The following is a 62,844-nucleotide window of genomic DNA, read 5'->3' on the forward strand; positions in this document are numbered from 1 at the left end:
AGTGCCTTTCCCCAGGGTGAGGCAGGGAAAAGGCCATTGGAGAGTCAGATGCTGTTGGGGCAGCAGGGCAGCTTCTCTCCTAGGAAAGCAAGCCTGGTGTTGCCTGCCTGCTTGCCTGACTCCCTGCCTGGTGTCACCCAAGAATTTTGCAAGTCTGCAGATTGTCCCATTATGAAAATCATCAAGAAAATGCTTTACTGAGCTGAGATGCATCTAAGGTACGGTTTGTTTGTGACTGCTGCAGAACGAATCTGTGATAGGTGCTCTTGGGGGAGATATCAGCATATGCTCCGCCTTATGACCACATCTTGGAAAGGATCAGATCAAAGGGATCAGTCTAACCAAAGGTCTAAAACCAGGATATAGAAACTATAAAGAAAGAAATTTTACCAGTAGCTTCAGCTTTTAAAAAGAAAGCTATGAGGGCAATGCCATAGACCAAATCATTTCTTCCAGCCGCTATTCACAGAAGGTTCTGCATGAGGAAGAGGTTCCCAGGCCCCACTGAGATGGCTGGGTCACCCAGCAATTGCTTGCAGGTCTCAGCTAAGCAGAGCTGGAGTCCCGGCTCAGCCGCCCTGGCATGTCTACCCCACATCTGACATTCCTGAGCTTCAAGATAGCCAGCCCTGCTTGGCTGAAATCCTTTAGCCTGCTGGACCCGGGGGATGTTCAGCTTCTTGAGGTGATTCAGTCTTGAGAGACTTAAACCTTGTCTGTGCTGAAAGTGAGAAGCAACTTTCCCTGCACAAAATCCAAACAGAAATGGGGTTTCTGCTGAGATGGGGAGGGAATACTTGGACAGGGGTTGTACACTGTGTTACACATGAAATGTAACTCTCCTCTGGGCTGGATTGCTATTCTCATGTTTTTGAACAAAACAGAGCCCTTCCTTTAAAATGTGGGAAAAGACACTCTTAAAAAATATGCTTCTGTATTTAAACATGTGTTCTCAGTAGTTTTCACAAATTAGAAGAGTCAGGTCATGACATTGCTCAGAGTCATGGGAAGTGAGATCTCTGCATCAAACAAATGCCTAAAGAACTTTCAAAATTACAGATAAATTTTGCAGTAGGTTTTGGGTGACAGCCGTCGAAAATCCAGATAAAGGCAACATCTGGGAAAAGGTTCTGAAAATCAGGCCCAGCTGTCCCATTTTGCAATATGGGCAGGCTCTGATCTGGGCGATGTACGCATTTCCTTTACTACACACAAGTTAATGCTACAAAGACAGATTAATAAATAAACCTGTTCACTGAAGGGTAACACTGGTGCAGCAGTTTGCAGCAGGAAAGACTAAGCTTTTCCTGCTTGCTCTATAGAGACCAAACCTTACTAGTTTCTCTTCTTTCCTTTTGGAGAGTGGTGAAAGCTGCATAAACTTAGATGTTTACTTACATCTAAGTAAGCTTCTCGTGGACTTTCACTGGGCTACTTCTAACAGATGCACAGTGGAGGCATGTCTGTATCCAAATCACCAAGGTTGTTCCAAAATTGCAGGCACGTCCGCATGGCATGGACCATGCTATGCGGAAATATTCGGGTCCTCACGGGTGGAACAGCAACTGTGCAGTGGTGGGCTCAATCGAGGAAGACATGGCACTTCTCCTGCCTGCCACATCCCCGGAGGAGCTACACTGCTCTGGCTGCAGAGGTGGCTCACCCCGGCATGCCTGGGCGGCACAGGGAAACCAGCCTTTTAGTGTGGGAGCAACAGGCTGAGATTGCCATCCATTTTTGACTTTGAATTTCCATCCTTTCCATGGCTAATACGGATGACCACGAAAAACCTTAGCTTTCCAGAGCTCTTATGCCAAGGGACTGCATCTATCTCTCCTGGAGATTTGCTGAAAATATGGCACCTATCAGAAAAGAGGGCAAAATTTAAACATGTGTGGTGTAATATTTATTGCTACAAGATCAGCTTCTTCCATGAACTAACTGCAAATACCCTAAAAAGTTTCTGAAAAAAGAGCTCCCCAGGTTCTGCTTTGGCCGTTACGTCGAAGGCATCCTGTTATTTTTACCAAGTGAGCAAATTGCTAATACATTTGCTCTGCGGCACTCCAGCAATACAGAAAATAACGACTAGTAATACTGCCACTGCTAGCCTCACTGAAATGAAAGGCAGTACGGCCTGGCCCTCGTCTCGACCCACTGCCGTGACACCCCCAAACCTTGCAGCAGGCCCCTAAGGGTGTTGGTGCTTCCATCATCATCCTCCCTTCCCTCTTTGTGCTCCAGCTGCCGAGTGTGTGCACAAGAGTGCCACAAGAGAGAAGTGTGATAGATAACAGTCCTGCCTGTTGTCCCTTATTTGACATCAGATGGGACAGTCTGGTTTATTGTCGTCCTCAAGGAATGAGCAATCCCAAAGTAAGATCAAAAAGTGATATTTTGTCCAGACAGTCCTGTATCTCCACTCCGTGTTGCCATAGGTCTTGGAAGACCAGTACAGCCTGTCAAGACCACGACAGCACAAATCAGTGCTAGCCGCTTAAATGGATAACAACAATCTTAAAACAATCTCTTGCTCCTCAAAGGTACAAAAAAAAAAGCCATATGGTTTGGGCAAGATTTGGGTGTAGGTATAGACACGTGTGTGTATTTGGTGTAAATAATTCTATTATTAGAGGAAATGAGTGTCAGGTTCAAAAAGTGCTGTCTAACAAAGGCAGGCAACCTTTTGAGGGTAGCGTGTGTCTTTTTCTTTCCCGCATCCAAGGCTAAGACGCCAGCCAGAGGCGGAAGAGGCTGCCCCCCAAAAGAGGCAAGAGATTGCTGCTCCTGCGATAGCGGTGTCGCCCTCCAGAAGAGCTTCTGGGCCCACCCTGAGCCCAGGACTCAGGACAAACCAGGAGGCTCCCCCGAACGCTGCGCTTTGGCTGCCAAGGCTCCGGGCTCCTGCTGGGCTGGCGGTGTGCCGCTGCAGCCGGATCCCCGCACCACTTGCACCACACACCTCCAACCCTTGCGCTTTAAGAGCAGCCAAGATACTATCTGCTGGCCCTGCTGGGAAATGGTGTTAAAAGCCCATCAGGGAGGAATTTGGTAGCCAATTTTCATTGATTTTCCTGAGGAGTCACGTGCTTAGCAGCCTTTTAGCTTTTTGCAGGTTTTCTCTTTAATGCTCACCGGTATTAAAAGAAGCAGTCTTTGCAGCAGGGAAGCATCACTGACTCCTGTAGGAACGGCCTCAGAGTCTTTCAGCATTACTGCTAAATCACGGCAGTGCTTCAGGTCACTGCTCGGATGCTTTTCTGGCTCCAGCAGCCGCTTGCTTCAAAATACAACTCGTTTGGCTCACTTTGACAGATAGTTTATGGAAACAGCGTAGCTTCCTAATGAATCGCAGGGGCCGCCCTCAAATAAACTGTTTCCATAGGGGCAGCCAGGAAACGCTCCGGGAGGCTTCAGTCTTTCAGAGAGCTGCAGTGTCTCTGCGCTAATAAATGCCGTTCGTTTGGCCAGGGCCTGAATGCAGTGCCACCGCCGAGCGCAGGAGCGGGTCTGTGCAAGCTCTGCCTGCCTCAGCCTCCTGTGCCCAGGTCCGTGTCCCGGCGGGCATTCCCGCGAGAGGAGAGCCGAAGCAGCACTCACCGCCTCCAGGGACGCATGGGGAGGGAGGGGGACGAGGAACTTGCTTGCTTCTCCTGCTTGGGAATGCTTTTGTCCCTGATCTCCCAAAGGCCTTCCTCCTTGGGGAGGACCGTGCCACGCAGAGAGGATTTCAGTCGCAAGCCCCAGGAGCCTGAGCTACACTGGGAAGAGCTCAGGCCAGGGAAACGCAGCCGGCACGATGTCGCCGCGAGCCAGAGACGCGGTCCTGCCGCAGCCCGCGGGGCTGGCGACGGCCTGGCTCAACCCGCAGCAACCCCCCACTGCCTCCGCTGCTTTCCGTCATGCCTTCCTGAGCTGTAAGGCCTCCTCCTTACTGCAGGCAGTATGGATAGAAGGATTTTCTTTCCTGGGCTAAAACAAAGTAATTTGGGTTAATTCAAGTAAGTAGCTTCAGCTAAAGCTTGGGACTGAACTCCCTCACTGTAGTGAGCAAGACCAAGGTCAAGAGTCCTATTCTGTCCAGCTTGGATAACCCACCAGACTAATGCAGTCCAGACACGCCAGTTTTTGGAGCCACTCGGTGCACAGGGAGACGTAGCTGCCTTCAACTGCTTGGCAAATATGACCAAGGGGCCACTGAGAGTGCCTGGGCCTCTTCACCAAAAAGGAGGGCTTCCTAAACCATGTGCTGCCAGGACAAAGCAGACCAAGGGGAGTTCCTAGGATTGCATCCTTTGGCCATTTTATAAGCTGCACATTTTGGTTAGTTATGTAATTCCCTGACCACAAAAATCACCACTCCCCCTCATCTATCTAAGCTCCATACCCAGCTCCCCCATTGCCCCCTCACGCCACCAGGCCCCACCTCTGCCCCTTTCCCCAAGCTGTTTCTGAGGTCCAACCCCCATCGCTGTCATCCCTCACCCAGCCCTGAGCCAAGGCCTCAGTGTGCACAACACTCGCAGCAGCAGCCTGCTCTCCAGACTCCCGTATTTCCCCAAAATATCTTTCTGCTGACGAGTTTGACCATTCATTGCCTTGCCTCCTCTAGCCCCTCAGATACAAATTTCTGGGCTTTGCCTTGACAGTTTAGAAAGAACCAGCCCAGGGAATGGCTTGCAGACGCAATCACTGCTATCGATGGTCGGGCATCACGAGAAAATTATTTGGTGGTGCCGGCCAGGGGAACAGCTGTCCAGCCATCCTCCCCTTTGCACTGGGCATCCCGGAGATGCTGCTCCGTGTGCCGGTGGGTGACCGCACAGAGCTGCGATCCCGCTGGAGTCACCTGCGTTGCTGCTGGCTGGCTGTGGTGGGCGCCGAGCAAAAGAAGGGCTCTCTTCGACCCCGCAGGTTAGTCGCGTGCAGCAAGGGACACAAATTGGGCTTGTTCAAACATATACCACAGACTCACATCTGCATGGAGTAGCACAACTCATATGCCTATGCCTTTGCATATTAGCGTCTTTGTTTAGTTATACCATAATTCTTTGGGCAGGGACTATTTTTAATAACAAGAAAGCGCAGATGAGAGAAAAGGCACAACCAGCTCCCCAGTTCAGGAACACCAGCCAAATCGAGACCTGTCCGGGGGTGAAACCAGTGCCTAAAACCAAACAAAATATTGGGAACTGTGTTATTTTGCAAAGAGCTGTAACTCCTGTCTGAGCTTTGCTAAGAGTAAGATGTGCATGAATTTAGTCTAGAATCCCTTTTTCTGATACTTTGTGCCTGAAGGTGACGGTGTTCCTCTGTAGCTTGAGCAGAAATATCTAAATAACTGGAGGCGCGGGAGACCTGCGATAACAGGCTGTTCTTGAAGGTGGACTAAGCTGCAGGAACCAGCCTGCATGGGGTCTGGGCTGAAACACTGCATTACTGATTCTTTTTCTCAGCCTTTTGGGGACTTTTGGGTTGGACCTTCTCCCAGACAAAGGGCAGTGAGGTTTCGGCTGCATGTCTGGGAGATCCAGAGCTCTGGGTGGTGCAGAGCCACCATTCATGTTCTCCAAGGCCTAGAAACGTGTGTGACCCAGGGACCTGAGCTATCACCTGTGAGCGGCAGCCCAGCTAAAGCACCGACCAGGCAGATCCGCGGTGGTGGCGGAAACTCCCCTACCAATGTCAAGTGCTAGTGTTAATTTTTTCCTTTCTTTTTATAAATATTAGAGCAAGTAGCCTTGCTTTGAATACCACCTTCGTGGTGCTTTGATTTCTAAGCACCAGCCAGGGTTAAGGCTGACAGCACCAGGCACCAGCATCCGCATCCGCCTGCTCAGAGCCACCGCAGGGAGCTGGTGCCAGGTGTCCTGGCTGCCTCTCACACATCTGGCACACCAGGCATCCCAGCTGCCTCCCACACATATGGTGCGCTGGGCGTCCTGGGTGCCTCTCACACAGCTGGCACACTGGGCATCCTGGCTGCCTCGTGCACATCTAGCACGCTGGGCATCCCGGCTGCCTCCCGCACATCTGGTGCACCGGGAGCCCCAGATGTGTCCCACACATCTGGCGCGCTGGGCATCCCAGCTGCCTCCCGCACATCTGGCACTCTGGGCGCCCTAGCTGCCTCCGGCACATCTGGCGCGCTGGTCATCCCGGGTGTCTCCCGCACATCTGGCGCCGAGCCGCCGCGCGTGGCGGGACCGGCTGAGGCGGCGGGGCGGGCTCGGCGGCTCTGCGCGGGCCTCGGCGCGGCACCCCGGGCCGCTCGGTGCCGCGGCGTCCCCGCCCCGGCCGGCCGCCGCCGGGGCTCTGCTCGGGGACCTGCGCGGCCGCCGCCGCCCCCGCGCGGGAGGCACCCGCTGGCCGCGGCGCTGCCGCTCGCCGTCGCCTCCTTTTCCAGGCGAAACCTCCCGCCCCCGCTCCGCGGCCCCGGGCCGCTTCCCGCCGGCCTCCCCCGCCGTGCGGCGGGCGCCCTCCGCGGCGGGCCGGGCCGGGCCGGGGCGGCCATGGGCAGCGGCAGCAGCCGGCGGCGGGGCCGGGGCGCGGGGGCGGCGGGGGGGGCGGCGGCGGGCCGGGGCGGCGGCGCCCCCCGCGGGCCGGGCGCGGCGGCGGCGGCGGCGGAGCGGGAGCTGCTGGAGACGGTGCTGGCGGAGTGCGAGGAGGCGGCGGCGCTGCCCCCGCCCGGGGCCGCGGGGCGCTGCGCGGCGGCGGCGGGCGGCGGCGCCGGGCCCCCGCCCGACCCGGCGGTAAGTGTCGGCCGCGGCCCCGGCTGCGCGGGGAAACCCGCGTGAGGGGCAGCTGCGAGGCAGGAGCCGTCCTGTACTGTGCCCGGCTCACGCCCGGCTGCCCCAGCTGCTGGGGACTGCTGCAGCCATTGCCTAGCCAGAATCTGAACTGCGCTGAGCTGTCTTTATCTTTGCTGGCAAGTCGTTCCTGTGGCTGTTTAATTGCTGCTCTTCTTTCCATTCTCTATCTCCAGTTCAAGGAAAACATCCTTCTGAAAACAGAAGGCCGTCGTGGTCTCAGATTTCTCTATGCTACTAAAAGTTTCTTTTCCTCCATCAGCTTGCAGAAATATCTCAGTATTATGATATAAAGTGTGGCTCGTGCTTTTCCCTTGGTAGGTCTTACAAACAGGAGTTTTAAAACATGAACGTAAAACTGCCATTTAATGTTTGCCAATCCACTGCAATTACGGTCTTACTCTTCTTAAAGAGTCATTTTGATCTTTTTCTGTTTAACAAATAATGGATTTTCCTGAATAGAGCTGAGATTAATGGGTTTTTTCCCAATCCAAAGGTAACAGCAGCATCTATATCATCTGATTATGAGGCCAAAAAGCACCAGCATCTTTGATGTCAGCTCAGCTTTGGAAGCTGCTTTCTGTTTGTTAGATAAATGATGCTCCAGGCAGATACACAAGAACCCTAAGACTCAATTAATAGATTTAAAAATGGAAACAAATATTCAGAATCCAGGACTTTCTGCCTTGCCTGCCTTAGTTTTGCTCCCTTTAGAATTATTCAGTTTCCATTGCCGAACTCCATATCCACAGGATAATGATAACTTTGATAAAAAATAATTTCACCTTTAGAAAACTTGGTGGCGGTTCAGCATGAAAACCCTTTTTGTAAAAGTTTTAAGAAAAACCTGAAAGAAAGAAAGATTTGGAAATAGAAAAGCAGAGGTCTTGTACTGGCATATACTTTCTTTGCTCTTTTAACTCCAAACCCTCTTGTAGCAAGAACTGGAGCTAAGTCCAGCACTGCTTTTTCCCCTGAGTGCCTCTTGTGTATGAATAGTCCTACTGACTTTCCCCATTTATCTTTACGTACGGGGAGTAAAGGCTGTTGCTGTCCATTTTTCTTCCTTTTCTGCATGTGAGTTTCATGGCTGGAATTTTTGAAAATAGTAATTATATTATTCCAAAGCGATGTATATTCTTACTAAATACATATCAAAAAAGGCAGTGAAGTTGCCCCCACCGTGGAGTTAAGGGCTCGTCTTTTATAAAAATAAGTTGCGAGACAATATACCATGGCTGTAGATAGTAGTCAGATAATGATGACTGACAAACCTGGGCTTAAATCGCCGAGTGGTGCCTAGGTGGGTGCAGCACGAAGCTGTCCATCATGTGAGTCACGGGCTTTGCATGAACGTTTCCTCCTTGTCCAGCCACCGCTGACGCCTCTTGTCTGCTTGGCACGAGAAGGACAGCTCACATCTGTGACTTCAGGATGAGCCGTGCCTGGGGCAGGTGGTGGTCAGGGTGGCCCCAGGCATGCTTTTTTGGCCTTTGCTGTGCCAAAACCATTTTTGGTTTAACGGCTGTGTTCTGCGGAGAGGGAGAGCTACCAGCCAGCAACGAGAAGCTCCCCAGTAAGCTGCAGGGCTGCACGTGCACTGTTAGCAGGTAGTGGGTAGCAAGTTCCTCCAGCCCCAGAGGTATTACCCAGGTTGTACAGACAGCCTTAGGTGCCCCAGTCAAGCTGGAGCTGTTGGAGAAGGTGCCCTCTCATCTGCAATGGACAAGTTGTTTGAAAGACAGGGAAGAATTACCAGTGTTTTGCGAAGACAGAAGAAAAATCTTCGACTAGGACCATTTTCTGGCCAAACTTAAAGCTCTCCTTAGTAGCATTTTCACCCCTTGAATCCACGGTAGCCATGGTCCAGTTCGGAGAGCAGTCATGGCTTGTAGTTCCTCTCCTTGAGGCCTAAGAAGTCACTAGCCTGTAAGTAGGAGGATGAAGCTGCTCACAACACAAAGTTTTGATTGTTTACTGGATGCAGTTTAGTCTTTTAGGTCATTGTGCAAGCTGCAGTCCCACCCGTCCCAGGAGGACAGCGCAGAAGGTTTCTGGAAAGGGATATGAGGTTCATTGCGTCACTAGTTCTTTACTAGAAGTTTTGAGGGCAATTTCTCTTGACCTTGCCAGCTTCTTGGCCAGCAATTTGTACTTGCTGTCACGTGGTGGGAACTTCCTTCTCTTGCCCAACTCGGCTATGCAAACCATGGGAAGGGCAAAGAGGAGTATCAGTGAAGGAGCAAGGGCAGGTTGGTTCAACAAAGCTAGTAGGGAAAAAATGAGGGAGGAGGAAAGGCAGTGGGACGGCATCGCAGCAGAAAAGTGAGATGAGATATATAAGCAGTGAAGGAGCGGATCCTGTGCATTGAGCTCAGGGCTCACGAGGCCTGTTAGGTAAGAGTTTGGGCCAGGTTAAGAGAAGAGCTGCCAGCAAAGGGAGGTTGCCTGCAAGAAGGGATCAGCTCTCTGGTGTAGTTGTGATTTGCATCAATGTGTGTGTTTGCACCTGAACTTTGATGCGTTTTGTCATCCAGCAAAATGCTGGCAACACTAATCAGCAGTCAAGCCAGATGGCAAGGGCGGGTGAAAGGGAAACTGCTGTATCTAAAGGCTTGAGCCAACTCCAGGACATTCAAGTAGTGCTTAGGAGTGCGAAGTGTAAAAGCATTTCTCGGCAGTGAGCTGGGATCCATACCCTGGCGGGGAACCTGAGCCCAGGCTGGAGCATACCCCACACCTCCTCTCAGCATCGAATGCTCATTTTCACGTTTGCCTGTGATTCCAGCTCCCCCCTCGGGAGGCAGATGATTTTACATGCTATTTCTTTGTTTCTTTGCTCAACGCAGAAAAAATATTTGCGGTTTTGCAAATGCTTCCACAGCGCAGAGCAGGGTGGCGGCTCTCTGTGGAAACCAGGAGAGAAGCCGTGGCCTCACTCATTTCACCACTGGTTTCCTGAAATGGAAAATCACGCAGACATGCTAAGGTCTTGCTTTTAACAGTTTTTTCCACAGTGCAGTTGCTCCTTCTTACTGGAGACCGAACATGATTACAGTAACGCGGTCACCCCTACCATAGTCCTGGAATAACACAGACAGGGTGTGTTAGTGGTAGTCTGGAGGGATTGCTGTATTTTTTCAAAACGCCGGTTAAGCCTTCAAAGCTTTGCCTGTTTTCCCCAGCCGGAGAAATGTGCTCTCTGCAGAGCGGCGTGGTGCAGCGTCACCTCGTGGCTGCCTGGCCGGGCTCCGCTGCCCTCCGTCTCGAGAGGGGCCGGATGCCAGGCCACGCTGCAAACATGTACGGGGTTGTGTGGGCACACTGAATTTCATAACACATCGGTTCTTTACAGGAACTCAGGCTTTTTTGCCTAGTCTTGTTAAAATATGCTTCCCACTACAGAAATGTGATCTCTCTAATTCAGTGCTGTTAGCAGTTTGTCTCAGCATTTTCCTCCTGTTGGTATTAATGGTCACCAATGCCCTCAAGTCCAGACATTCGCACTGCCTGCTCAGAAGGCTATGAACAGTCATGTAGGGAGCAGTTCTCCACTGGCCAGGGCAACTTAGGAAAAGGCCTTTTCCACCTTCACATCTGGGACTTCGGGAGCTTCCGATTAGGGCTGGGGGAGCGGCGCGATGAAAAACCCAAAGAAAGTTAGAGCAGTTCAGATTCTGCAGCTCTACAGGTAATTTCCAGGTGTGACTCTGGCACTTACCGAGCAAAAGGTCTCTCTCATTCCAACTTTAGTGCTCCTTCTCTTTTTAAGAGTCTAAAATTTCAGCAGAGTCCAGCAAACAGCTGGTTGTGCTCCCCCCCCCCACCCCCCCAGTATGCATGGCGCTTTCAGAGCTTGTCACCTCCCAGCACAGCTGCGTTGCAGCTGGACCTAGAAAACTGCTGCCTGGGTAGGTTTTTTTCCCCCAGTGTCACTCTGCAGAGAGCGTGGGTCACTTCTGTCCAGAAACTGTTCCTGACCTCAACTAAACATGGGGCATGCGCAGAATAGCTGAAAGCTGGTATTTTATTCGGCTGGGGAGGAAGAGCGTGGGAACGCCCCACATTCCTCCCCGCTACCTTCCTCGGCGCGTTCCCAGTTCTTTCGCCAGCCAGAGGATGCTGCTGCAGGCTGGAGCGAGGTGCCGCGCAGTGCTTTGCCTGCCTGTGATTCGGCTGGGGCTCGGCTTCCCGTTCTGTGTCTGCTTATGCATTACCTGCATCACCTCGCGTTATGCTCATGCAAGATTTTTCCCGTGCTAACTGCAGCCATGGGTTCACGCGACATTGGCTTCGGCAGGGATAACTGGCTTAGCCACCCGCGCCGCGTGCTCGCGTCGCTGGAGGGTGCTGCCCTGCCGCCGCACCAGCACAGCCATCTGAGCTGTCCTGTGAACGGGATCCACCTGCGAGGGAGGGGTTTTGAATTTCAGCTCCGATTTGCAGGGTGCTCCTACGAGCAGTTGGGCTGGCCCAGCTGAGGATGGGGCAGGCTGTGACGTGGGAGTGGGCATGAACACATGTAAAGAGGGATATGGTTCAAGGACCAGCACAGAGCCAGGACTGCCCGAGATAGGGCATGTGGATTTGGCTGGTTTGGGAGGCTGTGATGTTTTTGTACGTGAGTCACAGTACTTTAAAGTTCACTGGTTTGGCCGTAGCGCAGAGGGGCTGCTCAGGGCTGCTGAAGGTGTGCAGCTGTGCAGCACATCTGCCCAGCGATCCCGCAGACAGGGCTTTCCACGAGGCCAGCTCACCCTCGTCCTGCGATTGCGGGTGCGATGACAGGGAATGGTGGGGAGCTGGGGCGGAAGGGCAGCAGGTCCGCCCGTGGCGTCCACCGCTCGCCCTGGCTGGAGCGTGGCAGTGGGGGCAGGAACCTCTTCATCCATCCCACAGGCACCTGGTGCCACCTGGGCCCACGTGAGGCCAGCGACGCGCGAGGCAGGACACCAGCCCTCGCTCTGGGGCTGCCCTGCTGCAGGTCACGACAGACCCCAGCACGAGGTGGCCACGCTAGGAACAGGGTGGAAAGCGAGGAGCCACACTGTGGTCTGGATGAGTAACACAAAGATGACTGCAAGCTGCAGAAATGAGATGCTGACTTCATTTATCTCTTAGCAGGGGCTTGGCCAAGCAGGCCAGCAATTACCCGCTCCGCTGCAGGCTAGGAACCCACTGATATTAAAGCGTTGTCAAGCGTGCGCCATATTAACCCACATAAAGGACTAATACTAATGATCTGCTGAACTTGCAACGTAGACGTCACAGCAGTCCTGGGCAGGCGGGTGGGGTTGCGTCTGATCGTGTCTAACGCCACGCGACACACCGCGCTCCGCATCCTGCCAGCCGCTGGTGTCATCCTGGCGCTGGGTCATCTCCAGTCGCTGCGTCGCTGGCCCGTCTTGGAGGAGCTGGAAACGGCTCCTGAAACATGGAGATTTTGAAGGAGGTGGGAAAGCGTAGACTGGAGTTGCCTTGGTTTTCACTCCCCCACAGTTTTTCTTGATGCACTAGATGAAAATGTCAGTGGCGATGTACCTGTGCCAATGCGGCGTCCTCTTGGGAAATAAGTGTTGTTGCTGACAGATCCCTTGGAGAAGGTGGGAGCTAATTTTGCACAGAGAAGCAGATTTTGCTAACCGGAGCTGCTCTGTCCTGATGACTAATTAATTCTGTCTTCCACCCACACACCACGTACAGCTCGTAGTGCGGAGGAGTCAGCCGCAAGGGAAAAAAAAAAAGGGCAACCTACTGTACAACTCAGCCCCCTCCCCGATGTGAGCCAAACCCAGGCTTCGCCCAGAAGCGCTGCAAGATGGGTTCCCGCTGTGGGAAGAGCGGAGTCAAAGCGCTGCTCGGCCGTGCTGTTCCCGTAGTGCTCAGGGCGAGCGCAGTGACTTGCCGGCGGAGGGAAGCGGAGGAGGCGGCCGGCGGGCCGGGGCGAGGGCCGCGCGGCGCGGCTGAGTGCCGGCCACAGGAGCTCGCCGCTGCTTCCCTCCTGGCATTGCAGCGAGGACTACGGCTTGCTTTCGTCAGTTGTGGGAGATTGCCAAGAAACGATGCTAAATAACCAGAAGGGAACTCTATTTATTCCCCGTCAGCTTTCTCGCATAGCCTCATCGCCGCTTTGATCCCAGGAGCTGTTTCTAGAACAGTTCGGGCTATTCCAGAGAAAACAAATGTGTTGCCAAAGAGTGGGGGCTCCTCTGAAAGGAGTGCACTTGGTTTTGAAAGGCATCAAAAGATGCTGCAGGTTTTTGGTAGGAATTTAGTTTGCAGTTTTAAGCAAAGCAGCTGGGATGCGAAAGAACATGGAAAGCAGATGCCTTTCCCAGCTCCAGAGATGGAAACTACTTGGAGCCCAGCTAGAAGAGGCTTCGACCCATGCCGTGAGAGACGTGTCTGCTGCAGTCCCACTCACCGGCTCAAGCATGGAATCCAGAGGTGACCGTCGTGGCACAAAACCCACCCAAGAAACCAGGGTGGGTGTTGAAGTTTGCTGCCAAGGGTCTACCTGCCTCACAGTATCTGAGCCAGCTCTAGTTTAAGCCTCAACTCCAGGCCATCTGCATGAGCCGCAGCAAGTGTAGTGAAAACAGCTCCCCTCCCATTAAAATCTGGTAGTTGCAGTTGCTTCCACACTGCTCCGTTGCCTTTACTTTGCCTCTTTTGTGCAAAAAACCAATCTTCTCCTCTCTTCCATGCTGATGGAACAACTTTTCTCTTTTACTTTCTGGGTGCCAAAGCCTTACCTTCATTCTGCTCATTGGCTGTTCAACATCTGTTAGTGTCATCATGAGAATGAGAGTAACCTGTATGAATCAGGCCCACCAGATTCACGACTGCACAGAAAAAAAAAAAAAAAAGGACAATAGGAAAAGGAGGACAGCTTAGAAAAAATAATGGCAAGTCAAAATGGGTCTAGTAATGTGCAAAGCCATGATCATCACTCCTTCCCCTCCCCACCATGAGAGTACAATAAAGAAGCCCAAAAAGGTCAAAGTGTTATTTTTTCGGTAGCACTTTGCATTTGGCCTGGCTGCAGTGGTTTCATTTTAATGCCTGTCTGATTTGGAGGGCTCAAGTGGGCACAAGGTCTGAGCATCTGCCCATTTTAAATACCACTAGATTTGGCTTTGGCTGGCCACATTGGTGTCCCAGTGGACAGCTCTAGGGTTGCAGCATATGAAATGTGAATTTTGACCTCCAGACCAGATCATTTCAGCAAGCTTTGTGGCTGCTGCACTGTGAGTGCTTTACAGCAGGAAAACTGACTTGGCAGATGAAAAGAGTTGGGGCCACACTCCCAAAACTTCCTTCATTACCAGGTCTTTTTATACTGCTACCTCCTAATGTGTGTAATGCATAGTCACAGGAAAGTTGGAAGTTTAATCAGGTAACACGCAGTGATGTCGGTTCCATGGCCTGAAGCTGCTCAGGTGCTAAAACAGAGTTAGCAGCACTGCTGTTAGTACAGGGGACTCCCTTCTGCCTGTGTTGTCTTCACCGAGGCTGCTCAGGGGTGTAAGCTGCTGCAGATGTGGCCCATTAGAGATGAAGGTAACTTTAAAGTAATATAATGGAAATGTATGATGCTCTGATGTTTGTTCTTTTCAAGGCCTTATCGACAAGAAGCCTGCGAGACACAGAGAATAACAATGTCGACAACGAGTAAGTAACCTGCGCTTTCGTTTCCCAGCTTATGTCTTTCGTTATCATCGTGGCTAAACGCTGGTCTGCTTTGCCGCGTGCGCTGGGTGGCTCCAGGCGTAGAGAGCTGCCTCTACCACGTGTTCTCGGACTCCGCCGCCCACGGACGGCTGCGCGCGCCCAGCTCCCCGTGTGCCCTCCCGTGGTTCACCCACAGGTCTCCTATGGGCTCTGCAGCACGTATGGAAAGAGGAGAACATCTCTTTCCTCCTCAGGAGTCGTAAGGGTAAAACCCATGATAAGCTCCCGTACTACAACATTTAGAGACACGAGAGTCCCTCTGGACTGGGGAAAGGGGGGACATACTGCATGAGGTGTCAGAGCAAAGAAACCTGAAATCATCTTTCCAAAAGCAAAAGCAGCAGCGCACACTGCGCCTCTAAACCTGCCTGCAGCAAAGAGCAATGGGAGCAGTTTGATGCGCCTGTTAAGGAAACCCAGGTGAAACTAAAACGCTTAAAATACCGCTTTAAACTGTCATCTCCTTACGCTAAAGAGCGACTCTTCGAGACGTTAAGCTCTTTCCGTCACCCAGCCCCGTCCCTGCTGAAGCACGCATGGGCAGGCTAATCTGAAAATCCCCGCTGTCGGGCTGCGTGACCTCCTAATGCCAGGCAGCGCCGACGGATGCGACCGGCGAGCTCACGTGCCAGCCGCCCTTCCCCTCCCTCCTGCCCTCGGCGCTGGCCACGAGCGAGACTGCCGGGACCGCTCGTCTCCTGAGCGCACGGGAAGCGGGGCTCCCCTCTGCTTTCCCGAGGGCTGGCGGGGCCGCGGCGAGGCACGGGGCTCTCGCCGGGAGCGTAAGCGCGTCCTCGCTGGCCCCTGCGCTGAGCAGCGCTTGTGCCCTGAGGGCTCCCCAGCCTTTGGCTTGAAATCTCAGCCTGCCCCGCGCTGAGCTTTGCGGTCCAAGGCACCCGCTGACCCCGTCAGCCCCTGCCAGGCACCTCCTTCGCTCTCCCTCTTTGACAGGCAAAGGGAAGACCTGGGAGTTCAATATACAAAATGCCACCAATGGAAATCTGACTGTCCTACAAAAAGAGCGCAGACATACCCAGGCGAGGTGTTGTACAACAGAAGAACAGTGGGCAAAAACAGCTGAAACTGGTTTCAGAGCTGGGATGACAAACCAGGAGCTTATTTTCATTTATAGCGTGGGGGCATAACGTTTCCTTTATACTCACCCCACAGCCCCATAACACAGCCCCTGCAGCGTGACGTGCCCTTAACAACCATGACATGTAGGACCACAATTTCTACTGGCAAGAACTACATGCAGACACTTTTTGGAAATGTTTGAGCACCTCAACAAAGCAATATAGTTTTGTTGAGGGAATCAGATCGCATCAAGCCAGAGAGACGGTGTTTAATCTGTGTAGATGTCTCATCCTTCACAGTACAGACTCCTGTGGTCTCAGACTTCTGAGTTACTCCAGATAAACACTGATGTTACAAGCACCAAAATCAGCCTAGCCTTGATAGGATTGCTGACTGAAGAAATACCCATAAAACCAGTTACAGAAGAAATAAATGTCAAGCAGGGAGAAAATAATTAGATAAGGAGGCTTAATATTATCTGCCAAGGGAGCAGTGACGTGAGATAGGTGCTGTGCTGCAAAGCTGCAGGGCAGCAGAGACGAGGCAGCATCCGTCAAATGGGGGAGGGATTCCAGAAAACTTGTGGCCACTGTTTTTGTGGGGGATATATATTGCTATTTTTTTAATATTCAGGCTAAGACCCTGCGTGACACCAAAGAAGCGTCTAAAACAGGCACTAATAAGTACCTTCCAAGTGCATGGGAATATAGCCGTATGTATTCTTTATGGTATCGCGCCGCTTTTCGCCCCACCACAGTTGTTCTGTGAACCACTCTAACATCTAGTAGGCCACAGGCTGCATGATACGGCCCAGGAATGGTTATGATAATCTTATAATTGCTCCCAACACCTGTGTCCCTAGTAGAGTTAGCGAGGTGTCGTTTTGACCCCTTTTTTCTGTCACAGGGGCTTCAGAAGGCATTTTAATGGTGAATCCTGGACTTTCCCATCCTCAGAAAAATGATAAAGAACAGCGGCCTAGATTCATCCCACCTAATCTTTAGGCACTTACCTGAGATTTCTGCTAAGGAGCTTGTCACCCTCACCGCCCCATTAGGGACATCGTCACCAGATCCTGCACCAGGGAGCTGCCCAGCACCATGGCCCGTGGCAGGATCTTGGCACTGCCATCTGTCCTCACCACTGTGGATGCTGGCACACCACGCCTGACGTCTTGCTCCAGGGTGGTTTTGCTCACTTTTGGTTTGATTTTGCCCTTTGCATTCACATCTTCTCGTTGCATAGTTCATTGTCTTCTCATTAAAAAATTCCTCCTCCCCTTAATAATCTTAAAACACAGAGAGGCCTTTAGCTGAAGTAGAGCACATTTCTTGCTTTCCTCCTTCCTAAATTGCTTTGCTCTACCCCCTTAAATCATTTTTATTGCTGCTTCTAGACTCCCTCCAAGCTGTTAATAACTTTTTAGTAATGAGATACCCAAGAGTCTGCACAGTAATCCTGACGGAGTTGCATTAACCTTTTTTTCTTTGCTGTCCTGTCGCGCAGCAAATTCCCCCTGTATGCTTTCCAGTTAGCTCTTTTCCTCTCAGCATTACTGCTTTTCAGGTTTCTCGCTCCCCCAGAACAGCTGGGTTTTGAGTAATTTTCCCCTCAAATACTGACCTGTTATTTTCCAAATTGGAAAGTCTAACAGCCCTCTGTTGTATTGAACAGGCAGCACTTTGACATGATTGCAATCCCCCCATCTCCAGACCTGGCTGCTGCACAGATCAGAGCAGCGAGGGGCCTCCTCTGCTTCTGGAGCAGCAGGTTGCTCCAGGCTTCATCTGCTTGGGTCTTGAAAACCTCCAAGGATGGAGGCTGCACAGCCCTGCCAGGCAGCCTGTCCCACTGCTTGGTGGCCTCATGGTGGAATCCAGACAGCACCTCTCATTTTTCAATTTTTTTCTGTTTTTCCGTATTAAATAATACAGAACTTTGCCACAATGGTAGAAAGAACATGAACAGCAACCTGCTTTTCCCCCATTCTCTTCACTCATGAAGTAAAAATGGCTCTGTTTTTCCTGCTAAATTCTGGGATCTGTATGGTAGGGGGCTTTTTGCTTTCGGCTTTTTAAAAGCACATGCATTTTTTAGTAAGGTTGAATTTTATCTGGAGATTTTCTCTCATGCTTAAAGGTCACCATGCAGACCAAGGCATCGAGAATAATTAACAGTGGGAAATTATGTAATCACTGAGAAAACAATGCGTTTTCTGTGGGCCTGCAAGCAAGCTGCCAAGGGCTCTGCTTCTAATTCATCACATAATGTAAAATTAGTTTAAGGATTGTCACAGCACAGAGTTTAGTCAATAAATCGTGTGCCAGTTGTGTGTTTAAGTCAGATTTCTACATTTCCTTTTCCTGACTCTCACAAAGAGTTTGCTTTGCAACTCTGGCTGTACATTTCTAGCTCTTGGACACTGATTTTAAGCCTTCTTCCCAGCTTCTTACTCTCTTCACTTCAGTGGAAACAAGATTGCTCACAGTCTGTCAGAACAAGGAAGATGAATGAAGGAATAAACAGTGGAGTCCTCTTGCTAAATCCTCCGTGCTGCCATTCATGGCTGTCGGTGGACCTGGCAATCAAGGGCACTGTGCAATGTAAATACACGGGGGAACCCCCATGACCAGCTGCCATGCCAGCTGGTCGCCAGGTGGCTCCGGGAAAAACATTAAAATTATTTCTGACATCTGCAGGCCATGGCACTGACACAGCTAGGTCGGATCAGCTGGACTTTCTGTCTTTCTGTCCTAGGCAGATAAGAACATAAAGATGCAATTAAATTGGTCCAGTTTGTTCTGAGGTGACAACAGTGGGACATTGACTCCTTCCTGTTTCAGAAACCTTATGGATACTCCCTTGCCCACAGAGAACAATTCTGGACTATCACAGAAGACTAATAGTTTCTGAAAGCATCACTCATATATGACAAAGTTTCCTTAGGAAAACATTTCAGCATTTCAGAGCTCTTTTCTTCGATTCTACATTACTTACCTGCTTTTGGGCAGCTCCTTTGATTTCATCTGACAGATAGGTCCTCAGTTTTTTTGCCAAAGGATGCTAATGACCAAATTAATCTCAGCTGCAAGACCATTTATCTCATCTTTAGAGAAATGCTAAGTGAACAGATGCTAAATAATGAGTCTCACTGGCTGGGACAGTTTGAACCATGCTGTTGGATATGAAAGGATCTATTCTTGGACAACCACCTGCCATACGAGATCATTTCTGTTTTGCTTATTTGGTCTCCATCACTAGATGGCCATATAGTGAACCCACCAAGTTAGAGGTCTATGGAAGTGTATCGTTATCCAAGTTCCTTCAAATGAATCATGCAGCCCAGCAAAACGCACACACAGATACCAGAACTGGGAGACGTTTGTTCCATCCACTGAGAGCAGAATCGTTGTGTTTTGACTTCCGCTCTTGTGCACTCCCTCTTAGCATTTGCGTCCACTCAGCTTTGCAAACCTTTATACGGTAATCCTTGCTCAACTAGTGGGGCAAACACTGTCCCTCTTTAAGGGAGAAGGGAAACCAATAACAGCATCGCTAGCACGAGTCTGCAGCTGACCTGGTGAGAGTCAGGGCCTTAGGTTAGATAAAGCCTTTGGCTAGTGCCCGTATCCCACATCTGAACCTCAGCCATCAGTTCACATGGCATGGCACAGCGCCATACAGTTCAGATTTGCCAACACAAGTCTCCACTAGCCCAGCACCTCAGCGTTACCCATTTCATGAAGCAACGTGCCCAAGCTTCCAGGGCATGAAGCTGAAGGCCCAGGTGTCTTGCCTTACAGTTCCTTACAAGGTCAAGGGAGCACAACCTGCTTGTCAGCTGTTATGTGGCTGTATCCTCCCTTGAGTCCTGGAGGACAAGATAAAATAGACCTATCTGGTAGCATGAACTGCAGTGGTTGAAATCTGCAGAAAACTTTTCACTGTTTTTTCTCATGCAAAGAAAGAAGAGATTCTCATGCAGAGAATCTACTGATTTCTGTTGTACCAGACATAAACCATCTCTGAGAATACCAATGAAAAAACATTCTAGTTCTCTTCCGAATCTTACATCAGACATCACTCACTTGAGAATTATGTTGATGTGAAAATAAATATAAGCCATAAGAGCAGTTTGAGGAGGCCAAGTTCATTTTTTGGTTGGAACTGAAATCTCTTATTTAACCAGTTGAAGACAAAGAAAACATAACCAAATCCCTGGAGTGCTGCAGTGGTTCAGGTGGAGCAAATTCAGCATATGACCTCACTTTTTTGGACCCAGCATTCTACAAAATACCAAAGCACTAGAAATGCAAGCCATTCTTACCAGTAATAGCTGACCTTCTTGAGAGAGCAGACAAGCACAGGACATACAGATCATGGTCTGATACAAAAGAAAAACCCTTTCCACATAAAACCTAAAACTAGTAATTAACGTAAAGGTATGCAGTGCTTTAATTAGGCCTTGACAAAGTTGACCAAAGGATTATGGGAGTTCGATCTGGAGCATTGTAAAGGCTTTACTGTAATGAAGACACAGAATAAAATAGATGCCAAGTGATAGTAAACATCAGCAAGTGATGTTTGTGGGGTATGAAAAATAGACGTACTGTAGTGTCTGTGTCTCAGCAAACGATGCATGTTTCACTTTTTCCATTCACAAAAAATGAAATAAGTTTCTTCTTGTGCCTTCAGAGCTTGATTTTCTCTCATAACAGCAATAACTCATTCCTTTGACTGGCAGGTGCTCACAAGGAAACAACAAGAAGCCGGAGGGGCAATCCACAATATCGTATGATTACTCCGAGGAGGAGCTCATGGCAAGTATTGAGCGAGAGTACGGCCGCTGAATCTAATCTCACATGATGAGAACTTCAGGCACGTTTCTGGAGGGCCAGCTGGAGCAAAACTACTGCTAACAAAATAACCCCTCATGCAGTGAGACAGCATGAAAGAGGTGCAAAAGGCAAGTAAAGAACGAGAGGCAACACAGCTGCTTAGGAAGCTTGGAAGAGCGTTTGAAGAAAGCCTCCCTGACCAATTCTGACGGAGAACATGGAGAATCCTCACCAGCTGCTGAGTCTGATCAGTGCAGCTGGAAGAGGGACCAAAACATCTTGTAAATCAATATTGAAGAGCTCATTTCTAAATGGTATTTACATGTGAAGATTTACTAGAATCTACATGTTGAGACATGGTGCTTTGGAGGAAGACCTTTTTGTCTTAGCAGAAAAAAATTTAGCAAAATCATTCAACTGAGATCTCACTTAAGGGGCTGTTGCATAAAATTCATGTTCCTGCCACTTAAGAAAGATAGGCCAAGTTCACTCCTTTTGCCATGCAGGCCTCAGTTCCAGGTCTGAATTTGGCACTGTATCTTTGAGAAGGGTTGCCAGTATGGGAAATAAAAGGAAAAGGGGAGTGAATCTCCATTTCAGAATGTAGGTAGTATAACTTAAGAGTTCGAATCCCACTGTGTAGGCAAATGAGGCTCTGGGGTGCAAACAGGGAGCCTAAGATTTGTACAAAGAACAGATGAGTCTTGGCTTCCTCCTGCTCACAGCAGCATCCTGGAGATGCGTGGCTGCAGAGAGTCAGAGTCCCAACCCCTTCAGGGCAAGATCCTCACAGAGATTTCTTCTCGGCTGGGTCGTTGGCATGGATCCACCAGGGAAAATGGGAGGCATGTCCGCAGTGCTGCCCCTCTGTACCTGTTCATCATCTGTTTTGAGATGGAGTTGCACACTATGGTAGAGCAGTTGTTTGCAATCAGTTCTCCGTGTTCAGAATTATCATTCCTACCTTTCCCATATATTTCTTTTCCTTAGCAGTTAGTGTAGAAGAAAAATCACTACATTTTATCATTAGAGGACTGAAAAGTAAAATGGAAGGTCTGGAACTCCAAAGAAAATAATACATTTTCAGTGCTCACTGACAGTGAAGCCTGATATTTTAATATTTCTGCTTTTATTTTACCTTCATCTTAATGTATTATAAATAGCTTCTTATTATCAGAAGTAGAAAAATATCTTATTTCTGTCCTCAGATGAAGCATAAAACACATCAGATGAAGTCTTCACATATATTACATAAATGCAAGAGGAAACAGCAGGACACATCTTAAGATGTTGTATTTTGACTTCTCTTTTGTAATTCCTGATACCTATGAAACAAATAAATGCATCCATATTCTATGTAACCTTAGTAAAGGCATAAAATGTCATTTTGAAAAAGGCTCTCATTTTGACTGTTATTTTTGCAGGCAAATAATATCCAGTGAACTTTGATTTGTCATTGAATGGTCTTATTTCCCCAAAGAGAATTCTAATTTAGTCATTTACTCACATTACGAAAGGAGGAACTTCCATTCCTTTACTTGACTCTCCTTGCCAATGTGATAGAGCAGGAACACCTACGCCATACATGGCTCAGAGGCCTAGTGAATCATCGTATGATATCTGTAGAGATTAAGCGAAATGGTGGATGGCAGGAGGGATGCCATGGGCAGATACCAGAATACAGAGCTGTAAACCAGTTTGGAAATGAGGCATTGCTCCAAAACACTCTGGCATGGGTACTCACACACCAATTCTCTCTTCTGCAGCAGCCTTCAGCGAGACTGAACCTCAGCCTTCTGAAAGCTCAGATGCTGCCCCATCACTCAGCAGCAATGGTTGGCAGAAGCTAAGGCAGAAGGGGGCAGAAGAAAGGAAACTAGTCTTCCATGGAGCCTGTGAGTTAGCACCAAGAGCTCCCATCACATTGGCCATGGTTCTTCAATACCTTGGTGACCCAGAAAGAGCTTCCTAAAACAGAGCAGATGTCCTTGCATAGCTCGGGTAAGCAGGATGGTGCCTCTGGGGGCAGAACCCCCCCCCCCATCCTCCAGGAAAAACATAACTTCAAATGATAGCACTTTATTTTTCAGTAGGAAAAGTCATTTTTAGACATATGACTATCTCTGAGTCACGACAGGAACGCTGCTCATTTCTCTGCACTGTGTCAGGAGTGAACAGCCAGATTTCACATACCTTATGTGAGTTTTCAGCAGCTCTCAAAGACCTACTGGGGTGAACAGAATATGCTTGTGTGGAGAACAGGAAAAACACAGGAAACCTCCTGATGCTGCCACTGTAGGCAACTGTGATTCTCCATACATTGTCTTGCCTTTAATCCTCATATTGTTTTAGATTTCCATTCAATCTGGATCTCCTTCTTTAGGCCAGGACCTTTCTTGTGCAGAGCTCCCAGGGGTTGTTGGTGTGTGTGGGCAGGTACCTGAAGGAGATGGTTGCACCTTCCCTGTTCTGAGGCAGCGAAAGCATGCTGCTGTACTCTCAAGCGGCCTCCGGCGATACAGTAAAACAACAAGGCAGAAGGAAAGCACCGCTCCTGCCACACCGCACTGTGACACAAAGAGGCCTGCCACTTCCGCAGCTGGCCTCCCGCACGGTGCCAGCTCTGTCCTATAACATGGCACAGCAGGGGGCCAGGGCCTTCACTCCCGAGTCTTCCTCTTCACAGTGTCACTTTGCCTGTGCCCTGCCTCCCCCAGGATGGTTTTCCTCTCCGAGGCTGCATGTGGTAACCACTCTGGGGAACAGTTTTAAAACCACTTCAAACTGTCTTAAGGTACAGCCTGTATTTTAATTATTTTACAGAAAGTGACCGATTTTAAAAGACAAAAATCATCCAAAGCTGAACATATTCTTGTTAGGCTGAAAGAAATTTCTCTTGACTAGACACAACAAACCACTAAACTTCTTTATGAAATCAGACAGCTCACAAAATAACCAAAGGACAAGCATGTTTTTGCACTCAGAATAAAGGTGTGGTGGGTTTCAGAGCTAACATTGTAATAGCAGCACTGAAAGAAAGGGAGCACCCATGGGAACGCAGCAGGGCCAAGAAGAGGGTGATGCACTTGGAGTGGTCACTGGCCCAGGGAAAAGATGAGAGAAAGAAGTCTGGGGTTGAAAGCAGAGGCCTGTCTCTCAGGCTTTCTCTCTACCTTCCAACCAGACACACACAGTGCTGGTCTCTGACCTTAAAGCCAGCTGGCGCAGAACTGCTCACATCCACCAGTGCTGTCCCTTACCGTCCAGAACACAGTGACTGTACCCAAGCTGCCTGTTGGGAATGGGCACCAGAGCCATCAGCTCCCCAGGCTGCCTAGGACGCAGCACACTCCCTAACGGGGTCAAAGCTGCATCCAGCAGTGTGCCAAAAACTAAAGGATGGCCAGGCAGGCTGCAGTACCTAGGATTATACTACTGCACAGTTTAACTATCTAGTCTAAATGTAGCCTTACTTTTGATGCATGCTTTGTTCAGGGAAAATAGGACACTAGATTTTTTGCGGATAAATAATCATATTGAAGAAGTACCTGAGTCGATGACTAATTTCTTCTTCAAAAAGAAACTTTTTAAAATTAACTGCTCTAATAGAGCAAGGATAGTTGTACTGTGGAAATCACTTAGGATCTGGCACTCCTCAGGTAGCGAATGGTGACATCCAGCCAGTTGATTTTTCAGAGAATTTTTTTTTTTTTGTCTCCATTCTACTCCTCTTTGGCCTAAAGGTGGCATCACACTGTAGCCAGCAAGCTATAACAGTCATCAAACAACAGTTATTTGCAAGATAAAAATCAATTTGGCTGCCCAGTATTTCCTTCAGAGGAAGGAAATCTTCCCCAAAGATTTAGAATTCTACTCTGGAGAGTGTCTGGTTCATCATTTTAGAAGTTATCCTCCTGTCTGATACACACGGCATCAGATGTGATAGCTGAGCACTGGTTTTAAGCTAACACTAATAAAATTGCAATAGGCCATGCACACTAGCCAAATCTAGTACATAAGTGTCTAAAGACATATGCTACATACACTATTTTGCACCAGTCCAAAAAATATACGAGAACATTGCTGGCCAGCTGGCTATCCATAAATAGATCTTATTATTTTTCATAAAGGAGGCAAAAAGCTGAGAGGACTAAGCAGGATCATGTTTTCAGCTGATCATGAAAATTACTCTTTAGTGCATCAACAGATCTTGCCACTTCTCCATAACTGAGCTTAATGACTTCTGCCAGCTCACAAGGTTCCCCAACTGACATGCAGAAAGATTACAGCTGAAAGGGTCTGATATTGAAAGTATTAGTGCAAGCATTAAAGTCATTTTTAAATTTACCCAACCAATGAAAAACTTTAAAAATCAAAAACAACAGCCCCCAAACTACAGAACCAGTTTGCGCACTTACTCATATTCTAAGTTTCACCCACCTCAGGGTTTTTCATGTGCAAAGAAATATTTTGGAAGCTACAATACAGGAATACTTTTTTTCTTTTTTTTTTTAATCTGAGGATGTCTTTTCTTGCTGTCAGCACTGCAGTAGAAGCTTATCCAGCTTACTCCAGACAGGAGTAAGCAGAGTTTTGCTTTTTTAGTAACACAAAAAATGTGCAGTCTTTCACAAATAGCTGCAAAACCAGCTGGAACTCCTGAGAAGTGAAGCTCACTCTTTCCCAAAGTGCAGCTAAGAAAACAGGCTGGTGACAGAGCTGTCTTAGGAATGGAGCCTTTCCTCTGGATGGCTACAAGTTGGGTAAATCTCTTAAAAGCTTCAAGAATTAGGCTGGGAGCTGGAGGAAGACTGGAGTAAGAAAAACAAACAGCTGTGATTTGATCTGTGCTTAGGTGAGATGGCTGGAAAGAATACAGAACAGCTACTCCCCCTAACTGTAGCCCTTCAGGATGTGAGGTCTTCACATTCCTCTTCTGGCCCTTGGGCTCAGATCTCCAGTCCTTCTTCCCTTTGCAGTCCTTTTGCTTACACCTTTGTGGTTTGTGAGGCACGTGCCTACCTGCCAGCATCCCATCTCCAAGCTCACAGGAGAGCAACTAACTTGGTGATAGTTCCCCAATTCATCATGTCCATGCTGTCATATAGTCTCCTCCATAATTTTAATCAAGCAGCAAGGGTGACCCCCTCTCCACCCCAGGGACGCTATTCCACAAGCTGCTTCCTGGCAGGATCAAAATCCTCCTAAGCTTTCAGCTAAACTCTGTTCACAGCCAGTCATACACATCTTCCTTCTGCCAGAGAAAAACTTTTAAAGCAAAAGTACAGCTTAATTCAGCAGCTGAAGCAACTACCCAGCAAACCTGGGATCCCTGTCCGAGCAGATCCCTAGCAGTGGTACAGTGCTATGGAGCACTCCTAGCAGCTGAAGTAGTGCCACTACCGCAGAACTAGGTGCAGCTCTCGAGCCACTCTGTACAACGGCAGAGCTGCCCACAGCAGTTGGCGGAGGGGAGGATGTAGCAAGGCTGGTTAGCACAGAGTTTAGCCACAGCAGCTTTTCATTCTGGACGCAGGACACGGCAATTATTTGCACAGGGCAATGTGAGTTTATCTGAGCAATAACCAGCAGAAATCACACAGAACTCAGACTGCGAAGAAGAAAACAAAACCTAAAGTCTTCCCATCTAGAAAATATCCTCCCAGAAAAGAGCATGCTCTGGCTTCCTGAAGTTTTAAAACAGTGTTACATAAGATATGCTCAGGGCCTTTTATACACATCCAAAAAGTAAGTGTTACCCAATTTCCTCCCACATTCAAGGACTGAAGCAGAAATTCAGGAAAGCTGCATTTGACAGAGGGAGAAACCAGTCTGGAAAGAAAACAACCCAGTACTAACATACTTTCTGTAGAGACAGCAATGCCACAGTGTAAACTGCAATTGCTGTGAATAGACATGGCTGAAGTTTTGTGGTGTTCTCCTAAACTGTCATGCTGTTTCCTTAGTCCATATGTGAAATGCTGCCATTTTTTGAGTCATGATTTACTCTTTCTGCATGTGTGAAAAGCTTGCCTTTTTGTGGCCGTAGTCTGCTTGATTTAAGCTGCCTTTCCAGACATGAATGGAAGGTAAACAGACATATGGGCTCACAGATTAACTTCAAAAGTGGTTGAAAGATTTATCCTAACAGGCAAGTTCAAGTAAGATGCTATTCCTAGGGCAGGATTCTGCTCACAGGAGATCACAGGTAAACCATGGAGTGCTGCTACTTTATTCACAGTATGTTCAGCACCATTTTCACAGTCTAGCCTCACCAAAACAACAGAAAAAAAGCAGTTCTGCACTGCTGTTCAGGTGCAGAACTCTGCCTGTGGGGTACCAGTGGATTTGCTCAGTCCCCATCAGTTTCACACTCACAACCCACTGCAGTTCAAGTGTTGAAGCACAGAGACGTCAGGGGTGACTTCCAGGAATAGGGTTGCACACTACTATAAAATACGACAGACCAACCTTGACCACAGGTCATTGTGCTGGAATTGGAGAGATTTAGCCTCAAGCAGTGAAACACACTAAATATGGAAGCACCAAGCAGCATGGGTGACACCCACCCACACAGAACAGCATCTTTCAGCTTAAGAACAGATTCACACTTCCAGTATCTTAATAACAAACTGATCAGTGTTTATCAGTTTGCAAGTAAGACAAGGCAAGTCATTAAAATAAAGATTGAGTGTTTAGCCATACACACACAAGAAAGCAATACTGGTCTAACTGTAAAAAAGTGTTACATTAAACCAGAGAAAAACATCTGGGTACACATTCGTTTTTCTTTAGAAAAAGTATTCACTTACATTGATTTAGAATTGCTGTATGTATAAAGAACTTTACTTGTGTGATGATGCTTAGCTATCACTGTGCTAACAAAGCCTCTTCACATACAAATTCTCTTCTCTCACATATAAAGCTAATCCAGGCATCCAGCCACACCAGGATGCACATGTAACTGCACCTATTGGCTTTTGCTCTGACAACAGTTTGGTTCATGAGAAAAAGCAGAAAGATGACTACAGAACTATGAAATCTATACTCGTTTCAGTGTAAGCAAACCAAGGGGAAAAGGACACACAAATTAGGAGCTTAGGGGTGGTGGGGAGGAGAGAGAGAAAAGAACTGCTTAAGATATAACTTGTTGTCCAGAAAAATCCTACGAGAAAAACAGTAGTAGAAACAGACAGATAGAATGTCTTCCCACAGGGAGAGTGAAAAAAGTATTAGGGAGATCTGAAGAACTTAGCAAGTTTGTATTATTTCTTCAGAACATTGATCCTGCACAGTAAAGCCTTCTCTTCCAGTTGTTTTCTTGACGGAGAAGTAGGACCATCTGTCTCTGATATCTTTTCATCTTCTAAGCACTTGCAACAATGACACGCTCTTCTGTGGGGAAAAAGCCTTGAGAACCTGCTCCAAAACAGCTCTCTTGACAGGCTACGACTGCAGAAACTGGGTCACCTTGCATTCAAAGGCAGAAAGCTGGCATACACACACTATCTCCCCTTTTCCTTCCGTTAAGCTTCACTTGTGTGTCCATCCCTATTTCCATGCCACAGTAATTTAGTGGAAGCCAAATCCTGACATTTAAAAACATGACTCTGCTAGATATAAGCATTGCTGCAATTTGGAAACTGGCTGGAGGAAACAACTGAGATGATACTTAAAAAAATTAAACATGTATTTGTTGCTGCTGTCATCATTTTTACTGAACACCTCTTTCCCAACCGAGATTTAGAAGTCACACCCAGTCTATCAGTGAGACTTCCCTGCCACAGAGGGCCAACACACGGGAATGGGAAGAACCAGGGATAATGCAGCCATCTTTTGGGTCGAATTCTTATCTCCTCTATTTCTACCATCCATGCCATGCAGAGCTCACAACACTAACAGAGCAGCACTCAGATCATTACCTTTTGTTGATTAACTTCTGGAGGCCATGCTAGAAGAACATAGTTATAAACTGCAAGACTGCTGTTTTCAGAAGGCATGCAAAAACCAAAACCAATGGTGGCAATGTACACATCCTACCAAATGTACAAGAAGTGTTGTGTAAAATTATGAATGGACAAGCACTGGTCAATTTACAAAAGGATCAAAAAAATCCTGCATTTACAGTTAAGTGAACTAGTGGGCCCCAAAGTCTTCCACTAGTCTAGATATATAACCTAAACCAGATGTATTTATATAGTTCTGGAATGGACATTTATATGAAACTTGAATATTTACAAATTTATGATTTAAAAACAGCCACATTAACTTTTATTAAATAAAAAGTATGTAAAAACAAGTACAAAAATGTGATTCCATTTCTTTAAAATATAGGCTCAAAGTAAAAAGACTGAACAATGTTGTTCAGGCAATAAAGTGCAAAGGGAGCAGTTATCCCAGTCATGCTTAATCCATAAATAACCCTTACACAGCAAGAAGGAATAGAAAAAGTAAACTGAGAGCAGACACAGTCACACTGTGGCTTAGTAATTCATGTGCATTCACAAGACCGACCTGCATGTTCCAAATACAGATAACAGGCAACACGTGCCCCGCACACCTCACAAACAGGCTGTAAGGAATCACAGCTCAGATAAACCTAACACCAGGGAGTCAAACTTCTGTATCATGACACACATATGCCATACGTACCATATGCCATGAAATTCTGTATTCTTCATCATTTCCTCCTCGTGATGCAACCAACCAACACGACAACTTATTAAATTATAACAAAAGTTTCCAAACAGTTTTGTTCAGACAAATGCCAAAAATCGTTAGTTAGGGGGAGTTCTAAATGGCTATGAGTTTGAGACAGGATGCTCGTATTAAAATTTTCCTTCCTCTTCCCCACCAGTTATAACCATGCCAAAATGGTATCCAGAAGGCAGTCTTCTTGTTCTAGGGAACTTCTGAGCAAAGAAGAGCAGAACATGTCTCTTTCTTTGCCACACAAATTTGGGAAGCTGAAACATGACACAAAACCAAACACTCCAAGCATTCACTTTACCAGAAAGAGGAGTTTCAACCAAGCCCTTTGTAGAGTACAAAGCAGGGTTTGCATATGCACACACACTCACCAATACGTACACTATGGTCAGCAGATTACAATGTGTATCAAGTGAACAACATCTGGACATTTTAAAGGTCAGGCGCAAACTTTAGTACACTTAGCACAGTACTCTAATTTAGCACAGTTTGAAAACTCATTACCAATAATAACAAGAGCCTTAACTGTAAATATAATGACATAATTTGTTTTCAGCTGAAACACGCCCCTGCTCATTTCAGAGGAGTGCAAGATAAGAACAGCAGATCTGCATCTATTCCGATGAGAACAATGTTTTACCCACACACTGAGGAACAAGACTAGCCTTTCAGAACAATGAAGCGGTGCAATAGACAGTGCATTCCTAGTTATCTACATTTTACATATCCAGGAAAAAAAAAGTTCTCATCAGTGCTCAGCCTAACTGAGCTTCAGTGTAGGAGAGAAGGTAGGAAGAGTCCAGAAGGAATTAACTATACAGAAACACCTCATTAAGCTGGTGAGCTCTTAATGTCTGTTCTGGCAACCATGATGCTGTCTCCCAGCAGAATAACAGGAACTGTTTAACACCTGGTACCTGACAGCACAACAGCTCTACTGTCAGCTTGCTATAGATACACATATGTATCTATCTGCAACATGGAAACTGAGCAGTCTGATTGCATATGGGTATTTTATTTTATTACTCATACTATGCCATTACAACACAGCACTCCTGCAGCCAGTGATTTTGCTTTTTAGGTGTATTTACACTTGGTGTAAAAGAAAATCCATTCAACAGGGAGAATATCTGATTTAATAGAAAAAGGTGATTTTGTATACAAAGTACTGTGGAGAAGTATAAGGCCACATGAAGAGCATCATCAGGTTGACATGGTGGCTATTTCTTAGGTCAAGACAGAATAGTACTGCTTCTGGTGCTTTTGATACAGCTAAATGGAAGTCTTGAACAATTTCCTATAAGGTGCATAAGCATCCACAATACACAAAAAAACTTAATTTTCTATTTCTCCTGTATTCAAAATAATATAAACAGAGACCCAGCTAATTATTCATGGGTTATCTTGCTGTTTTTGCATTTTTCAGTAGACTTTGATATGCTGGTTTAGTAGGACTGAAAGGAAAGCATAATTCTTAGTGTCAAAGCTTCTAATGAGTATTTGTGCTTCTACATCCATCAGAGCAGTTTGGCTCCTCCAAACTTTGCTCAGGTGGAGTGCGGACTCAGGAATGCCCAGTATGCCAAACTTCCACCAATGCTTCCACTTGCAAAGAGTAAACTGTTGAAGATTTAACACTTCCAAAAGAAAAAGTCATTCTGTGTTTTTAAAAGGTGACACACTTTTAGATCTCAATCTTCCCACATCCTCTGCACAAGGAGGGTCTAACAGCACCAGCCCATTGCAGGATCAGGATCTAAAAGTGTGAAAACGCCCCAAAACCAGAGGTATCAAATATCACATGCTTATAAAATGCTCTGGATGTGATTCTTCGAGCTTACTGAAAAGCAGTTTCCAAAACCCTGGGTCTCATCCTGCACACCCCTAGTAACGCAGGCCAGTAATTTGCCCACATATCAAGACCAAAATGAATAAATACAAAATATATTTGGTATAGAAAATACTAGTATAAAAATTAAAAATCACCCTGTTTTACTGTCCATCAAAATATTAACAGCAAGCATTACAAGTGATCTTTAACCTATTGCCAAAATAATTTCCAAAGAGTTCTGCTTTCCTGAAGTGCTGGTGATTGCATTTGCCCAAATCTTGAAAAAAGAGACAGGGAAGGGATTGAGGAAAGATGAGAGATTTCTCACACAGTATTATTAACTGAAGACCTAAACTGAAGGAAACTAAAGTATGCACAAATGGGGGGGAAGAGGGGGAGCCACTGACAGTTGTTTTAACTGTGAGAGCTGTTACTGACTTTCGGTTTGTGAGAAGGTACTTTCTCACACTAGCCCTGACAGACAGATGATGGCATGGGGATGAGCATACTCAAAGCATTGCTGCTTTTCGATTTCTCTGCCGTGGCAATTCGGTTCAGTTTGCCAACCTCCGTCTGCCAGCTGGGGATCTTCTTTGTGGTCATATGGCGGCGGGTGTGTTTTGTCAAGTGATCACTACGCATAAAGCGACGCTCACACACAGGACAAGCAAACTTCTTCTCTCCTGTATGAGTTCTACGATGGCGAGACAGTTCATCTGAGCGGGCAAACTTCTTGTCACAGCCTTCCCAGTTGCAGCTGAAGGGCTTCTCTCCTGTAGGACATAAAAAAAACCCACAACTTGCTTTTAATATGTTATGTTGCAGTTTTATCAAAAAAATAATTTATACCCCACCTTGCAACAACTGAGGAATTTCACAGAACAGTTCATGTGTGCAGTTAACATTAACTTAAGCACAAGCTGTATTCCAGTTTTAGAGAAAAATCATGGATTTTGTCTTTACTTATTCTCATCTCTTTAAAACTTCCTTAATCAAATCCATTTTTTCCCAATATCCAAAAAACAGTTTAGTGAAAAAGATTATTCACAAAGCTATGTTATTTTCCTACTGAGCTAGAAGCAACTCCCTGCCCCCATCCCTCCTATGTGATCACAGCTCAAAGACTGCTATGTGTCATTAGCAAAAAAAGGTCTGGAACTCAGCCTCAGAGTCCTACTAAAGTGATCCATTTCTACACACAAATACATCATGTCAGTGACTGCTAAAGAATGGCTTATCCTGCCATCCTCACATCCTCACCTAGAAGTCTAACAGACAGTTATGGGAGTTCTGGATGCCCAGGAATGAAAAGCAGTCATGAAGACTTTCAACATTAACTGTTGCTCATCCTGGATGACCACTTAACATCAGACCTATTCTAAACAACAAGATCCACCACCTGCAGTCCCCACAAACCTCAACATAAATACATATCACGCAGCCCAAGTTTATCAATAACACTTTGGAGCAGAACACAAGTTTCCGCCAGAAAGGAAACACCACAGGGAACTTTTAACTCTCAGTATGTGAAATGAGATAAGTTTGACACTTGGTATATACAATGCCACCTAGCCAATCAATAAACAGAAGGAAAGGAAGACAAGATAGATAAACTGCTCTGTCCACTGATCTCGTAAGGCTGAGCGACTTGTGAATGGTCAGTGTGCTTCACTTCCCATGTATGTGGCTACAGTCTTAATCATGTTACAGGGGGACACAAAGTTTCCTCATGATGAGCAGCAGTACATGCTCTAAATTAGACACCTTGTTCCTACTCTATGATTATCCTGTAGGGCTAGGCAAATTCAGGTGCCTGCAGCACTTGCACTCTCTAACCAGAAGCAAGGACTAGAAGCATATTTCTACCTCTGGGCTCCGGTTTACAAAGATTATCAGCATCATTCAGGGTTTAAGCTATTTTCTCAGAGCAATTTTAAAGATAAGCCAGCAAATTAATGCCGATCTGACACAGAAGCTGACACCCAATAAACCACACTGGAAGGGAAGGTGAGGGAAAGAAGCCAAGGAAAAAAAAACCCAAAGTTTAGCCAAACATTTGAATGAGCTATTCTGTACCAATCTCCCACTATGCCTATCCCTCAAAATAAAGAACAATCTCTTCTAAGAGCTCAAAATTGAGTTTTAACATGACAGGATCTCTAACTTAGGAAAAGGATAAGTAAAACACATTTATACTGTCTCCACAGTAACCATATTTTATGGAGCAAATCAGCTCATATTAATTACATTTATTTAGCTTTAGAATTCCCTTTCTGTAAGCAATTGAATAGATCCACTATGTTCCTGCAACAGCTCTACCTTCTAACACAGTAGCCCAAAATCTTAATGCGTACACATTTAGCCTAGACAAAACTCTAGAAAGCAATGTGCAGTATTCTTCTTTTCTTTTACTTATTTAACAAACATTTTAAGTAGATTCAGCTATACGAAGCTCACTGTCCCCTAGAATTAAGAGTAACTACCTGCTATGGTTTACTTACACACCAAACTCCTCCCATACTCAAAACAAAAAAAACAAAAACAAAAAACCTTGCACAATTCACTTTGATCTAGTTCCAAATGTCAGAATTCCACTCCTATCTAAACACACATGCACACACACATAGCTAAGCTTAGCTGAATTTCACATGCTTTAGGTGGAGCAAACACTATTGGGTCAGCTGAGGTCTCAGAACAAAGTCCATCTTGTTTTGCTTGCCCACGGAGAATGAACATTCTTCCGTTCTCAAAGACAAGCAGACATTTCCCGATCACCTGCTCCTTCCCCTCCCACCCCAGAAAAACAGTGCATTTCAACTCCCCAGTGCAAGCAAGAACCGTAGCAACAGAGGACTTTCGTGTCTTACGCACCAGTGTGGGTGCGAAGGTGGGCTTTGAGGTGGGAACTTTTGAAATAGGTTTTCTTGCACCCTGGAAAGTTGCAAACGTAATTCCTCCGTCTAGAAAAGTCCATCTGAGGGGCACAGCTTTGACCAGAAGCTATAAACACAGGGGCAGGAGCAAGGGGCAGTAACTTGGTGCTCCCAACAGTCATTACTGTTTGTGGGCACTGCGGTGTCTGTGTGACAGCAGTCTGTGGAAGAACCAACATAACAGTCCCCTGAGGCACAGAAGGTCCCATGAGTACAGGCTGAGAAAGGGGAGTTGTCTGTGGTAAAATTGGTTTGACTGGAGTTGAAACTGTTGGAGCTGAAGGCTTGACATAGGCATTAATCATACTGCTTTGTCCATTTAAAGGGATCATTTGACAGAGAACTTGGGGGCTTGAAACAGGGACAGGTGTCCCTGAGGTAGCTCTTTTTTGCAAGTCGTTCTCACAATTCTTTGGTAAGCGAGTCTGTGGTGAAACAGGCTGGACTGGTAGTTGTCCTTTATTGGTCACAATATCACTAGAGTCATGCACATAAGGTTGAGGTACTGGAGAGGTTTTGTTAATTAAACCATCAGCAGCACGTGTGTCCTGTGGCAGTCTGGAATGTCTTCGGTCATCTGCTTCACACCAATCTTCGGAACTGCTGTAGCCTGAAGTTGCCTTTGTCTTCTCTTGCACAGCAGGAATGTGGTGGTAAGCAAAACTGTCACCTGTGTGACGTATCACACTTGTCGCCATGGCCCTGCAAGGCTGAGGGGCAAAGGATTCAGATATCACTGGCTTCTGACTGCACTGCCTCTCCATGTTTATAACTGATGGCTTGGTTATGGGAGATGCACAGATTGCAGACGTGACTGAACAGGCAGCTGTATTTGCCATGACAGTCCTTGGTTTGGAATAAGTGACTTGTGAGGGCAGAAGCACAGCAGCTGATATCTCGACGAAGTCAGGGCTGTGCGGAGGGGTCATACACTGCAAAAAAGAAAATACAATTGAACAACAGTGCAATGTTATAGGACAATTTTCCACAACCCTACTGTGAAAACAAAACTATCCCCCTCATAAGCCTGCATAGTGGAGAAACTATGATTAAAGCATACACTTCTCATCTCATGGCCATCTCATCTCATGGCCATTCTGAACAGGGTCAAAACTCTACCAATAAAAGGAAGACAATGATGCAGATGTAAGCCTGCATAAAACATTGTGTGTCAACTCACTGTACAACAAAAAAAACTCATTTCTTCTCAGTAACGAGCGCAGCTTATTAAGATGGTATGAGCTCTCTGCTGTTCACAGAAAATAAATTAGCGATACATAGCAATTTAAATTTCAAACTTCCATTGAGACCTAGATCTTTTATTAATGATTACCCAATCAGCTGATGGCTACTGCTGAGAAAAACACAACTGGAAATGTTCCCCTTCTCTTATTTATCCATTTCTCTCTAGTCTCTCTTGCTGCTACCATATCTCCCTCCTTCTTTGACACTGAAAATTCATGCCTGTTTCCTATGCTGCTCGAGAGGCAGTTCCAATACTAAGAGGCAGGAGTGTGACAAAAGAAGCCCATTAACCAGCTGTCATCCCACCTCCATTTTTTTCCTCTACTCTATTCTCCTTTTTCCTGACATACCTGTGTACTACAAGCCTACTGGTTGAAATAAGCATCTTAACCTCCTAAAAACTGAATGGCATAGAGCCCTTTCTTAATATCTTCTTTTGTTGCAACATAAATTGCAACAAAAAAAGTGTGATTCAACTGACATTAGTCAGCAACAGCAGACTGATACTTTAGAGAAACAATAGACTGCATGTAGAAAAACATAGTATAAGTCACCATTATGAAACAGTAAAAATTAATTAGTTTTTATCATTTCTCTTACAGCGCTAAAGTGAAACCAAATGTCATCAAGAGTCTTTTTCTTACAGTCCTTGCAGGTAAATCAATGCCAAGTCACTATGGCTCACTCTGCCACTCTCTTCTTACTCCAACTACTCCAAGAAAATTGTAACAACCATCCAAATAAGCTTTCTTATCACACCTGTCAAAGTAAATACCTTGGTGGTAAAAGCTTTCCCACTTAGACTTCACAAGAGATCAAAGCACTACATATGCTATTCAGGAGACAGCAGAAAAACCCAAACTCAACAACGGACACCTTCATATTCTGTATATTAATACATACACACACTGCTGGCTATACTGGATCTATTCTATACAGAAGCAAGGTAAATGTCTTTTCCAGCTAAGTTAAAACATTACAGGGATGTAATGTCAAAATGTCATAAATATTTATTTGCATTCATGTTCTTACCAGTGTAGATAAATAATCCTTTGGTGATTCAGATGTAGCTTCAGTGTGCATTGTGAAATCACCAGAATCTGAGAAGGGTGTAAGTGGTCTTATCTTTAATATGTCACCTTTCTGCGCTCTTTGACCCCAGGAGCTCATACAAACAAGTGCTTCAACGGCTTCAATGTCATTCTTCTCTAAGGTACTGCAGGTAGACCTTTCACTGTCATGACGCTGTCTTTCCCGGATAGACTCATAGATGTCCGCAATGTCAACCTAAAGGTAATCGGATTACTGGCTGTTAGGACAAGTCAGAAAACAAAGCTGACACCACCCACGTACTGTCTGCTCATGATGGTCATCTGAAATAGATCCCATGCCTGAGGCAAGACTTCTAACAATCAGCTCAGCTCTCATCCTCCCCCTCAACCAGAGGGCAGCTTGTCTCCCCATCCCTGCTACTCTTGTAAAAAGTGGCTAGCATGCAGTTCAGGTTTTCAGAGTTACTTTCCTGGATTACACTGCTGTGAATAAACACATCCCACACCCGCACACAAGTGGGAAGAAGAAAAGAATCTCAACTTCCAACAGGAAAAAGTGAAGTTTAGACAAAGCTATTTCCTGGACCCAAAAGACAACTGTTATTTAGCAGTAATCTTATATTTGTAATAATTTAGAAAAATAAATCTCAGCTAACAGTAAGGTGCTCTAAGGTCTGATCCCTCTTCTGCCATTGATTCAGGGTACCACACTCTGCAAAGCATTTTAATCTTATTTTACCAAAAGGAAAACTGGAGTGAGGAGGAAGGAAAGAAAGTTCCACTGCACTCCGAAGAATAATTATTTGCACTGTATCTTTAAACACATAAAATACCACACAGGTGCTAGAAATCCCTAAATGCACTGTCAGTAACATGAAAACAAATTTAATCGTATTGATTTGTTTCCAAATGGAAGCATCATAGAAAATTGGGGAGGTGGGCAGATAGGTGCATGCAAAACTCTTGACTTCTCTCCGAAAAGGGTTCCTGAACTTCACAAAGACCTCACAGTGCATATGGCAGTGACCAAAAACTATGGTGCATTGTTCGTTTATCACTCCCGTGCTAACTTCTATTTGCTTTCACTCCTCTTCAGTCTCAACTAAGTGTCCAAACTTCCTCAGTCTTTACACACACAAAACTAGACGTAAAAGCTGGGATTCAGAAGCATGGACCAAGATTCTTGAACCCCATGCTGTTATACAGAGCGCTTATATATTGTGGCAAAAGGGTTCTGATTATAAAAGCAGCAGCGAACACCACCACACCATTATGACCAAAAGCCCTGCATGGAACTTTACTTGCTGGGTGACATTGCTTACACACTGAAGTCGATGAAAGTCTTGTTACTGACACAAGGTAAGTGACATGGAACAATCCTGGCCCAGCAGCATCACAAAGATACACTACTATGGGAGACTGTCTCTATTATAGAGACAGGCATTGGCAAGTATTTTAAACACAATGAATCAAAAATGCTAGTATTGCATCCACAGAGGTTTTTCACCTAAAACAAGAGATACCAAATGTGGAAAGGTCAAGACTGGGGGCAGCAAGGGGTTAAAGCATTCAAAAAAAAGTAATCTAAGATTAACCACTCTGATAAAGACCTTTAAGCATTTTCACTAAAAAAAACAATGAAAAGGGGAATGAGAGCAAAAAATTGTAGCCTGCAAGCCTAGACTGCCTATCAAACAGGAGCCATACCATGTGAGGCTCTGCACTGAAGCCAGACAGACTTAGAATCCCTTGACTGCAGACAACCAAAGCAGTATATTTATTATTTTTTTTAAACTTTGCCTTTCGGTATACTAAAGATATACAAACAAAATATACGGGGGGAGGGGCAGGGAAAGAGGGAAAAAAGCCTTCTCAAAGCAAGCCTTCAAGCCCAGGCGCTCTCTGCTGCCAGGGAAATGGCTAACCACGCCTGACCGCCTGTCCTCAGATCACCCCGCCGGGTGCCGAGGCCGCAGCGGCTGTATGTGCCCGGGCGCAGCGGGGGAACTGGCAGGCACAGGGGCGGGGATCCGCAGCAGGCGGACGGGAGATCCCCCACAGCCCTGCCGTGCTCGGACCTGGATCCTTCCCCCTTCCCCCCTCTATCCCTAGCCAGGAGGCGAAAAAAGGAAGGCAGGAGGGGGCGAGGGGAAGCTCTCCCCGGCGGCCCGCTTCCCCCGCGCCAAGCCGCCCCTGGCTGCCTGCAGAGGAAGCGCCACCCTCGCGCAGGGGCGGCGGGGCGCCCCCACACGCCGCGCCGCGGCGGCCGCCCACCCCTCGTGTCACTGCGGGGCAGGCTGCGGGCTCGGGGGCGGGGAGGGCGGGAAGCGGCCAGCCCCCGCCATGCCTCCCTCCCGCCTTCGCACGGCCGCGCAGCGCCGGCCGCCGCCCGCCCCGGCAGGTGACCGGGAAACAGCGGCCTCCCGGCCCGCGCCCCCGTGGGGCTCCCCGCGGTCGGGCAACGGGCCCAACGGACCCCCCCGCCCCGCCATCCCGTCAGGTAACGGCCTCAACAGACCCCCACCTCGGGCAGATAAACGGTCCCAAAGGACCTCCAGCGCCACCCCCCCCCCCGTCAGGTAACGGTCCCAACGGACCCCCCCCACCAGGTAACGGTCCCAACGGACCCCCCCCCCCCGCCCCGCCATCCCGTCAGGTAACGGTCCCAGCGGACCCCCCCTCCCCCCTCGTCAGGTAACGGTCCCAGCGGACCCCCAGCCCCTCTACCACCCCCCGAGCGGGTAACGGTCCTACCGCCCCCCCGCGGCGCTGCGCTGCCCGCCGCCCATCGCCGCGGCGGCGGAGCGCACGTGCCCGGCCTCGCCCCGCACTGCCCAGGCACGGGGGGCGCCCACCCCTCCCGCCGCCCATGCGGAGGCTCCGCGCCGCCGCCCGCGCAGCCCGGAGGCGCGGTGCTTACCGCGGGCGCATCTCCCATCTCCGAGCAGGGCGAGCCGTGCATGGTGCGGCTCCCACAGACAGCAGCGATGTGACCGCGCCGCCAGGAGCAGCGGCGGCAGCCGGCGCCGCCTCCGCCTCCTCCCCTTCCCCCGCCCGCCCGCGGGGCCGGGAGCCGAGCGGCCGGCGCGCCGGGGGAAACGCTCCGAAATACTCCATGCACCAGACAGCGCGGGCGGGAGCCGGGGGGCAGGGTGGGGGGAGCCGCTCCCCACCAATCACGGCGCGGCCCGGCCCGCGCCCGGCCAATGAGCGGCAGCGGCCGGCGTGATCGCAGCGTGCCGCCGGGCTGCCAGCAGGAAGGGCGGCGCGTGGGCGCGTTCCGCGGCGGCCCAGCCGGCGGCGGGCGGGAAAGGAGGGAGGCGGGGCGCGGCGGGGGGGGCGCGCCGCGCGCTGGAAACTAGGGGAAAGGTCGGCGCGGGGGGCGGGGCGGAGGCTCGCGCCGCCGTGCTGGGCGGCGGCCGGCCGGGGAATGCCGCGCTGCGCCGCGCCGCGCTGCACGCGGGACGTGCGTGCCCCGGCTCGGCCGTGGGCTGCCCCGCGGGCGCGGGCTGCCGCGCGCCCCGCCCCGCCCCCCCCGAGCGCCGGGCGCGGCCCGGCCGAGCACGTCCGCGCCGCGCAGCGCCGCGGGGAGGGCGGGAAAACGCCTCGGGGAGCGGCGCCGCGGCCGCGGAGGGGGAGGCGGACATGGCGTGTGGGGGTGAACCTCGCCCGGGACAGGGCGCAGAGGCCATCTTGAGAAACCGGGGGGAAGCGAAAAAAAAAAAGAGCTGGGATCCAATTTAGAAGGGTAATAAACTAGGGCAGGCTGTGCTGTCTTCAGTACTTTTTTTGGAAACATCCTCTTCTCTGAGATTTCTGCATTCCTGTAATTTTTTTTTTGTTAAATAAATCGCTGGCTGCAGCGTGGAGCTTGGAAACGGGGCCCCGCATCTGTCTGACTCTAGACCCAGATCAGCAAACTGGATCAGTGAAAAGATCCAGGATTAAAAATAACCCTACCCCCCAAAAAAAGGGACATTAATATTTTTTTGGTCTGGATGGTGGATTCGGGAAGGGGAGCTAGCCCGCAGAAGCAGCACCCTGCCAGGGCAGCGTGCTGAGCCCGGGCCCTGTGGGCAGACGGGCACCCCGGCTAGCAGGGAGAGGAGGAGGCCATGCGGCAGGGTCCCGCGTCAGTCTGAACCACCCGCCGTGGTGCCACGTGTGGGGGGTCGGCAGCGCCTCGCAGCTGGTTTCCGGGAGGGCCTGATGGCTGTGCAGGGCAGTAGGTGCTTCTAATCCCGTCACCCCAGCGGAGGCCATTGTGTCCTCTGCTTGTGGGCCCGGGGTGCTGGTGGTGAGCAGTGGTGTGTGGATGACGCTATCATCTCACCCCCTGCTTGGCAATGCAAAACCGCTCTCCCCCGTGGAGACAGCTCAGTGTGCTGGGACCTTGTGTCTGTCCCCTGCTCGCTCTGACCCAGCTGGACTTCCACAGTATGGGGAGATGAAAGCTTCTCTGTGCATGGGCAGCGGGGACTTGTTTGACATGTGCTCCGTTCCCTTTGCTGCGCATTCCCCCGGGAGCTGCCTTGTTTGAGGAGCAGCGAGTGCCCGCTGGGTTTCCCCGCTTCGCGCCCCTCTGGCATTTTCCTGGCCCACCTCTCTGAATTCACGTGAATACTTCTGGATGTGGGTTGTCCCCTTCCTGGCCTAACAGGAGGAGCAGTCTTTAACTCTGGGCCAATGTCCCTCCACAGGAGGTCCCTCCAAGAGGCCCTTGCCATGATCATGTCATGGCGCTATTGCCAGCAATACATATTTAGCAAATCTTCAAATTACAATGTCTCAAGAGCTTACAAGATTAGAAGAAATGTGTGTTCTTTCTTTTTTTACTTTCTTGTTCCTAGCCCTTTCATCCCTTTTTTAATGGAAGCTGAAACTCATCAGTCACCAGTGACAGCAAGATTTGGGGTTTAAATGAAAACACCAAATCCTCCACGAGGCTTATGCAGACATTGCAAGGGCTGATAACTTTGCCACAGTGCAGAGGGTTTAGACTATTTCACCTGAGCTCCTGTCCCTGACAGGACTGGCCATCAAAGAGGGAAACATCAATCTTTCCGTGACTGAAGTTCCTGCTGGGCTGATATCCCAGGCAACGTGCAGAGGGATGGAAAAAGTGATTGAGCTCGAGGGAGGAGGGGGATGCAAGGTAAAGCCCTTCAGCAAGCCCTCGCTGTTGGGAAGGTGTCTCCAGACTCCTCTCTGAAGACATGGTGGTGCACGTGCACTGGTTTCTCACTTTCTTAAGGGGATATGTTTCATGGCAGGTGTTGAGAGGAGGCCAGGCCAGCAGCCCTCAAGCTGAAATGTGACAGAAGTGAGAAGATAAAACTCTGAAAAATGCCATTCTTGGGACAGATATTTGCAGTGCACAGGCTAAATACACCTCCAGTTCAAAGGCTAACTGACTACTTGGCAGAGCTGCTTCAAATTCCAGCTGACCGCCTTTTTCAAACATTTCTTCAAAGGTGCCCCGAAATAATTTATATGGTGCCTCTGCAAGCCTGCAGAGCGTGCACACTGAGTCCTGGCAGGGGCAGCTGCAATGGCAGCGTCCTAAACCAGAGCCCAGAGGCCCAGCAGCAAGCTGCGGTATGTCGTCGAGGGTGCGCAGTCCAAGTTTTAGACACGCTGTTCATGATGCTAGCCTTCTCCCAATCTGGCTGCCCTTGGATGCCCTGCTGCCAGCTCAAACAAAACATTCACAATAATAAACATTTTTCTTGCTGAATTATCCTTCCTTTTCCTTCCTCATTTTCTCAAGACTTGTGACATCCTCCTCATCAGTGTGGAGGACTCAGGGAGATCATCTTAAATCTTCTTTCTCCTTTCCCCATTATCTTTATTTGATCACTGGGTCTCACTTTTTCCTTTACTGCTCTTCCAAATCCAGATTCTTCCCCCCCGTCCACATAATTTCTAAAACTTCACCATACCATGCTCATCTCTGGCCTTTATTACTGTAAATTCATGGACTGTAGCTTCCCCAGTGTCAGTATTGCTACTTTCCAGTCCATCAAAAAACAAATTAAAATGATCTCTTTGGCTTATCTATCAGTGTGTTCCACTTGTTTCTTTGTATCTCTGCCCTGTGCCTCCCATATTTAATCTAATCTCTTTTTCCTGGTGCCAGGCCTCCCGTTACAGTCTCCCCTGAGGATGAATCCTACGATTTTGCTGCAAGGACTGCAATAGCTTGTGGATCTACAAACTTTTACCCCAGAAGGTCATATCGAGTTTACCACATGCAGTTTTTCCTGTCTGGAGCTTGTAACCAGCAATCAAGGCATTGACCAAATAGCTTTCTGTACCTGAGGAACTGTTTCATCCTGACAGCAGCAACTAGCTCTAACGTGGAAGACAAAAATGAACAGGAGGTTAAAAGAAGAAGGGGTCTGTCCCGTTTACCCCTTTAGCAATGGGCAGGAGAAGCCAAACTTCCTTCAGACATCTCTCACTGGGTGTGAGTTTTTTCTTTCTGAACAATTTCCCAACCATGGCCTCGTCAGTTGAGCAGAAAGGTGTCTGACCTCTTCCTTAGGAAGCTTTTCTTTTGTGATCTCCTGGGCTTTATGTTTTCTGCCTTTATATGCTGGGCCACCCTCCCTTTGGTAGGTGCCTCAGCCCTGGCGTTGGAAGACGGGTGGCCTCCTGAAGCGCTTTGTTCTCTGCCTTGGCACTTTCAGTCCCCAGAGGAAATCATTTACAACGACTGGGTGAGGGAGAGAGCTGTATCCAAGCAAACGGTATTGGTATTTTGACATCATTTCTGCAACAGCTGAAATGCTGGTGCCCAGCTCCTGAAGAGAAACCCACAATGCTGAGCTAGGCACTTTAGTTCCCCAGGCACCAGCAGGGCAAGAGTGAGGTGATCAGACAGCACACGCTGAGTGACCGTGACCTGGCACAGCAAAGGACACGACATTCATGGACCCACAACAGCCAAAGGCATCCTGCCTCTGCAGCTCAGTGGTCATGGTCTTCAGCAGGCAAAGGGCAGGCTTGCCGTGCTGGTCCTGCTGCCAGGGCTGTGTATGAATTTTCCTTTAAACAGTCACTGAATAAACCCCAGAAACAGTTAAAGGAGCAGGGGCGGACTAACAGGCCCGTCAGTCCTACCTGTGAGATGCATTTGCACAGGCTACTGCAGTTGTCTGAAAGATGATCCAATCTCATTTCCCCAGCCAGGATCTGCAAAGTGACCCAGTTCTAACTACTGGTAATTGGCACTGACGTTCCTGGGGCCCAGTCCGAGGACAGGAGAGTGACCTGAAAGTGCTGGCAAAGTACTTACACGGGAGCTTTGAAAATAATGTGTTCTGCTCTTGTCTGAGTACTGAAGGAATCGCTTCTGGGTGTGTTGCTAACCCAATCAGCAGTGAGCCAGAAAGCTGTGGGCATGGTGGGGAAAGCTATTTGGTAGTTTTCACCAGCAATTTTGGATATTAATATCTTTTTTTACATGAGTTCGTCACTGTGAAAAGGTGATTCAAATGCACAGTATAATAAGCAACCTAAAGCCTCACCTGGGACGGCTAAGTGAAGTGATTTGCTGCTGGCTAGGCTGGTAGCGCAGGGAGACTAGTGTCCGTCGGCTGACCAGCGTTCTCTCAGCGTTTCCTTGTGCTCACACCCTGGCCAGCCTGCACCTCTGCTTTGTGTCTCGTGTTATACTTAGGCTGCAAGTTTCTGTGTGGGTTTGCATGGTACTTACCATCATGGAGTTGTAAGCCGTGAGGCAGGGTCCTATGCATTATGATAATAATAAAAATAGTAATAATTCAAACCCCCAAGCCAGCTTTAACATTAGTTACATCAACAAAAGTAAATCAGTTGTGCAGCTGTGAGTGAAACAAACTCAGGAAAAATATCGTCACCCAGTGACTAATAAGTATGGTAGTGTTCAGAATAAAAACGTGGGGGGTACAGGCTACAGCCCTTCTTTAATATAAATCAGTGGCTGTTCCTTCTAAGGCAATAGCCGCTCATACTCTCCCGTGTTGAGGAAAACATTAGGGAATTATAAAAGTATGAAAATACTTCATCGTTTTATTTTGCCTTTTTCTCAGTTCAGCAGTAGTTCAGAAGCAATTGTATTTGTCTCTTTTCTGCTTGTTGAAACACATGCAGTTTCTGCCGAAAGTGCTTGCATGTACAACCTTAGTCATTTACAGCACAGATTTTTAGTTGAGTAATAGCATCTGAAAGAAATGCAGAAAGTTTGTCAGTGAAGAAACCATAGCAGGGAAGCAGATTGATTGTGAGGGGCTGTTACATCACTTCTCCTTGTGCCACATGCCTTTGGCTGTTTTCCCATATAACATACCCCCGGCTGTGCTTACACATTCAGTGTCCCAAAGTGTAAATTGCTAGACGAGGGGTCTTCTGTAGTCTATAGATGCAAGACTTTGCAGTTGAAAGAAGTGATGTTACAAGTCTGTACTCCTACTTGCACTATAGAGACAATGTGGTTGACTGTTCCCTTTGCTGAGCTAAAAATGACAACTAAGGTTTTAATATAATCCTCAGAGCAGTTACCAGAATCACTTAATCTGTCATGTTCTGCTGCTGCCTGCTAAGGCAGTATTAGCGTACCAGTATTATAAATGGGGAAAGAGCATCTCCTTCACCCTCACGTCGGATGTCTATGACAGAGCATGGATCTGAACCCCACGTAGTACAAGTCCCCCAGCCGTAACATCCTAGTACTTCTCATCTGTCCTGTCTTACTTCTTCCCCCTTTTTTTTTTCCTTTTCCTAGGCTGTACAAAGGTGAATATAAATGCAGTTAATCTAATCTTGCTTTGTCATACTTCTGCTTGCATCCGTGGACTTTCCTGTATGTTTCAACCACCAAATTCATGCAACAGCATAGTTTCCTAAGCAATATAATGGCTTGTTATTAGGATAACCCATACTGGTGGAGGTTTCTCTCCTGAAGCTAACACGAGACCTTCATCAAAGAGCATGCTTTTAAGCTGGTAAAGCTGTTACTGAAATTTCTGTCATGATATTATATGTCTGAGTTGTCATTGATTCTGTCAATGATTATATGATTAATCATTAGGAAGGGAATTATTTAAAAGTAACCTGGAACAAAGCCCAAACATCCTCAATACTCATTTCTGAAAAGCTCGGGTGAGTCTACGCAAGTACGTGCCTGAAAGGAAAGAAGGTGGCTGCAGGACCCTGATGCTCCTGCAATACCTAGCTGTGGCAGTGACCCCAGGGCCCAGCCCCCTAGAGCTTTCCTCTGCCAGCCTGCCCCTGCACATTCGCTATGCTCTGGTATCCTCAGGATTTGGCCCTTTTGAGTACCATTTGGTTTTATAAAGGCCCATTTAACTCAAACCATTTGCAAACATTTCAGAGAAAAGCTTTCTTTGTCAAAGATAGACAGTGTCCTTGTTCTGGTACAGATGTAAGTTGCTTCAATGGAGGGTTGAGAAAGTTCTACTCCAGTTATCTTATCCTTTAGAAAGGCAGGGAAGACAACAAAAGAATCAAACATTGCATGTAAGGAGGAGGGAAAATATTTAAAACTATAATCTGAAAACAACAAAGGGACACAAGGGCAGCTCCCCCCCATTCCCCTTTTGCAGATAATTATAAAGGGGAATAAACAACACAAAAGAGAGTAGAAGAAGGTTATGGGCTCAGACTCTATTCCTAATGTTTACCAGCAGTTAAAAATAGACCAAAGCAGTTGTCTTGGATGTATCTTTAGGGTTAGAGAGTGCAATTTAGCAGCAGCATCTGGTCTGGCTGAATACAGCAGAAGGCTAGTGTAGCAAATATATATAGCATAACCGATAAGGATGTTTAAATAAATACACATAATTACAGTCAGAACTCTCATACTGCAGAGATAATAAATCAAGAAATGAAAAATTCGACATATGTGTGAATGTGTCTCTACCATCATTTTCCCTCCTCCTTTGTGTCCTCTAGAGATGGAGCAACCTGAGAGCTTCTGCGGCTCTGGATTGACAAGAAACACACTGCATTGCCTGAAAGAGCAGCCAACGGAGAAGTCACCCACTGCTGAGCCAGTGAAACAGTCTGTCAGGTTGTGCATGATATTAACTGATGGGAACAGCTGGTAGCAACCCTGGCTGAGGGGAGGAGGACACCGGGGGATGAACACACCAGCCTCACTGGAAATTGTACAGTTATACAAGGCAGGTGGAGTTACAGAGTTATATAAGGAATATCCATGAAGAATAGGAGAGAAAAAAGGAAAAAAGAAGCAGATGGACCAACAGGAATAATTCTCGTTAGAATAAAATCTGAATGCAAAATCAAATATAAATCCTCAGGATTTTACACAGACTTTGGTCCAGCTTGATAGCTAGGGTCTGCGTGAACAGCATTTTGACTGATTGTTTGCTTTCCTAGTGAGCTAACAGGTGAAGCTGTACAGACCATTCAATATTCTCCTGTTGTTTAATTTTTCCTGTACTTATGGGTATCACCATACCCAGCAACAACACAGAACTCGAAGAATGTGCTACAAATGTGCTGAAAGCGGCCAGCGAAGCGCTAAGCAGTATGTAAGAGAGAATAGGAATGCAAACAGTCCATCCTCACTGTCCTGCTGTATTTGGGACAGCTGCTGAAAGGGAACCCTCGTTCATCACTGTGCGCTACCAAATAACACAGCAAATCCCCCTGCTACCCACTGAGCCATGAGCCCCAGCCCTTATGAGCAAACCATGTACATGGTCACTGGCAGGGACAGGCTGTGAAAGATCAACCCGTGCCCAGAGAGAGGATGAAAAAGCACTGCCCCTTCATCCATCCCAAACTAGTAAATGTAAAAAGTTTGTTTCTTCCTCGTGTGCATCTCTCGTAGGGTAGAGTATTCAGTTTCGCAAACAGATTAAGCTTTAAGTACACAGATGAGTGGTTTGAGCACACTGTCCAAGCAGTGGGGAAGCAGCCAGGATGTCATAAGGAAGCATAGCCAGGTTACAGTAAAGCAAAACTGTTAAAAGAAAGCAAGTCACATAGACTGTTTCCCACTCTATTTTGGACCCTGGATGCTTACAGAATAAACACACACTACCAATTTCCAAAAACATGTTTCTACCTGAAAAAATACTGCCTGCATCAAACATTCCTGGCACCTGGCAGTACTACAAAGAGAAATCATCATTCAAGCAGATTTTTTCAGAGTATGTGAAACATAATGTTTACTGAATTAAAAAAAAAAATCCAAACTACAAATATTGATTACAGGTGAGAAGCCTCCAGAGACCCACCATAATAGAAATAATACATTAAATGACAATAATAAGTATGACACAATAGAGCACCATCTGTTCACTCTAATGTACCATCTGTTTTTTCCACTGCTATTATTTGTGCTCTGATCTTCTTTTTTAGTGACAATGGAAGATGGATTCAAATACACATTTCTTGAAGTTCAGCAAAAATAAAAATGCAATACTGTTTATTTATTGCTCTGAATAAATGCATGGCTTTATCGTTTTCCCTTTTCTGTTGACCTCAATATTACTGCTACTTAAACCCAAACATATTTTCTGACACATGGTATATTAAAGCATTAGCAACATTGACAGATGTTCCTCTCTTTTGGTCATCTCACAACTTGCTTGGGCATGTATCAAGCCTATGTGCAAAAATGTGTTTCATCATGAATCATCCTTCGCATTTTATTAACTCTGAAGTGTTTTTATGCAGCACTGGGATGCTGAGAAGATGTCCTGTATGACTGGAGAAGGACTTTTGCAACAGTGGACATTATTCACACTTACAGCTACAGCTGACCAATACCACAGACTTTTACCAGACCTGCTGCAGGCAGAGGTGACCTTGCACGTGGGATTTGTAATGATGTCCTAGCAGTCAACATGAAGATCTTGTAGCACCAACACTACCAGATCCTATAGGACGTTGTCCATATTCACCTGCATATTTGTACAGCACCAAAGCACAGCAGGGCTCCAAGCCCCAGTGAGGTTTAACCATATTCTCAGAGTCAAACCATCTGTAAGAGATGAAATAATGAATCCTCTCCTCAACGCCACACTAGCCACTGAGTGGTGAGGGCAGGCACAGTCTCTCCCCCTCACCACCATGCAGGGCATTTAAACGAGGTCGCACTTACACATCTGAAACCTCAGGATGCAGCCTTTCCACTTACGGAGTGTGCATTCCTCTGTGAGCCCTGGCAATGCTGCCTGTGTGAGTGATGAGAAATATGTGTGTATATCAGGAGAGCATGTTTGTGGAACACAGCCTGAATAAGCAGCATATCAATAGATCATGTCCTTGTAAAGGGAGCCAGCTAAGCCAATCTCATAGCATGCTGCCCATGAAAGAACTGCATCCTCTCATCCCATCTTACTTCCCTGGTTTCATTTATTTGGTGATTCATCCCACCATGGAGTGAGCTTCCCTCTCCGTATGCCTGCTGCTCTCCAGTGATATAGGAAAAACTGAGGTCACTAGCTTATGCTTGGGCAACTTTTAGACCCCAGTGTTCTCAGTGCAAGTGAATCACAAGACACCACTGAGGTATAAAGTGGCAAAGTGCCCCTGAAGACTCCTGCTGATGGGAGAGATGAGTGTGGCTCCTTATCTTTTATTACATGAGTGAATATTTCTCATTTCACTCATGCCTAAAAGGTGAATGGGTTGATTTGTTTGATCAAAGGCTTTTAGCTGTCTCAGTGTATTTCTTTAGTTACCTCTTCATTGGCCAAGGCCCATGTGTATTCAGAAGAAGTGGCTGATTCCTCCTGATGTATTCTGTCCATATGACCACTGCAGCTCACAACAGGTCATTTGTCCTGACACCAAATGGGGTTTGTTTAAGATCCTAGCATGTTCTGCTCTTTCTCATTTCTTGGAGGGCTTCTGGAATACTGAGCTGGTATCAGAGAAGTCTTGTGCACAGGTCAAACATACAACTTTCTCCCCCGATCATGTTTGATAACCTGAGATAACAGTAGTGATGGTATTCAAAGGACTCTCCAGCACTCTTTTTAGGAATGGGCCCTTCTTTTCTGTCTGGCAAAGGCCATGGCATCCCAGACCTTGTTCCCAAACGAAAAGTTGCTGTCTCTTGGGTCATGTCTGTAACCCCAGCTGACCTTTAAACAGGCATCCATTTTGCTGCTTCCACTCTGCTGAGCTGGTGCCTTATTGGCATTTTTTGCTATCCCCCCCGCCCCCGGACTCCTGCTCTGATCCTGCAGTATGTCTCAGCTCTGCTACTAATGTTTTCCTTCCTCTCCTGCTCACATATACTTCGCTTCCTGCTGCTTTCCTTAGTCTCCCCACTAAACTAGTCTCTCCACACTTCCTCGCTCTGTTTCCTCCTTCCTTCTTCACTTCTCCACTCTTTTCCCCCTCTTCTGCTTTCTCTACCCTTCCCTTCCCCAGCCCTGCAAAAAGAACTGCACTCTGTCTTCTCGGCCCTCTCCTGACAAAACATTAAAAATAAAGCAGATCCATGTAAAAATAATGATTCTAGTTTGCAGTTAATGTCTGTCATTGAAAATGGGCAACACGAGGAGTCTGAGGAGACCCTTACATCCCAGGAGAGGCAGTAGGCCTGCAAGGGGATAGAAGAGAGGGCTGTATTCAGCTGACTGACTGGGCACCAAACACCAAGTTAAGCTTTATTCTTATCATCCTGAATCCAGACATCCTAGTGGACACCTAGGATCAGTCCTGTTTGCCTTCAGACGTTTCCTGAGGATAGCTCAGGAAGATTGCTCTCCAGCTGCCAAGATGATAGGAGCATGTGTCGTCTCCCACCACTCACTGAGAAGAGACCCAGCATGCAGAGCAAGAGCAGAAAGCCAAAGGGAAAAGATGAGCTATTTATGCCTGTGCCCTACACACAGAATTTGGTTGCTATTTCCTATTAGGTGGTTTTCCTGACCAGGCTCCATCAGAGAACATGAGACTTGCCCTTGGTGAACTCAGGTCAGTTTTGACTGCCAGACAATCCTGCCCCTATATCATGCAGGCATCAAATAAACTTGTCACTCAATGTTGCCATCGTGCCCAGCTGCCTGGGGTTTTCTGTGTCCCTTTACAATACCACCCTCTTCCTGGCAGGCTGTGACCAGGCCTGCACACCTCCTGGGTCAATCTGTGGCACCCCTCAAACACGGGAACAAGGACACGTCTCTGTTGATCAACAGCCAGAACAAAGGAGAGCACTAGCTGGGGATGAGATTGCTTGCAAATGGGGGCAGAAACTGGTCACAAGATTTAAGGGATTTGCCAGAGGCCAGATAACAAACTCGAAGGCAGGGATGGATTTGATCTGGGGATGTGTCTAGCCAGGAGGCAAGGAGGAGGGCGACCGGCTCGTGTGGAGGAGGCAGCAAGGCAGGCAGAGCCAGCCTCAGGAGCACTTGTTGCTTGGCCTTGACAACAAACTAAGGCAGATGACTTCTGGGCAGAAAACTGGCTGAGGAAACACGTGGGTCCATGGGGGAGGAAACCGTCCCCTGCTGGGAGATTCTGTCAGCCAGAGGTTTGCAATGCCGGTTTTGTTATTTGTGTGCATGCTAATGGACTTAACTGCTAACCGTGTTCCCAGAATGCTTGTACTTAAACCACGTGACTGAAGATTACATTCCCAGAGTGCCCTGCATATACATAACGTTGAACTACCACCGTGCTCTAGGAGTTAACCGTATATCAAGCGGATGCAATCAAGTATATGGTTTTACTGCTGACAAACAAACATGTTTTCCATTAAGAGCAGAATAAGCAAAAGCTGCCTATGTTCTTGTAAGTCTTTGTTTTTGTTTTTGTGTTTGTTTTGATAAAAGTGAGTAGCAACTGAGTCATTTAACAGTTTAAATCTGTGTACCAGTCAACGGAGGCACCAGAAAGACAAATGCACAATCCTAGCTGAGGAAGGAGAAGGGGAAAAATCAACTGAGATGGCTAGGGATTATTTTCGAAGGTGGTGAGACTGGCAGGCTGTGTCCATCTCCCATGCTGGACCAGTCAAGGACCTGGAGCTGGCTGCCTGAGATAGGGGCAAGCTGAACGCAGCTCCCGCCACCTCACAGGCGCTACAGCTAACTGCTGGCTCGGCAAGTGACCTCTCCACATGCTCCTGGTGCAAAACTGAAATTCCTATTCATGTTATAAATGGCAAGTGTCAGTACTGCTGGTCACAAATGACTCAGCCTGCTCCACCTCATTGCTCAGAAGCAGAACATGCCCCATACTTTTGTATAAAGTATCCCTAAATGCTGGGCTGGTGAATGTGACTTTCTGCTTTTTCTCATAACTGGTGGCTGCTTGCCCTTACTTGCTGCTACAATGTTCCCTTTGTGCAGAGGAGATCCTGATTCCCCCTTCAAAGGCACTTTCCCATGTAGTTTTATACTGTTTACTTAACAAGAACAAGGAATCCCCATGTTTTTTCACATCGTGGACACATCCCTACATCAGAGTAAGACTGGGTGTGCACTTCCACTCTGCTGCGATGGTGCTTGAGGATGTTAAAAAGATGTAACAAGACGACTAATGTAAAGTAAACTCAGGTTCTAATTCTGGGCTATGACCCTTTTGTTTTGTAGCTATGCTATTTCCTCTTCCCAAGTACAAGCAACATTGTTTACACTGAATTTCTTTCTCCTAGAGTCTCGCACTGCGCTGCTTTCCCCCAGCCACTGGTCCTGTCCTGCCAAAGTTTTCATGAGAAATGTAAGTACATGTGAACTCAGACAAACCTGCTCTTGCCCAGATGGCGTGTACAGCATGCCTGCCAGGTATGATCTAACACACCTTTGCTCAGCCCTCCTGGCTATGCTGTGATACTCTCACGGGCACATCCAGCTCCAGGCTCAGCTGGGGCTGGGAGCAGCTGCAGGTGAGGGAGCGCAGGGCTGGGGCTGGGAGCAGCTGCAGGTGAGGGAGCGCAGGGAGCAGCTTAGCCGCCCTGGGGAGCAAAGCTGTGGGCTTGCTTTACCTGCAGCTCTTCTGGCAGGAAGCACCACTGGCTGGTCGGCTCCTCCACGCCGCCTCATCTCTGCTTCCAGCTTTAGGAGCTCAGTACAGAGCCGTCTCTCATTGCTGGAGGCAAGGATTAGGCTGGCTGTGGTGGTGGTGGTGGGGGGAATCTCCTCAAAGAAATACCGGTTCCCAGCCTCATCCCTCCCACAGCCATGGATGCAGGAGCAATATGTGAAGGCTTTCCGACTCTTCCCAGCACCCCCTCTCCAGCCCCTTCCTCAAAACTGGGTGTTTTGAACCAGCTCAGCTCTCTCACATTGAATAGGGCCTGAGGTTAGACGGGAAATGAGATCACATGCCAAGCTGGTTGCTCCACTGCAGATATTTGGATGTTGGCCAGGTGGAGCTCTGGACTGGGGTACAAGGAACAAGAAGGGTCACACTTTGATTTACTGGGAGAGAGATGCAGCACGGGGCATCACCCAGGCATGCTCTGTGGCAACTGGCTATAAACTGCCTGCCACCTGAACCTTCCTGGACCTGCTCCTGTGAGACTGGTGGGAATAAATGACAGCACACCTCCTGGGAGGTTGCAGTCCTGTTTGGCTTTCCCATCTAGGAGTCCACAAAGGCTGTCCAGAGCAAAAGCAGTTCACGGCCTCAGTATTGTCAGAGGCACCTGAGAACCCAAGAAACAGAGAGCCCCAAGAGAAAACATTAAAAAAAATAACAGACTGGCTTTAGCTGAAAAGGAAAGGAAGGAAAAGTGATCACAGCTCAGCCTTGTCTTGGTTGCAGATGTGCAGGACATATGATCTCTGTTAATGCCTCCAGACCTTTTAAGTACATCTGAGCAGGAGTCTCTCCTCCTCCTTGGTCCAAGCTCATCATAGCATGGGAGAATAAAATATTTAAGGGGGAAGATTCTCTCAAGCACCTCACCTTTATCGCTGTTATGGCAGGCAGCAGGCGGTGCTTGAGGTAGGGCATTAGGGTTCAACACATCCTCTGTGTCCATCAGGGTCTGGTGCCAGCTCTAGTCTTTTTGGATGCATTTGGTTTCAGGAGCGAGTGAATTCACCAGGTGTCCTACCTGCTGTGACAACACAGCACAGAAATCAACCAAAGTTACATGTTGCAGAACTTTTTCACAATGTGCCTTAGATGGTACCTTCTAGACCTTTTTTCCAGTCTTCCTAAGAAAGGCCCGTCTTAGAAAGCCAATCCATATTTTGTCATTTCCTGCTAAACATTCAGACTGGCTGGGTTTGTCCCAGCTGCAGGACAGTGGATTTGTCTGCTCCACCGTGTGAATCAGGCTCCTAAAATTCCCCAGAGGGCCTTCTCGCTCCGGTCATGAGTTAGCTGATTTTTCAGAACAGCATGTTTGAAACAATCCATAGCTTTACACGTACAAATCTGATTACACTCGTAGTCTGATGATTATACTTATAATCATTACTAGAATAGTGCTATCATATTAATCACCTTGACTCAGCTTCTTAATTTCTTTGGTTTATTAAATCTGGCCCTCAGCAAGTGAGCGGTCTGTCTCATAATAAAACAGCAATTCTTAATAAGAAATTCTTCTAGCACTGCACCAACTCCAGCCCTAGTCACCATCACTAGTCTTTTTACTTTGCTTTGTTACTTAAACTTACTTCTCTAAAGCCACCAAACAGCGCTTTCAAGAATGAGCCCTCTGTCTTCCTCACACTCACAGGAAACTTGTGCTGCGTTACTCTGCAAGCAAGAGATTGCATCTGCCAGCTGAACCAGGGAAAACACAACTCTCCTGAGCGCATGGCGTTAAGCAGCTCTGTCGCTGCCCAGCTAAGCTCTCCACAGGCAGAGAGACGGCAGGAATTACAAATAAAGGAGCCAGAGGTCAGCCACAACATGCAATTCCTGTAAACACTATCAGAGTAAATCCAGTCCTTATACAACTTGAAACTGAGGAAAAGGTCAGCACGAAGGAGGCGGCAGCTGCCAAATGTAGGAGAACCTGGGGACAGCAGCTGTCTCGTCAGGAAGGGGAGGCTGTGCCTGATGGCTGGCGGGCTTCGGGCGTGAAGTCAGCAGGCTGGGGATGCTCGGCTGTGCAGATATGTGTGTGACAGCCGTGTCCCAAGAAAGGGGTCAGGCCAGAAGTCACATTACCCCATGCAGCATCTGCAGAGGGGCTCAGCCCAAACTTGATGCCAGATGAGTTCTGCTTCAGGAACCTGGAAGGAGGCCAAGTCATTTCTGACCACTAGGAATTTAGTAGCAAATGAATATGAACTGGATTTTTCCAGTAATACTTTGAAACAGCTGGCTTTTCTGTTTGAGGGTTTGTTTTCCAAATCCTTCCCTTGTGCCAATAGTTTGTGGTATCAGATTGCAAGCAGACTCCTTCTGAAGCACTGTCAGCATTACGGGGCATCTTCCCAGCACTTACCACTCTGGGCTGCCAGACCTGGACTCCCTGTTTAGCCCATGGAGCGCAACACTAGTGACCCACACTACACAGACTGAATTTCGATGCCATGACATCTTCTCTCCATTAACTGTGCAGAGCACTAACATCCATCAGCCCCAGAGAGCAACTAGTTCAAATGCTTCCTTGCTCTCACAAGCTCAGAGACTGTGGTAGGAGGTCTGGGTACAGCCTCTGGATACAGCTTACAGTGTAAGCGTAACCTGACATAACCCAGCAAGGCTCTTTGGAGCTGCTCTGCCCTCCAGCTGGGGCACTCCAGCCTTACGCAGAGCCAGACTAGACTCCCTCCTGCTCAAGGAGTGGGGAACCGCTGGTCAACATTGCGCGGTATCACTGCAGTAGAGCAAATCCACAACAGAGCACAGATCACCCGCCACAGACAGGTAGGCAAATGCAGTCCACGTAACAGGTGCCACTTCTGACAGGTTAAGATTACCTTTTGGGTAACTACCGCAGCACGGCCACAAGGACAGCAGGGAAGGGGCATATATCAGTGGACTGCATGAGGGTCTTGCGACTGCAGAAACCTGTGCCTTTGCTTCTGCTGCCTTGCCTTGGGCTAGGTCTAGGTCAGCTCGCTTACCAGCTTACAGCTGGAGACTACCATAGGCACCTCAAGCCTTATCGAGGTTTATTCAGGCCCTCCAACACACCTGACAAGGGTAGAGGCAGGGCATTAACTGGTGCCAAGAGCTGCACTTCATAAACCCTGCGCATTTTGGCCCCAATATTCAAAATGCTCCAACTTTCCTCCCCTATTAAACAGGTAAAGTATTTTACACATTCCTGCTACACTGAACTTCTGCAAGGCTTTATTCATTGATATTTTCAGAGTACTTCCGAGCTACAGAAGCAAACCCCTCCTTCAGTCATGTTCCTTCAGTGCCACCAGAGTTGGTACGATGACAGGGTATAACTACCTGGCACGGCACAACACAAAGACTCAGTGTCATGGTCGCTCCTGATGGCAGAGAGCAGGAAAAGGAAAGGCAAAAGAGGCCTAAATAATAATTATCCTAGGATGCTCCTGATGTCCTTACAAATAAGCAGTAATTAACAACAAGAGCTTGCAGAGACCACAAGCTATGCAGCAAAAAACATTTGGGAACAAGCCAAAGCTTTCTGCTGCTTTCAGCAGGTCTCTTGGAGGGCTGGGAAGCATGTGGGCAGGGAAAGGCCCGACTGTCCATTTAACACAACATGCAACATGCTCATTTACAATGTCACAATTGAGACAGGGTTCTTCTGACCTCCAGGAAAGCTTGACCTTGGATCCAAACTCTGTGGGTTGGACCCCATGTCTACATAAAATAGAAGGTGGCAGGAGCAGAAAAATTTTCAGCTTACTGGGAGATGGCTGAGCTCAAGGATGTCAGCAAGGGGATGTCTTCTATCACTCAACACAGATTTTTTTTGGCTTAGTAAAGATGTATCAATGGGCTACACAAGAAATTATCCTCTGAGGCTGACTGGAAACTGCAAGTGTACATGTGGGGATGAGGCTCTGGCGCTCACAGCATGGCATCTGGACATCAAGCTGTAACACTTAGTGTAACTCCTGCTGCTGATCTCTCTTTCCATCCCACTTTCAAGTTCCTTGTCTCATCTTCGAGGGAGAGAGCACCCTTATTCCTTCCCCATCTTTCCTCCCACTCAGGCTTGAGCCTCAATCCTAGTTGCTCTCTTCATTCCTTTCTGTGACTCTCCCCTTTGGGCTTTCTCAGTGCTTATCGCTAGCCTTGGATGCCACCTCCTCCTTCTCGGTGCTCCTGCACCTTTCCAGCCCCCGAGCAGCCTCGTCCTGGCCCTGGTCAGTTCACCCCAGCAGCCACACCAGCTCCCGGAGCCCGGCTGCAATGGGGCAAGACCTGGGAGGTCTTTGCTAAACCTCGCGCCCTTAATGCTCTACTGGAAACAACCTGCACAAAAGCAAACCACCAGAATGAACTTGCAGAGGGAAATGGTCAGGGACAGAGACACCTGGTTGCCAGTGGGGGAAAACAGTATCTTTTATTTATATACTTACAACAAAATCACCACTCCATCTCTCTGATCTCTTAGTACCGTTTCTTCAGAGAGACCTACCAAATACCTTCACAAGACCAGCCTAAGGACAAGCATTCATAATTCTGCTAGATGTGAAACCTTACAGACTCAGGAGAGACACTTCTCACGACACCTTGCAGTCTTTCCCACGCACCATCCCAGAAGACTCCTCTGTGTTTCGCGTCTGATAATTACCAACCTTGTTATCGCTCCTATGTGGAGTAACGGATTAATCGCCTCCCTCCTTTGCTAACACCTCCTTCTGCTTCACAAGTGCCACCCCTCATTTTCTTTTAGCTGTCTAAGCAATTAACAGAATTAAGCTAAACTTTGAATAGCCTGTATGTAACCTGAAATTTCATGCTTCTATTTTGGAGCTAAAGGAAGACTTGCCTGGCTGAAAGCTTTCCTACTTTTTCTCAGCTTTATTAGTCTCAGAACAGATACTGCTTCTCCCTTCGCCTGTGCAAGAAATCCCAATCCCACTGCAGCCAGTAGGTTTTCTGTGGCCTGTCGATAGGGCCAGGGTTTCACCCATTATCTCCTCACTTTATGGCATTCACATGGTCTGTTATGCTGTATTTTGTCTGCCTCAGCTCCGTTGTCAAGGAGCTTTCATATACTTTTCTAAAGTCTTGAGATGAACCTTTGATTAACAACAGGGTAATGGATGTAAGTAATACAGCGTGAAGAAAACTTTAAAGATCTCAGAGAGAAAGAGAATTTTCAAAGTATGATGATTTGGAGAAATTTACAAATTCTGCCAAGAAATGAAATATTGCGAAACTTGATAGCGTTGAACAATATCATTAACCCCAAGCATTTAATAATTGGAAGACAGACCTGAAAAAAAATGCAAAAGACTGATTTAAGGTGATAACCATCTTCTAGAATAAAAAGTGCAGCAATTTGCATCACTTATCTTCCTGTTGAGACATTTTCTGACTTTTCTCTGCAAACCAGAAGGGAAACTCAAAATTTTCATTTTAAAAAATGATAAAGGAGGGTCCAGTTCCTGTGTAATTGTATGGACCTAGGAGATGAAGTTTCAAGACAAACATTAACCATCAACTCTTTGTAGTATCATGAGCACTTGCTACCTTTATACATATACTCAATTTGCCCATTGCAGAAAAGTAGCCACCTCTAGAGCTAAATACTCTTTACTTTCACAGCATTCGAGAGAAGCCCAGGAAAATATTAAGGCAGGAAGAGGAGAATATTGACATAACAATGAAAAAATATAGAATGTAGGATTAAAAGGGACTTTAGAGGTCATCTGACCACTTTCCCAACCCAAAGCAGGGCCAGCTACACATAAGCCACTGCTGACAGACGTCTGCGAGCTGATTTCATCAGGGATGGAGATGCCACACGTTCCCCAGCAGATGCCTGGCACTTCGCCCTCACCTTTCCAGCCCTGCTCGGGTCACGGGAAACAGCGTGTCCCTCTCTTTGCCCCTGCTGTTCCCACAGGCAAAGGCTCCTCTCTCTTCCACCTTCTCCCACCACCCTCATCTTCCACAGACCAAACCAGAAAGTCTACTTTGGATTTTGGCCAAGTACATTATGTCAACGTATCTCATTTCCCCCAGATCTTCATGGGCTCTTAAATGACCTCCATCCTGTAGCCACTGTCTTGTTTGGGGGCCTTTTGCCGGGCAGCAGCCCATGCTGAGGCGCTCCAGCAGTGCCGAAAGGGCTCGCCGTGCCGTGCCGTGCCATGCCGTGCTGGCGCTGCAAGGGCCGTGCCCCGGGCCCCGAGCGATGACCGGCGCTCGCCAGCCCTCGAGGCAGCTGGCCCCACGGGGCAGAAGTAGCTCCGGCCAGACACTGCCCCAGCAGAGGCCCCTGCAGGAGCAGACATCTGCGCAGCAAGCAGAACTCCCTCGCCAAAGTGGAAGGTGGTACCGAGAAAGACACATCAAGCTCTCGAAAGTTAGAAAGTTGTCCAAATTAGGGTTTCCTCTGGAACCTAAACCAGTTTCTTTTTATGTAGGTGTGAGATAGTCTCTAGTGCTTTTCTCATGCTTTAAAAAAATATTTATTCTAATGCTAATCACATAGTGTTTTGCCACTGGGTAGGTGAAAACTGAGGTTTTTTTTAGAGTTGTCATGTAATGTAAGCATGGCTGGAATTGCATAGTGCAAGGCATTCGTGTGGCCTGTCCTCCCCAGACTACCAAAACTATTATCCAGAATTGAAGCAGAGCCTCTAAAAATATTTGAGAGACTTCTTTTTGTGTGTGTTTTTCCTTCTTTGGCTGAAACTTTCTCAAAATTTCATCCTAAGGAAAAGAAGCAGCATGGAAAAATTCAGCCCAGATACATATTTTAAGCAATTGAAAAAAAAAAGTCTTATAAAAAAACATTTCCAATAATTCCAATAAAAAGCTTCTTTTTTTTTTTTTTTTACAGCAATGAGCACTTACTGTGCTTCTGGGCTCTCTCTGAATTTATCACCTGCCTTCCTAAGCAGTAACACAGCCTGGCTCTACTTAAATTGTCATCACTGGGTCACGTCACGAAGTGCTATGACAAGAGCGCAACAGCGATATTAAATAAACTGTTTCAGAAGGCAGAAGCTTAAGGGAAAGGATATGCTGCTTCACACTGTTAATGCTTTCTACTTCTTTTCCTTGGATTAGCAGACTTTTTCTGAGAGAGACAGGCCAGAGGTTGGGCCGGGAGCGTCCCCCGGCGCCGGCACGTTAGCTGCTGGCGGGGAGCTGGGGGCAACGCAGCTGCCCAGCCCGAAGCACCGGCCCTGCCTGGAAATAGTTTCTGCACTGCGAGAGGGGCCGGGCAGCGGGGGCACCGCAGCGGCCTCCCCTCGCCCCCCGCATGGCCACCCGTTCCCAGCACCTGCCAACGGCAGGGGAACTGGGCAGGCTAAACGTAGGTTCACGGTACTTCAGACCCCCACCGAGGCAGGGACCACAAAGGCTGTCGAGAGGCACCAGGGGATTGTTTCCTGGTAAGGACAAAGAGGAAATTATGATTTTTGCAACCTCAGCAGGAACTCCTTCTCCCTCCCCTCCGCCCAGCCCGGAGAGGCCAGATCTGTCCCCCCAGACGGCTGCACACAAAACCGGGCTTTGGCACGCGCGATTTGGCAGATTGCAATCGCGGGCTCTCCCCCGCGCCGGGCTCTGTTCGGGGGCGGTCGCACTCAGCATCTCTCTCGACTCACGCTGGGCACGTCTGCGGGTCCTACACCCTGCCGAGACCCACGCACAGGGTGCGAAAGCACAGAAAGCCGATCTGGGGCAGAAGGAAGAAGGACAATTTACCAGAGATATTTAAAAAAAATAGTGTCAGGCTCCCCTCTGTTTCCCACAGCAGGTTTTCCCGGGCCTTTCTGGCACAGCCAGGCTCCACAGAGACGGGCGGCCGTGCAAGCCCCGGCCCACAGCTGCGCAGGGCGTCACGCGGGAGCAGAGGCTCCGCCAGCGAGACCAAGGAGCAATAACCCGCACGCCGGCACTGACCGCAGTGGTCAAAGCGCGGGGGAAAAATTCTTGCGAGCACCGGCTCGAGCATGCTGCCGCCGCCAGCAAACGCTCATGCTGCAGCCGCGATTGCTTCAGCCTCGGAGACGATGCAGCTGGAGGCACCGCTGCACCGCTGCCGAACAGTGAGGGGAGGCCGGGGAGTGACTGCACGGGCTGCACCATGCACGGCGGGGAGGCGATCGTCCCAAGCCCGGCTGCACCACACGCCATGTGCAAGCCCCAAACCTGCAGCCGCAGTGTGGCACAGCCAGACGGTTGCCTCAAACCGCCCGTGCATTTATGCCCTTCTCCTGCCGAAACCATCACCCCTGTTCAGCTTCTTAAAGCCCAAACACGAAAGTCACGCTGCTACCGTTTCCAGCCCCCACGCCGCCCCTCGCGGAAGAGCGCGTGAGGTCGGGCGGCAGCGCGCTTGCTGGCAACGCGTGGCGGTGGGACAGTGGGGAGCTGCAATGCCATCAAGGGCGAGCGACCTGGCACCGCAAGAGGCAACGCAGACAGCAGGAGCTTCTACGATGTTTGTCCTCACCGCTTTTATACCCATCTCCTTTCGTCCCACACAATTAACCACCTTATCCTGACCTGAGGCCTTTGAAGGGGCAAGTCTCGACCAACACTTTCTACAAGCAGCCAAGAGCTGTTTTTTAAGCACAAGGAGCAGAAGTGAGGGGGCAAGGCAGGCCTGGTTTTGGGATATGCCGTCAGCAGCCCATGCAGGAGTGGGGCCCGGGCACCGCTCCCCAGTGAGCTGCCGCCGTTGGAAAGCTTTCCTGGGCTCTTACGGCAAAGCTTTCCGTGGGAGAGGAGTCACAGAGCAACAACTGCGGAGATGTGACCTGCAGAGCTGACCCCGGAGCGAGCCCTTTTACTTTATTTACTTATTAATGTTTGCAAAGCTCGTGTAATTATTTACTTAAAAGGAAAACAACAAGCAAACTTCACCAGAGCAAAACTGAAAGTGGCATCACACCAGCTCCCAGGAGAAAGCCGGCCGTGCCGCCCGGCAGAGTGGTGCTAGGCCACACGCGGCCGCTGCCCGGCCCCCGCGCTCCCTGGGCGCTGCGGCGCGGGAACGGCGCCCCGAGCCCTCCTGCCCCCGGATGCCCTCCGCACAGCGCAGCCCTGCCAGGTTTCCAGTCATCGCTCCGGGAAGAAGGAGACGTGTTGTTGCCAAACAGCTTTTCTCTTCACTTGAGAGTGAGACAGCCGATCTCGACAAAACGCCATCTCCGGCGTTGCCCCGCTTCTTTCCTCCGCATCCCCAAACCAACGTGGGCTGAGATCCGTCCTCCAGGGCACTGATCCTCCGGCCGCGGCTCGTGGTTCCTCCTCCTTTCTTCCCTGTGCTCCAGGCGACTTGCTGGTTATCGCAGCCGGGCCCGTCGTTGCACAGGGGCAGGCAGACGGGCAGGACAGCTAGTGCCAAAGCTTCAAGGATCACAAACCACCTCCAAAGAGTGTATAAACCTGTGTGTTGGTCCAAAACGCTGTACGATTTTTACGGTGGGCGGTTGCTGACTGCCCCAGGCACCAGGGGGTCGGTTGCTCCTTGCCCTGGCTGCCAGGTGAGCAGCTTTACCAAGCGCAGAGCAAGGCCCCGGCCCGCAGGACGCGCCAGGGGCCCAACTGCCAGGTCTGCCCTGCTCCCACAGCGCGAGTCTCCTGCTGAAGCCCTGGCATGGCTTCGCCTGCAAGCAGCAGCTTGAGCAACCCCGTCTCTTGCCAGGGCATGGCCCCAGCCACAACCAAATCCACGCAGCTCTCGGGAAAACAATGCAGAGTGAGCATCCCCGCGGGCACTGGCACGGAGGAGCAGCCGGGTGATTGGGACATCTGCGGCCAACTTGCGAGCGGTGACTGATGCTCCAAAATTAGTGCATCATGGCATTTCTCTGTGCAGGCACGAAGCTGCTCGCCTGCCGGCAGCCAGGCTCTGCCCAGAGCAGGCGCCCGACTGTGGAGCGGGCAAGCCAGCTCAGGCAGGGCCAGCGGCAACAGGGCTGCACCCACTCCGCCCCACTGCCGCCGGGGCAAGCTCAACGGCTTTGCAGAGGCCATGGCTTCTGCCACCTCCTCCCCTTGCCTGCTGGGGAGCACCAGAAGCACCTTTGTGACAGGAGAGGTGCAAGGCTGCAGGTCCCGCAGCACAGTGAGAAGTAGTTCAGTGACCCGGAGCCAGAGCCCTCCCGGCTCCTGTCAGCTGCTGGAGTTTAACAGTGGAGCGTCCATCCCCTTGGAAGCGATCAAACACGAGGGCTCAACACCATCGCTGGGGAAATGCTACGCCCTGCTCACCTGCCTTTCCCCACATCATTCCCCTCTCTAGATTTGACTCGTTTCCACCCACCAATGTGGTTGCAGCAGCAGTCCAGACACTGTGCTCCACCTCCACCGCCCAGACCCTGCTCTTCCTCAGCTCCCGCATCCTCCAGTGCCAGTCCAGGGCCCTGCCGCCCTGAGCACACGATCTCTTCTCGGAGATCTCCCTCCCTTTCCTGCTCAGACAGCAGCTGCAGCCAGGCGACCAGGGACCCAGCTTTGACGCTCAGATGCAGGGGTGCCTGCTGCCCAAAGCCCGCGCTCCTCCCTGGGTGTCACAGCCCCCGG

General features: G+C 48.4%; 2 protein-coding genes and 1 long non-coding RNA gene across 5 annotated transcripts; 2 read left to right on the plus strand and 1 right to left on the minus strand.

The window, feature by feature from the left end:
• The first annotated feature begins 6,226 nt into the window (after window positions 1–6,226).
• On the plus strand, window positions 6,227–21,907 carry LOC135327810 (cystin-1-like). Its single transcript, XM_064508469.1, has 4 exons — window positions 6,227–6,752; window positions 14,431–14,483; window positions 20,365–20,440; window positions 21,667–21,907. Exons 1-4 carry the CDS (start codon window positions 6,513–6,515, stop codon window positions 21,742–21,744), a joined length of 447 nt encoding a protein of 148 aa, XP_064364539.1. The 5' UTR covers window positions 6,227–6,512; the 3' UTR covers window positions 21,745–21,907.
• Window positions 21,908–29,450: 7,543 nt separating this feature from the next.
• Window positions 29,451–39,417, minus strand: KLF11 (KLF transcription factor 11). 2 transcript variants are annotated; one of them, XM_064508466.1, is made up of 4 exons: window positions 39,149–39,415; window positions 36,209–36,463; window positions 33,870–34,863; window positions 29,451–31,771 (listed from the first exon to the last, which is right to left on the minus strand). In XM_064508466.1, exons 1-4 carry the CDS (start codon window positions 39,188–39,190, stop codon window positions 31,467–31,469), a joined length of 1,596 nt encoding a protein of 531 aa, XP_064364536.1. In that variant the 5' UTR covers window positions 39,191–39,415; the 3' UTR covers window positions 29,451–31,466. The 2 variants fall into 2 exon arrangements, with proteins under 2 accessions (XP_064364536.1, XP_064364537.1); XM_064508467.1 differs by lacking the exon at window positions 36,209–36,463 and having other exon boundaries at window positions 39,149–39,417.
• LOC135327811 (uncharacterized) lies at window positions 38,362–47,816 on the plus strand. 2 transcript variants are annotated; one of them, XR_010388190.1, is made up of 3 exons: window positions 38,535–38,728; window positions 42,368–42,697; window positions 46,186–47,816. It is a non-coding gene; the product is annotated as an uncharacterized LOC135327811 (long non-coding RNA). The 2 variants fall into 2 exon arrangements; XR_010388189.1 differs by lacking the exon at window positions 46,186–47,816 and having other exon boundaries at window positions 38,362–38,728; window positions 42,368–45,031.
• The last annotated feature ends 15,028 nt before the right edge of the window (window positions 47,817–62,844 follow it).

This window comes from Dromaius novaehollandiae, chromosome 3 (genome assembly GCF_036370855.1).
Source record: "Dromaius novaehollandiae isolate bDroNov1 chromosome 3, bDroNov1.hap1, whole genome shotgun sequence".
Lineage (NCBI taxonomy): Eukaryota > Metazoa > Chordata > Aves > Casuariiformes > Dromaiidae > Dromaius > Dromaius novaehollandiae.

Coding starts and splice junctions, on each gene's coding strand:
- LOC135327810 (XM_064508469.1), top strand. CDS start 6,513: ATGGGCAGCGGCAGCAGCCGGCGGCGGGGCCGGGGCGCGGGGGCGGCG. Junction 6,753..14,430: donor GGCCCCCGCCCGACCCGGCG/GTAAGTGTCGGC, acceptor GTTCTTTTCAAG/GCCTTATCGACAAGAAGCCT. Junction 20,441..21,666: donor ACTCCGAGGAGGAGCTCATG/GCAAGTATTGAG, acceptor TTCTGTCCTCAG/ATGAAGCATAAAACACATCA.
- KLF11 (XM_064508466.1), bottom strand. CDS start 39,190: ATGCACGGCTCGCCCTGCTCGGAGATGGGAGATGCGCCCGCG. Junction 34,864..36,208: donor AGGATTATTTATCTACACTG/GTAAGAACATGA, acceptor TCTTTTTTGCAG/TGTATGACCCCTCCGCACAG. Junction 31,772..33,869: donor CCACCTTCGCACCCACACTG/GTGCGTAAGACA, acceptor TATGTCCTACAG/GAGAGAAGCCCTTCAGCTGC.